Source organism: Scomber japonicus, chromosome 11 (assembly GCF_027409825.1).
Source record: "Scomber japonicus isolate fScoJap1 chromosome 11, fScoJap1.pri, whole genome shotgun sequence".
Taxonomy (NCBI): domain Eukaryota; kingdom Metazoa; phylum Chordata; class Actinopteri; order Scombriformes; family Scombridae; genus Scomber; species Scomber japonicus.
In genome coordinates, this window is record NC_070588.1 from 32,449,371 (window position 1) to 32,521,459 (window position 72,089).

The 72,089-nt window shown below is 40.4% G+C and overlaps 3 protein-coding genes across 3 annotated transcripts in view; all 3 read left to right on the forward strand.

The window, feature by feature from the left end:
• The first annotated feature begins 969 nt into the window (after window positions 1–969).
• On the forward strand, window positions 970–7,435 carry med4 (mediator complex subunit 4). The gene is made up of 7 exons (XM_053328081.1): window positions 970–1,045; window positions 1,276–1,342; window positions 3,258–3,428; window positions 4,591–4,648; window positions 4,741–4,827; window positions 4,923–5,054; window positions 6,028–7,435. The coding sequence occupies exons 1-7, from the start codon at window positions 972–974 to the stop codon at window positions 6,198–6,200; spliced, it is 762 nt and encodes a 253-aa protein (XP_053184056.1). The 5' UTR covers window positions 970–971; the 3' UTR covers window positions 6,201–7,435.
• Window positions 7,436–8,393: 958 nt separating this feature from the next.
• On the forward strand, window positions 8,394–29,461 carry sucla2 (succinate-CoA ligase ADP-forming subunit beta). Its single transcript, XM_053328067.1, has 11 exons — window positions 8,394–8,510; window positions 11,497–11,692; window positions 14,590–14,689; window positions 15,350–15,512; window positions 17,324–17,452; window positions 18,942–19,080; window positions 19,747–19,908; window positions 21,696–21,838; window positions 22,041–22,161; window positions 24,968–25,056; window positions 27,707–29,461. The coding sequence occupies exons 1-11, from the start codon at window positions 8,394–8,396 to the stop codon at window positions 27,779–27,781; spliced, it is 1,434 nt and encodes a 477-aa protein (XP_053184042.1). The 3' UTR covers window positions 27,782–29,461.
• Window positions 29,462–71,987: 42,526 nt separating this feature from the next.
• The window catches only part of LOC128367709 (general transcription factor II-I repeat domain-containing protein 2-like), a 984-nt gene continuing 882 nt past the window's right edge, over window positions 71,988–72,089 (forward strand). Inside the window, 1 exon segment of the mRNA XM_053328319.1 lies at window positions 71,988–72,089. This exon segment is cut by the window's right edge and continues 882 nt beyond it. Coding sequence (XP_053184294.1) covers window positions 71,988–72,089 — 102 coding nt within the window.

Genomic DNA, 72,089 nt, shown 5'->3' on the forward strand with positions numbered 1-72,089 from the left:
TTCTCTGATTTTAAACATATGCTAATATTTATGAGCTACAGTCAACCAGAACAGGAGGCACACATGTTAAACATATGTGCGGAGGACAGGATTAACTGACAGGATTTATTTCAATAGTTAATAATGATTAATAACATTTTTTAGTTTAAGTTTAAAATTGTGTTATTTTGCATTTCACACCAGTTTTTAAGTCCACATCAACAATGTAAAGTAAATCTTACCAGTGTATCTTGATTGGGAATCAAATGAATGCAAAGAAAGCAACTTTATGAAATTGACACACATAAATACATAAAGATGCAGAAGTAAAGGACACTATGCAGAAACATGAAGCTGCAGAGTGATGGGACATTGAAGGAAAGTCACAACAATATGGCAGCAGCAGTAAGACTCCTGTCTTATACTCATACTGTTTACACAGGTCCATTGTAACAGCAATCTGTAACAGTGGATTAGAGTGAGCAAAACCATTAATGCCTCTTTTTTTTGGGGGGGGGGCATACAAATCACACCTGCCTCAGTTTACAGTCCGCTCAACTCTACACCACATAACTCACATAGCTACACATACATACAATAATACCACCTTTCCTTAGAATTCTCTGACTTCTCCCTGGGTATTCCAATAGTACAGATAGCACTTACAAATCCGAAACAGGTGCTAGTTAGAAAATAAATATAAAAGAAAATAATGAATAACCAAAAACAATACATGTAAATAAAATAAATTAAAAAACAAACAAAAAATCTCTGATATCACGTTACACTGTCTTAATGAACACCAGTAAAAAGCGCTGACAGTCCAACTATGAAATACACAGGAGAAGTAGAAAGCCGACCTCTTGAATACATCCATGAGCTGACCGTGCAGTAGAGGGCGCTAATGCCACACATCTCAAACCTACAGAAGAAGAAGGGTTTTTTAGTATAACCTCACTTCCTGTGATGCGCAGAATCGTCGGAAGCAAACCATGGCGGCTGTGGCAGAGAAATCAACGAAAGAGCGGTTGCTGTCTGTGTTGGATGATTTAGAGGTTTTATCCCGGTAAAGTTCAACTTGGTGTAAAATATTGATGTAGAAATGATTTATATGTGTGTTAGTGAATTGTGTGCCTTTGCTGCTGCTGCTGGCTTAGCTGCGAGCAGCTCGTCCGGCGGGCAGACTGGGAACTACTTTGTTTGTGCCGAGTGGGACCAGGTTGACCTGACTGACTGTGTGCGTGTGTGCGCGCGTGTTTTTATGTGTGTGTGCGCGCGTGTGCGTGTGGGTTTCAGGGAGCTGATAGAGATGCTAGCTCTGTCCAGGAGTCAGAAACTACCCCAGCCAGGAGAGGACAGCCAGGTAGGAACACACTCACTACACATACACTACATATAAATATATGCGTTAAAGCCACCGTACATGCACTGGTGGAGCTATAAGGAAAGTAGGTTCAAATGTATGCTACTTTACACTCCTCTACATTTATTATAGAGCTGTAGTTACAGTATTAGTTACGATATTTATTAAGTTTTTATTAAACAGTCATTGTGTTCACAGATAATGTTACACTGTCATAGATAAAACTACCCAACAGTATATAAGCTACTTTGACGACAGCAAAATACTGCGTACATATGAATGCATCAGTAACTCAGTAATTACAGAGTAATGTAATAGTGTGATACTCGCAGGGCTACCTTTCAGCAGTGGGTTATTTTTTTCTTTTGATATTCAGAGTAATATTGCTGTTATTACTAATGGGCTTTTTCAGTAAGGCTGCACAATGAATCAAATTTTAATCACAATCAAATGAACGAAATCAAGCAACATTGGTCCTCTGTCCATGAGCGCTCTGTATCAAAGCATTGTTTCCGCTACAAAGCAAATCAAGCGCTCCTTAGACCACTGTCTGACCACATGACTGCATGAGCCAATCAGAGCTGTTCTCTGCACCACACAGTCAGGCAGGCTGAAAAAGTGACATGGGAAAAATCCATCAGATAGCAGTCAGTCCAAATAAAATCTCTGTCTGACATAGCAGAGGACGATGAGCTTGTCCCTCGAAGTGCGTCATTATCCGTTGTTTGGAAATATGTCGGATTTAAGGCAATGATGTCAAGCAAGAACAGATCATATGCAAAGAGTGCTGTAGAGTTTCATCAGTACCACAAAGCAACACAACTAACTTATTCAACCACCTGAAAACACATCACACACTGCAATATGATGAATGCATGAAGGCCACAGTTGCTAATGTGATTGGTCCAACATCAACTCATTGGTCCATAGAAGTGAGTCTGTACAGCGCATCACTGTATCCATCCAGCTCACACACACATCCAAATCACTAATGCAATCGCATTTCATTTGGCCAAAGGCACATGTCCAATAAACACTGAATACTGAAGGCTTCAGAAAAATGTTAAAAACACTGGACAAAAGATATGTTATCCCTCACACAATTATTTATTCTGCATATTTCTTTTTTGAATCATTTTCATTTGGTTGTGTTCTTTGACAGCATTTAGTTTTTTATTGGTTGTATATTTTGGGTTCATTTTCAATTTATATTTTTCTTTGAAGATCTGCACCAAAGTTTGATGAATAGGAGGACCAATTAATGTTGTAAGATTTGCACATTAAGGAGCATAAGGACCTATATGGATGTGAAAGCAGTTATATTTATATGACAGTAAATATATTTTTTGTCATTTAAAATCAATGAATAATTGTGATTATTAATAGTGATTTCAATATTGATCAAAATAATCATGGTCATTGCTGTGGCCATGCTCGTACAGTCCTATTGTTCAGTAACATTTTCCATGCAGGACTTGTCATTCTACAGCATGGTATTCTGTTTGTCCCTCTACTCTCTAAATGATGTTTCTCTTCTTGGGTCTTCAGTTGGATGTCTGAGCTTCACTGTGCACAATGATCTACGTGTTTGTTTTCATACCTCAACTCTATTAATATAAATATTTGTATAACTTCAGTGCTGTAAATTACAAGTAACTGGGTTTTATCACAGCAGAGCTTTATGAATATATATGCAGTTGTTATATCATGTGACATAATAAAAAGCTATAGGACCAGGGAGTAAAAAAAAAGAAAGTAAAACCGAATTTAAGTTTTTCAAGATTTTATCAATTTTCCCTAAAATGAAACAATGTGCAAATTAATACTATCTTCACATTTGTAGTCCAAAGCATCGGGTGTAAACATACATCTACCACACATTCCTGTATGTGTGGTGTTTTTTTTTTTGTCTCAGATCCTCGAGCTGCTGGTGCAGAGGGACAGGGAGTTCCAGGAGCTGATGGAGGTTGCCCAGCAGCAGGGGAAGGTGCACCAGGAGATGCAGCTTCTGGAGAAGGAGGTGGAGAAGAGAGACAGTGACATCCAGCAGCTCCAGAAGCAACTGAAGGAGGCGGAACACATCCTGGTGGGTTAGGCTTCTTCCTCCATGCTGCCATAAGAAGTTGGAGCTATTTAAAAAAAAATGTCATTACCTTGTATGGCTGGACGATATGACCAGAATCTCATATTCAGGTATAGCACAGTTTACTTCATTGAATGAACAGTTCAGTCTGTTTGTGCTGTTGAACATGACCGCTGTGAAACAATCCGAAAATAAGTAAATAAGTTAGATTGATCTGATTCACCAACTTTCCTCTCCATCCACTCCCTAGCTTGCTCGACCACAGCTGCTAACACAACAGTGTCAGCTCGCTGGGAGCAGGGGAGCACAATGAAGCAGAGATTCTCACACTGAGCTGAAATTACACAGTGTGCACATACATTTGTTAAATAACATAAATAAAGACAGTCTGTAATGCTTTGCTGTCATTTATAGTCACTGTCTCGCTGCTTCCCTCTTCTTCACCACTTTCTCAGTGGTGGTGGAGCTGAGTCCTCTGTGTGTGCAGCAGAGAGACAGACAACAGTGCACAGTTGAGACGAAAACTTGTTATGAAGAAGAGTAATGTAACAATGTAATTCACACAAAAGCTAGAAATTATCTAAATGATGAAAAAATAAATTAAGTTAAAAAATACTGCTGTAAAGAGTGTGATTTGCATCACGCTGATATAAACAATAGAGTCAAATATGAAAAGATAGATGTCACATCACACATCCCTACTGTACTATAATGTTGGATGTCTATTACAGACTTACTGGCTAATCACATTATTGAATGGACATTCTTGGTTTTGTAGTTTTGGAGACGAATCACAGAGACAGGATTCAAGCATTTTAATAGTTATTCCAGCCATGTAAAGAGAACCAAATACCACACTCAGTACCATTATATCAATATTTAATAAATAAAGGGCATCTACATAACAGGTATAAAGAGTCAATACATAAGCAAATAAAGTCAAAGATAGCTGCAGTGAGAAGCATGACAGCATACTCTTGAGGGATATATAAATATTTAAAGTCATGATAAAAGTAGCAGCAAGATGGTAGCAATAGCAGCATATTGATTGCAGTGTTTCATTAGTGATGCTCTGTGTTCATGATGACTTCACAAACATAGACCTCCGTATGTTCCACGCTGATGAGTTCTATTTTTGATCTCAACCGGCTTCTTTCCTTTTTAGGCCACTGCTGTTTACCAGGCCAAAGAGAAGCTCAAATCCATTGACAAGGCCAGGAAAGGTGAGCTAACACATCTGTGTAACACTCTGATCACTCTACTTCTGTGTCTGTCAGCTTGTTTACCATTGACAGCTGTTTATTGTTTTCTATAGGAAGCATCTCATCAGAGGAAATCATTAAATACGCTCACAGAATCAGTGCCAGTAACGCAGTGTGTGCTCCTCTCAACTGGTTACCAGGTAGGAACCACACACACACACACACACACACACACACACACACACTCTGCCACAGTTGCATTTTTACTGACTGTTGACACAAATGTGTATCTCAGGTGATCCTCGCAGACCCTACCCCACTGACCTGGAAATGCGCAGCGGTATGCTGGGTCACATGGCCAACCTGCCCACCAATGGTGTGAACGGACATCTGCCAGGTGATGCTCTGGCTGCTGGGAGGTTGCCAGGTAAGTGTAGCTGAAGGTTTAGCTTAGTGTAGTGATACAGACCTCTAGTTGTTTCCTCTGCTTCACTAACAGTTCACTAACTGATATAAAATAACTCATGTAGGTGTGTGTGCAACCTAAAGCAACTATTGTAGTTCTCACTTTAAGTGGTGAAGTGATTTTCCTTAAATTCCTCAACTGCATCAGTGTTACCTTTTATTGTAAATGTCTGTTTTGTTACCACGGTTACTCAGTATGATGCTACCCTCTTGTTACTTATTTTCAATGGCAATAGAACTGCTAGGCTAGCTCTTAGGAAGCTAACAAGCCAAATAAGCAATCTATCAGCTCATCTAATCCAGCTACTTCTTCATGTTTCTGTGGTTGGAGCAGACATTAAACCACAGATTTGTGTGTGTGTGTGTGTGTGTGTGTGTGTGTGTGTGTGTGTGTGTGTGTGTGTGTGTGTGTGTGTGTGTGTGTGTGTGTGTGACATAGAAACTCCACAGTATACTTCAATTTCTTCTTCGACATTAAAGTTCATCATTATATCAAACAATGCTTGCAACTGCTGCCTTTTCTGAAGATGAGCTGCAAGATAACTGAAGTGTGTGTGTACACTGTAGACTGTCTGGTGCTGCACTGCCGTCACAGTTGAACTCCACTTTTTTCATTATGTCAGCATCACGTTATTAACTAATATTTAGAAAATCAGTTCTTAACATTTGTGAATAGTTTTTAAATTGTCTTCGTCCCCATGTATAGAAATGTCCACACGTCTACTTAAAGTGTCAGTGTGTATTTTTAGTATCATATTCCTCCTTTTTATTACTGTCCCTCTCCACTGCAGCTCAATCATACAGGCAAACATAAAGACGGAGTTTGGTACTGGACTCAGACTACTCTTTAGTCATGATATGTGTGAAGCCAGATGTGTCTTTGTGACAGGCCAGAGCTGACCAACAGCATATTCATCTGTCCTCTGTCCCCCCAGATGTCCTGACACCTCACTACCCCTGGCAGTCCTCTGACGTCTCAGTAGGGATGCTGCCTCCTCACCACGGCAACGATTTCGGCCTGGAGCCCCCAGGTCACAACAAAGAGAACGAGGATGATGTGGAGGCCATGTCGACAGATTCTTCAAGCAGCAGCAGTGACTCTGACTGAGTGTGTGTGTGTGTGTGTGTGTGTGTGTGTGTGTGACAGGCTCATTCCTACAGTGTAAACACGTAGTTTAAATGTTCCATATAAAGACTTTGGTCGATCATTAAGCATCATATATGACAGCTGAAGGTGCTCTGTGTAACTTCTACGCCTGAAGAATTATTAGTTGTTCATTTTAAGACATTTTTATCCTTCATAAGCAGTCTGCTTATTTCCACAGCAGTTTTCTGAGATGTGTTTGGAGTTTAATCTGCTGAGTGAACCGCTCCTCCAGAGTAAACAACACCAAAGCTTTCAAGCTTTGAAATAGAACTGAAAGATTAATCCATTTCCATTAATCCATTCATTTAATAGCTTGCTATTTTGATTATTGATTAATTGTTTTTACTTTTTTTTTAGGAAAAAATGTCCATCTTCTGACATATGAACATTGTGTTGTTCTTTTAGTCCTCTATGATAGTAAACTGAACATATTTGAGTTGTGGACTGACATAATATGAAAATAACCATTAGTTGCAACCCAGAGAGTCAGGGTTCTCACTTTCCAGGTAGTCACTAAATGTCTTTTTAAAGGAACTGTTCCACATTTGTTTCATTACTGAGAGGTAAATGAGAAGGTTGAAAGCACTCTGATGTCTATGTGTTAAATATGAAGCTACAGCCAGCACCTGGTTGGTAACACAAGTCTCCAACCACCAGAAATAATCAGGCACATAACCCTCTGAAAACATGTCTTATTCACAGTTGAGGTTTTGTACAAAGGAAATATAATTTTAGTGGTCTAGGCAAGGAAATGTGTTTCCCACAATATTGAACCATTCCTTTAACATCCTGTATTTGTTTAAAAATGGTAGTGTTAACAAACCACAACAACCCAGGATGATGTTTGTTCTTGGTTTGCAAGTTCCACCAGACTGTGTGCAAATAACGACAAAATACACAAAAGTAAGAACCTACAAAGATGAATAAGTCTTTTAAAGTAAATCTAATGATCCTAATATCATTGTAAGGAACACTGACTGGACTTAAGAGAAACCAACACAAGATGAAACTTGACTTGCTCTTTGGTGACAGTGTTTGAATCTGTATGTGTGACTTCATGTGTGATTTTTGTCAGTTGCTGCCTGTATGTTTCTAGTGTAGTGTGAGTGGTTGTGTATCAATATGGACAAATGCTGTTAATTTACCTCTGTGTAAATAACCTTGTACATACTGCCTTGTAAATAAATACATTTGGAATAGAACGTGTTTGTTTCCTTATCAGGTTATATGTCTTGCTTGTTTGAAACAACAGACTTCTGAAAGCCCTGGACAGGGTTAAACAGACATGTAATGATCAATAAATGATCGTACAGATAGTGAGCTGTCATAAATGTACAGCAGCATGTCAATAACAGAGAAAAAACTGTATTCTTCCCTTTCATATCGGACCATTCATCAAGATTCAAGATTCAATTTTATTGTCATTTGGCATAGCATCCAAGACTTTTAGATGCAAAGAGAGTACTGTTTGTAAATGGTATTTTCCATGGTTTTTTATTATATCCAGACTACTCTGGCCATGATGGAACATTTATAAATGTTGGGCAGATCAGATCTGGTTGATACTTCTTGTTTGATCTCATTTTGTATTTAATATCAAACATCTGAGTGACACAAAGATACATGCAGTATTGATAAAATGCCTTAAATTATATTAAAGTGAATTCTCCATCTACAGCTATGCATACATTTGGCATTGTACTAAAATTTAGGCTAAAGGCCAAAATGACATAACATGCTGGCCTTGACAGTGCTGCCTTCAGGATCTATTTGTAATCTAACTGATGATTTTCATAAATAAGTATTTTGTATCTTGGTTAAAAATAAACAGCAACATTACCCTAACTTATGTTGTCCGTTTTTTGTCATATGTTTTAGTTTTAAAATCATGCAGTGCGTGAGGTTGAAATGTTAAGATGACAAAATGTCTCCAAGCAATAAACTGATATTCATGCAGAAAATCGTTGTGTGTGACGTTTACAACATTTTACATCCAATTTAGTGTTTTCTGTTCAAGAAAGATTGCTCCTCACATCTCATCTCAGCATCCTTAACTTCCCCAACAATGTTTACTGGACTATTTCAAATGACTGCATTATGTCCGACGGAACCTGAAGGCGTCACTGTGGAAGCCGACATTGCAGTTCACGACGCATGCGCGTTCATTACTCTGCTTTAGAGGGAGACATGGCGACGTCCCTGATCTGCGGCCGTTTGACGGCTAGCCTGAGAAATTCAGGGGCCAGAAACACTATCAGCTCCGTTTCCAAGGTGAGTGTGTATCAGCTTTGAAGTCAAAGTCTCCAGCTTTCGGATCAGGTGTGTGTGACAGCGCTGCGTCTTCCCACACGATTAGTGTCCCCCAAAAGTGACAGGGTTAAATTTGACATTAGCACCATCCTCATTGAGTTTCCGTTGTTTTTGGCTAATGTGCTAACTGGTGCAGAGCTAGCGTTGCCGTGGCCGGCTGTCACCGCTAGTGCGCTAAAGTGACCCAGCAAAAACACCAGCTAAAACACACCTAATCTCCTTTGACCTTACTTTCTTCTGTCCAGTGTGTGTGTGTGTGTGTTAGTGTGCGCGGTGTGTTTGGAGCTCAGAGATGAGCTGCAGCTCAGTGACCTCCAGCTGCTGCTGCTGCTGAGCTTTGGGCCATCGCGTCTGTCCGGCTGTATGGTTTCTGTAAGTTATGTTAAGGAATCCTCTGAACCTCACAGAGCACTAACAAGCTTTCACTGCGGAGAAGAATGACAACACACAGTAGGACCACAGCACCAAAACCAGGCCAGATATCAAACATACACTGTTGGGTAGCTCTGGTGCATAGTAAATATATGAACCAAAACCACTCATCTGTAGCTATTATTATACTCATGTACATCTCAGATACTATCACCTAGGTTTCCTGTAAATCCCCAGTTACATAGCTCAAAGGGAAGTCTATAATATTGGATTTGGGGCTTCAAGTGGATCATGATACATTAATAAATCTAGATAAATAAACCTGCTATTTGGTTATTTTAACACTGTGTCATAGCCTGTATGGTCATGTTTGTGCTACATGAGACTGCTTTACATTGATGAAGTGATATATATGTGTGAGTGTTTTTGATATAATTCAGACATTAGTCTAGCTGAATACTGAATGTCCCAGCCTGTTTGATCATCACATCCACCTTACTAATAACTCTCTTTACAAGGTATCTTATGTCAGACTCTATTGTATTGTTCTATTGATATATCACAAAATCTTTTGTATCCTAAAGTCTGTCGTTAAATCTATTGATGAAGTGTTTATAGATGCTGATTTGTTTTTGATTAAATCTGACAAATGAAACTCCTTCATTACATGATGCAAAAAAGAAGAAAAGAAAAGAAACTGCTTATTGGGGGTTTTCAGCATTGCCCACAATGGTTTAATGTTACTGAGTTGTGTTGTCATGCTCTCTATATAATATATTGTAATATATTTCTGCTGTATTTACTCATCATAGGATTAGTTTAGCATAAATGAGTGTAGGATCATTTAAATGAGAAAACACATCTGAGGATTTTGAAGCAGAAATGTTGATTTCATTGTGTTGCTATGCTGTGAACATTGGACTGATTAAACTGCATGTCTAGACAGGTGTGTTCAGTTCTTTTACACTGATAATTACATGATGCTAAGGTTTGAAGTGGGTTAAAGCCACATTGAACTGTATTAGAATCTGACCAATATATCGGTCATCCGATCACAAATATATCGGTGTCGGCGAATTATGTTGTCCAATATGTATTATGATATTTTTTATTTTTTAAAGTTATATGAGCAGCATATTATGTATAATTGAATTTTTCTTAATTCAAATTTAATATGTTTTTTTTTTAAATTCATAGCTAATAATAATAATTAAACACCCAGTGAAGTTTACTGTTTCAGTGCGCTGAAGTTTATCCTTAAACTGTAAAATATCATATATGTCAATACCACCATTACATATCTTTGTCACAAGTGTTTGATAACTACATTTGAGGGATCATTGCTAAAAAATGTGTGTTTATCTATTTATTGTACACATCTATTCAAGGCCTTAGTAGTGTGGACTGGGTATCATTGATCCACTCTGAGCTGGAGGAAACGCTGTGTTGTGTTAGAGTGATGATATTTCCCTCAGATGCTTCTAGCTGTATGTTATTAATACTGTACACCTGTAATGTCACATGTAACAGCTGGTGTAGACAGACATATGTCCATACTTTGCAGAGAACCTGCTCTGTATTATTAGACAGTGGAGCAGATCAGATCTGCAGTGTGTTGTGTAAACGTTCTCACAGCGTCACACACCAGCATCACCATCTTCTGTGCTTTTCCACAATTATGATATTTTCCTGTGCTGCAGTAATCTCTGTGATGTCCAGCTGACTCAGTTTAGAAAGACTTCTTACTGGAATTTCCTCTTCTTCTTGTCTGACCACATTGTCTTGGTCTCACATCCTTAATCAAGTGTCCACTTCTGTTATGCTGTACACACACACACACACACACACGCACCCACACACACAAAGACATTCCATTCTGTTCTAAGGTAACTCAGGATGGTTTAGTGTCTCTACCTGTTGCTCTCATTTATCAAGCTGCAGTGTTACACACCATCATCTGTGTGTGTGTGCTGCAGGTCTGAATACACACTGATATTAAACATACATGTAACAATATATTCTCTCATTTACACTGAATCTCTTATGGTCAGTTAGAGTCTGGAGCCATGCTAGCAGCTCTGTGAGGCTCTGCTTTTCAGAACAGCAATGCTTTGTGCTAAATGCTAATGTTAGCTTTCTAACAATGCTCACATGTGCTCACTGACAGCAGCCACGAACAGTACTCCAGTATATCCAGAACTTTGCTGCTCATCTGCTTAGTGCTGACTCATTACTGCTCCTGTGACCACATCACCCCAGTCCTCCAGAACCTCCAGGTCCAATTCAAAGCATCTCTCCTTTCCTTACTCACACAGCCCTCTATAATCAGGCCCCCCTCCTAACTTACCCACCTGCGTCACAATCACACTCTCTCCCTTCTGCAACCTGCGCTCTCTGGTACCTACTTCCTGTCTCCAGCACTCAGGACTAAGCACTGGACCACAGAGCTTCTCCATAGCTGCTCCCTTCCTTCTGGAACACTCCACAAACACATCAGAGACTATTGTCTTTAGAGGATTTAATGCAACCACCTCATTTACAGTTACCACTCCTCTTTCCGTTCTGTTCCTTCCAGGTTCTCGGTGGGTCTTCTGGTCTTTTTGGAGGCCATGTGTCTCAGCTGCTGCCCCCACACCAGCAGCAGCAGCAGAGGAACCTCTCCCTACATGAGTACATGAGCATTGGTCTGCTGAAAGAGGCCGGTATCGCTGTGCCAGCTGGCATGGTGGCCAGCTCCTCAGATGAGGCCTACGCTGTAGCCAAGCAGATCGGTAAGCCTCACTGAGCATGAGAACACTGCCTCGAATAAACACTTCATATCAGTATCAAACTGATCTACCTCTGCAGAGGAACAAAAGAACTGTTTCACACATGTAGAGTGAGTGTGTGTCTACTTGGCTCAGCCTGAAGACACAGACTTTCTTTAATCTGTAAACAATAAACTTGATCTAAATGTTAATTTTAATGTTTGAGGCTGGCTCACAGCAGCAGCATTAATGTTCATATTGATGCATTCATGTGGAAACAAGACAGAGTCAAGAGCTACTACATGCAGGGCTGTGTATGAAACACTACAGGGCTTTTCATTACCATCAGACATGGATATATCATATCATTTATATGATGTTAGTTTTGATGCAAGTTTAAAGTCTGTGTAAAGTAAGAATAAATATGTGTTCTGAGTTTGACATACTACAGAAAAGTGTGTTGTTAACCACCCTGCCAAATTTGAATGATTAAAAAAATCACCAAATATATGAAATTAGGCTTCAAAGTTGTGTAAAAATCAGCCTCTTTCTCTGCTACCAAACACTGTGGGAGTACCCGCTGAGTTCACTGAAACCCCGAGTTCACACAAACACATTGCAGCAGATTTTAGGGAAGAGATGAGTTAACAGTGAGGCTTTTGTATGTTGTGTGTGTGTGTGTGTGTGTATTATTTTACACACAACCTGACAAATAATTTTAATGAAACGATCAAGGTAATTATTAATGCTGAGTGTAAATGACCCCAATACAGTGTGTTTGATGTGTGATACCATTTGCTCATGTATTTGTTATATATTTTATTTATCATGAACACAAAAGTGCTTTATTTTAAAAAGACATGAACAGGAAGTCAGGTGCACAGATCCTCTCTGACATAAATGTCACATGACAGTCTTCCTCAGTAGGTGATTGTGGGACTATTTTCACCTGAAAAACATATAAAACTTAATGAAGTGACATAAAGCTGAACAATGGTGTGAGCAGCCAAAAGAGAAGAGACTAAGAAGATGTTTCACTAGAGAGTATCAAGGCTGCAAACAGCCTTATCATTATCATTTTTTTATTACTAAGCACAAATAGAGCTTGTACGGTATTTAAACTGTAATTTACAAGTAGAATTATCAATTGCATGTTTCAACACAAGTCAGCAGCACTATCATATTAAATGACCATGTCCTTTTAGATAGTCACTGCTTTTATGATCTTTGTTTGTGTCATTAAATGTTATGGACTTCATCCACTGTTTTCATTACTAGTGTGTGTACCAATACAAAAACAACACTTATTTAGACATGTGTCTTTGAAACATGTAAAAGAATATGTTTTTCTTTTTACACTTAATATAAAGAAGTTGTCAGATGTCAAATAAAATCTAAAGTCTGAACACAACCACAAGACGTTAAAATAAAACTGAAACTGAATCTGATGAGATAATAATGAAATGTGATTAGAGTCCAGAACAGGATGCCAGTATTTGACCAGCTGTTAAGACAGGTACAACTAAACTATTGAGTTTCAACAGAAGTCCTCATCAACCCTGAGTCTATTTCTTTCCTGCTGACACTAGGAGGGACCTGAATACCACACTGAGCCTTCACTCACATCTCATGACCTTTGTGTGTGTGAAGGTTTTAAATAGCTGAACCAAGGCTGCTCAGTATGGAGACAAACACTCACACACTCAGTCTAAACATAGCCTGCTGCTTCACTGGTTTCAGGTGACACTCAACTTATATCATTCCAGGATAGTAAGAAGTTGAAACAAGGTAACAATATGGTAAAATGTGCCCAAAGGTGGTTGAGCATCTCTATGGAAACGCAGCATTTATGACATATCATCAGGCCCTGCAGTGTGTGTCAGGATTTCCATCATAAATGCTGACAGGTGACGTCACTCTCTCACCTTCACCTGACTTGTTTATCTGTATAGACTGAGCTGCACCGAGCCCCTCATCCTCAGCACCAGCTAACATCTAATCAGTATCATTTCTACCTTTCTAACTATCACCATCCAGATGACAGCAGCTGAATAGATGAAGCTCCTGAAGTTAAGAGAGAAACAGAACTACCCCTAACTTCTAAATAACAACACATAGATCTGTGTTGTATTAGAGATAACATTACTGTCCAGCACTGTTTGCCAGAGTTTCAAATGACTCTGACCAACAGTCCAAAATACAGAAAGATTCACTCTATAATGATTTCAAACAGAATGAAGCAGCCACACATATTACTAAGAAGCTTTAGTATTTTTCCTTGACTAATTGCTAAAATGATGATAGTAGAGCAAAGGGCTGGACAATGAATTGAAAAATAATGGAAACCGACATTTAGAAACTCTAATCGACTTAATCTTGCTCATGTCAATTAATCGTGGTGTTTACTGTTGCCATGACAGTAAAGGTTGCATATCTTTAAGGAATCAGTGATCATTTGAACCCAGACCATGATCTTTTCATAGTTCTAATCAAGTAAACTAGACATTAACCACAGTGTCACACCTTAGAACAGCATATTTTCATCCCTAAAGATCCTCATGTGGGAGGGCAGCAGTGGAAAATACTAAACAAAATAACTGAAAATACATAATTGTTCAAAGGTGGAGATAATCTTTCATTAATCGTAATCGAGGTTAGCTGTTTATCTGTCAGTTGAATCAGTGGTTGGTATTGACAGTCACAGTTTAGGCATTTAACATCAGTCATCTTAGTCACTTTCGCTCAGTGCTTTTTGTGTGTGTGTGTGTGTGTGTGTGTGTGTGTGTGTGTGTGTGTGTGTGTGTGTGTGTGTGTGTGTGTGTGTGTGTGTGTGTGTGTGTGTGTGTGTGTGTGTGTGTGTGTGTGTGTGTGTGTGTGTGTGTGTGTGTGTGTGTGTGTGTGTGTGTGTGTGTGTGTGTCAGGTACCAAGGACCTGGTGGTAAAAGCTCAGGTGCTGGCTGGTGGCAGAGGGAAGGGGACATTTGAAGGCGGACTGAAAGGAGGAGTGAGGATCGTCTACTCGTAAGTGTTCCAGCCTCTGTCATCAAACACAACAACAGAACGCAGTGAGAGGAGCTGTTAGCTTGTCACCTGCAGCCTCCCACATTCTTTTTCAACAGAAGTACTTGCAGAAGTAAAGTTGATGCTCAACTTTTGAATGGCTGCACTAGTTTTAATTGGCACGGCTGGCTGCTAGCTGTCTGAAATGGTAAAATAGCACTTACTTGTCAGATGTCAGCAGTGTGACAGGAATGAGCTGCAAGAGAGTGCTACAATGAAAAAATGAAGAATCATTTAAATCAGGCTCTATTTTAAGTACAAAAGAACAACAGAGGCTATATCTAGTCTTCTCTTTGTGAATGCAAGCAGCAGTCCTCTAGATAACTGCTGTTTTTGTTAATCTATTAACCAGCAGCTCTCTGAGTCAGTTCAGGTGATTTTTCTCAGATTACACTTATTAGATATAAGAAGAAAGCAGTATGCATGGTGTCTCCCTCTAACAGCCTCTCTCTCTCTCTCTCTCTCTCTCTCTCTCTCTCTCTCTCTCTCTGTCTCTGTCTCTGTCTCTGTCTCTGTCTCTCTCTCTCTCTCTCTCTCTCTCTGTCTCTGTCTCTGTCTCTGTCTCTGTCTCTGTCTCTGTCTCTGTCTCTCTCTGTCTCTGTCTCTGTCTCTGTCTTCCAGGCCAGAAGAGGCCCGAGACATTTCATCCCAGATGATTGGTCGAAAGCTGTACACCAAACAGACGGGAGAGGCGGGTCGTATTTGCAACCAGGTGTTTATCTGTGAGCGCAGGTACCCACGCAGAGAGTACTACTTCGCCATCACTATGGAGAGATCCTTTCAGGTGAGGAATACACACACACACACACACACACACACACACACACACATTTGACACATATGTGTCAAATGATATGTGTGAGGAGTTTTGAAGCAGTGGATTTAAGCATGAATGTAATAAACAGTTATAATAAACAGTAATTGAGTATTTTGTTAGATAAAACAATCTGAAGACATCTCTTTAGGCTCGGCTGTTCTTTGTCATTTCATAGACTAAACCATTAATAGATGAATCATAAACATAAATGATTGAATGAAATTGTTCCATGAATTCAGTAATAATAAAAAGTATAATCACAATATCTTCATTGTACTTATACTACTAGTTAAATGCTCACAAGTCATCAGTACATTTTTCTGCTGGTTGTGCTGAATGAGAGCAGCAGATGGCAGCACAGTACTAATGATGAAATGTCAGACTATTGTATAGATGCATGTTGAACACAGACAAACTAGTTATTTTAGAGACACACTGTCCAGGTCAGAGGTTTGATCCTTTCAACATCCAGAGAGTTCTGCTGAAGTGTCTTTGAGCAAGAAATGACAACCTGACTGCCTCACTCACTCATTCACTGAAGCCCTGATCAGATCAGCTGGATACAGAACAGTCATAGTGTAAATACAGTAGATGTGATAGAACTGTGTGAAGACCTTTATATTCAACAATCTGCATGTGACATTCACATAGTTGTTAGATTTTTTATTTATTTTATTTTATTTTTTAAAGCAAAGTCTATAAAATAAGGCTTCAAATTTGTGTAAAAATCAGAAGCATTCCCTGCTCTGAAAATCTGGGGTGTGAGCAGCCTCTGAGGCCGGGGGGATGGGGGGCCAGGGGGCTTTCATACCATCAGCCATCGGACTGTACAACACCATAGCTCCCAGTAGCTCCCAGTAGTAAGACTGTCCTTACTGTTTAATCCCAGGAACATTGCACACTTGTATATAGTATCAGGGATTTATGTATATTGTAGATTTATATCATTTCACATTATTTTACATAGAGATTGTTTATTGTATTTAGTATTTGATTTGATTAATTTTTTTATCACTTTCACCATTATGAGGCTACTGTTGTGTCAATTTTGAATTTCTCCCTATGGGGATCAATAAAGATACCTTATACCTTAACAATGCTCACTCAAAAGAAATGCACAATTTCAAATAAGCCTTGTTTGTAAGTGTAATGCAGCAACATAAATAATATGGACTGGACTGTACTTATATAGCGCCTTTCTAGTCTTTGCGACCACTCAAAGCGCTTTACATCACATGTCATTCACCCATTCACACACAGTCATACAATGATGGCAGGGGCTACCACGCAGGGTGCCAACCTGCTCATCAGGAGGAATTTTTAACCATTCAGTTGGCTGTAATCTGCTTCCTCACAGCTAGATGGGACCAAATCTTACACACTGGTCCTTTAAATTGTCAAGCAGTGTCTGGGACAGAGTGGAGCAGGTTTTCATTTAGGATAGGCTTCTATTCATTCTCTCTGTTCTCCAGTTAATGCAAAGTTAAAAGTTGCTGTCTTGATTAATCCAATGTCATTTCCACAGCACAAATTATATAAAAGTAAATCACTACAGTTAAAGTCATGTCAGGCTATTTCCCAGAATGATTCATATCTTAATCTACAATGAATTTTAATGTGGAAAAAGTATCAGGAAGTGAAGCAATTCAACCTCCCTCAACATGTGTTTTTTTTTTTTTACCATGCTGTTATTAGAGATTTGAATAGCAGCTTTTGTATGAGAACTTACAGTACAGTGCAGTATGTATCTCCTTATCTCTCCCTCTTGTGTTCCACAGGGGCCTGTGCTGATTGGCAGCTCACAGGGGGGTGTGAACATTGAAGATGTTGCAGCGGAAAATCCAGACGCCATTGTGAAGGAGCCAATCGACATCGTGGAGGGCATCAAGATAGAGCAGGCTATCAAGGTACAATCAATAGACTGCAGATGTTCCAGCTGTGTGTTTTGGACTGCAGCTCAAATTGAAAAGAAGAAGAGGAGGAAGAAAAGAGAGGGTTTTCATTCTGCAATGAGGAAACTACTCTAGATCCATGTCCAGTAGACTTCATTCCTCCCTCGTGTGTTTTAGGTTCTGAGGAAGAGAAAGATATTTTAAATAATTTAGTGTTTATGATTTTCTTTGGGTGTCTGAGAATATCACGTCCTCTCACTTTGCTGTTGTTTATTTCAGACTAATCATCCTCCACACCTTGCTTTGAAAGTAATCCTACTGTCTGATGATTGTTATTAACGGCACTCACATCTCCATTACAGTCAAACATGTAGGAGGAGGAGGATGTGACGTACATCAAATAAATCAAATGTCCAGGGACAAGGAGTCTTTGTTTGTTTTGGTAGTGGTTTGTTGTCAGATGTTCTCTCCTAAAAGGGGAACTGATTTTATAAATCAGTGTGTTTCCATGTGAAAAAGCAGTACCACAATATGTAATATTAATAATATGTAATATATAAGGAGTTAACATTTTTTCTGAATTTGGTTGTATATGTACTGTTTCCAAATCCTCTCCATGTCTCTAATGTGCTTGTCCTGAGTTTCAGTGTAATGTGTCAGATGTGTGTGTGTGTGGCTCTGGGCTCTGGATATTAGAAATGTTGGTTGTCATAGTGAGAGCAAAGGCTCAATATATCTGACAGAGAGCAGAGGGGCTGATTGCAGGGCTCTCAGAGTAGATGACAGTGTATCGATGTGCTTTCACCTCTTTTATTTTTGACCATTTAAACTACAATTGTAAAGCTGCCTGGCAATCATAAAGATGTGTCCACTGCAGGAGAATCATAGTACATATAGAAATCTCTTTTTCCCTGGGTCAGCTTTTAGTGATGATAATAAATGCTTGACCCTCTAGGATAAGTGGTAAAGAATGTGAATAAATACATAAATGAATGAATAGACACATTTTGCAGTTTTAGTTTTAGTTTGAGTGATGCATCAGCAGGTTGGCTGTGACTGATTTGTGCAATATCTGATTGTGGAACACATTGCCATATCATGACCTTTCAAGTTGATACAGCTGACTTAATGGCAAACAGCAATATTGCCGTTCATTTGTGTCTACCTGATGATCATAAGTCCAATCTTCACTCTTTTATCTTTTTGTTGTTTTAGCCAACTGTTGAGAAAAAAACATCTTAATATTTAACTGTTAAGCAGACATTTAGAGCTTTTTCACTGAAAATAGCTGCTGTCTAAAAAACAAGAAGCTCAAAGACACTCAGACATTCAGTAGGACTGAGGAAGATGAAGTGACACCTGTCATAGAAATATTGATCATAGATGCTTGAAATATAATGTTTTTCTGCTTATTTTATCCACAGTAAATGTCTACAGTTGCAGTTTGAAGTCTCCACTGTGCAGGTGTGTAAATGATGTGATGTAATGTGTTGTGTTGCTGCAGGTGGCTCAGAAGATGGGCTTCCCACCTGCACTGATCAACGAGGCAGCAGAGAACATGGTCAAACTGTACAATGTGTTCATCAAATACGATGCCTCCATGGTCGAGATCAACCCCATGGTGGAGGACTCGTCAGGCATGGGTACATGAACATGAACACACACACACACACACACACACACACACATACACACACACAGTCTCACACAGTCTCTCTCTCTCTCTCTCTCTCTCTCTCTCTCTCTCTCTCTCTCTCTCTCTCGCTCTCTCTCTCTCTCTCTCTCTCGCTCTCTCACACGCTCTCTCTCTCTCACACACACGTGCTCTCTCTCACTCTCACACACACGCACACTCTCTCTCTCTCTCTCTCTCACACACACTCTCATACACACACACACTCACTCTCACACACACACACATAGATATTTAGAAAGTGTAAAACAGATATTGTGTATTGAGAGCCTCACATAGAGCTCAGTTGTTTCCTCAAAATGAAAACACATAAATGAGCCACGTTGTCAGACTGGGTGATGTGTTTCTTAATTACCATGACAACACAGACGCTGTAGTTTATCCCACACACCGTCGTGTTTCCAGCGATGCCCACTAGAGCACGAAATGTGTATTCATCCGCCACTGAAGTAGTCCCCACTTTTTATGTTTGTTTGAGGAACATTTGCCAAAAACTGCAGTACCCAGCTCTTTTAAGTCTTCAGTCAGAATAAGCTCTCTATCATGCACATTGATGAGCTCTTCAGTAACTCTTGATGAATTGGACTAATGGTTTCAACACATAACTCATCCACAGTGATGTGCATGGACGCCAAGATCAACTTTGACTCCAATGCAGAGTACCGCCAGAAGAAGGTGTTTGATATGCAGGACTGGACCCAGGAGGACCCCCGGGACCGGCAGGCTGCCAAGGCTGACCTCAACTACATTGGCCTGGATGGAACCATCGGCTGCCTGGGTCAGTACACACTGAATGCCACAAGATTCTTTATTATACAAGAGTTGTTAGAGTCTGAACTCCTTCACACTAGGTGAGTCTGTAGTAGGTTGAATAGCAAACACAGCCAGGTTAATTAAATAACATAAATGAGATCAATGTAAATGTATTGGACAAATCTGACAATAAACCATTACATTATTAAATGAATATACACCAGGTTACAGCAATCCGCCCACAACTTAGATCTTAGACTCTTGTTTTCTTGTGGAACATCTTGTTACAGGCTAACATCTTAACAACAGCTTCAAAGCCAAATGAAAAACATCACGCAAAACAGTCATATCATATACAGTTGAAGTTTATGTACACCGTAGCCATACATTTAAACTCACTTTTTCACAGTTCACTGAAATATAATCCTACCGTACCGTACCGTCCTCTTCTGCTTATCCGGGGTCGGGTCGCCGGGGGGCAGCAGCCTAAGTAGGGAAGTCCAGACTTACCCCTCCCCAGCCAATTCGTCTAGCTCTTCCCGGGGGATCCCGAGGCGTTCCCAGGCCAGCCGAGAGACATAGTCTCTGCAGCGTGTCCTGGGTCTTCCTCGGGGTCTCCTACCGGTGGGACGTGCCCTGAACACCTCACCAGGGAGGCGTATAATCCTCCTAGTAATCATTCCCTGTCATAGGTCAGGAATGTGTTAAGAATGTGAAATGTCAGAATAATAGTAGACAATGATTTATTTTAGCATTTATTTCTTTCATCACATTCCCAGTGGGTCAGAAGTTTACGAAGCATTTCATGGCAGCTTCTCATAATAAGTTGCTGCAGTTTTATCTCATTTCTCCTCACAGAACTGGCCTCAAAGGTTCTATTAGATTGAGTTCAGTGCTTTATGATGGCCACTTCAGTACCTTGGGTTAGTTGTCCTTAAGCTATTTTAACACAACTTTGGAAGTATGCTGGGAGTCATTGTCTATTAGGAGAACCCATGTGTAACCAAGCTTTAACTTCCTGGCTGATGTCTGGAGATGTTTCTTCTATAAATTCACATAATTCCTCATGATTCCATCTGATGTGTAAAGTGCTCCAGTCCCTCCTGCAGCAAAGCACCTCCACAACATGTCATGTGTTCAAACATCATGATGGTCATTAAACCAGAGGACATGTCTTTGTCCTCGTGTGCAAACTGTAGTCTGTGGTTTTGGAGTAGTGGCCTTTCAGGTTCTGCTGATACAGGACTGGTTTGACTGTGGATTGAAACTTTTATATATGTTTGCTCCAGCATCTTTACAAGCTCCTTTACTCTCGTTCTGGGATTCATTTGCACTGTTTGCACCAAAGTACATTAATCTCAAGTAAACAAGACACATCTCTTTCCTCAGCGCTTCATGGTGTTTCTACCTATGAACCATTATTTGTACAGATGAATGTCATACCTTAAGGCTCCCAAAGATGAACCAGACTTGTGGAGGTCCACAATTTATTTTTCTTGAGGCTGATTTTTTATTTTTATTGCCTCCCCATTATGATAAGCAAAGAGTTTGAATTAGACCTACATCCACAGCTACACCTCCCATTGATTCACATGATGTCAGTTAACCTATCAAAAGCTTCTAAAGCCACATTTCTGGAATTTTCCAAACTGTATAAATGTACTGTCAATGTAGTGTATGTAAACTTGTGACCCATGGTGATTGTGATATAGTGAATGCATTAGTAGGACACTTATGTTTCAGCGGTGTTCAGACACAATCCACCTTTTAAATCAGTTTTTCTAATGTAGTATGTAACTTTGTACTGTTTAGTAAATGGAGCAGGTCTAGCTATGGCCACCATGGACATCATCAAGCTGCACGGTGGCACGCCAGCCAACTTCCTGGATGTAGGAGGAGGAGCCACAGCCCATCAGGTGACTGAGGCCTTCAAACTCATCACCTCTGACAGGAAGGTAAGAACAGAGCACACTGCTTTGGGACACTATGTGTTTAGAGAGCTATATCTCCCACCAGGTCTCTCTATATGAATGTAAACCTTCTCAAATTAAAGCTTAGATTTGGCACTTTGATGTAGTATCCATGACTTCATATCCAGATGTCTGTCGATGTGTAAATGTGTGTTTTTAATTGTGTGTGTGTTGTGGTGTTGTTCAGGTTCAGGCCATCCTGGTCAACATCTTTGGAGGCATCATGAGGTGTGATGTCATTGCCCAGGGTATCATCATGGCAGTGAGAGACCTGGACCTTAAAATCCCGATTGTAGTGCGGTTACAAGGTAAAACACACACATACACTCCATGCTGATAATTAAAGTGCTACCTAAAAACCTGAAAACATTTTCATTTTGGTTTAGAGATTCCCTGGATTAAATATCTTTAATCAATGATCAGATTGCTGTGTGAGCTGAATAAGGAGCATATTTATTCTGTTAGATGTTTCTCCAGTAGATTAACTCCAGCTATGAACATGTTTTTATTATTCAAATGATAACCATCACCACAAACTCACACACAGTAAGTGACTATTTGAATGAATGAATTTGAATCACAATTCAGACTTTGAGAGATTGAGAGAACTTGATTTATTATATTAGTACCAAAAAGTTTAATTGGCATTTGAATATGAATTTATATAATAGGTGGTCAATAGTTGGAGTTTGTTTATTGATTATATTATAATATATTATGATACCATGCTGTGTTGTGTGTTTCCCCTATCCCTCACACTCACACACACACACACACACACACACACACATACACACAGTCACATGAGTTAACAGACAGCAGCTGGCAGCAGTGAGGGATAACTTATCTGTTCTGTTTGATCCTGACTCCAGAGTGTGACTCGTGGAAGCATGCTGGGAGAGATGACCTCCAGTGATCTGTTATGTTTATATATCTGCTTGTGTACATGATTAGGTTATTAGTCATTTATGTCTATGTAAGGCCTCTCGCATAACTCCACAGTGTAGACTGATCATTGCAGAACTCAATCTACAGCCGCTGGACATTTTTTTTGCCGCTTTTTATTCACATTTTTATTGATTGAGAATGTAGCTCAGTGCAAGACAATAACATTAGCAAGCACATAAAACAGGGTGACAGTTTTCTGCTCCTGGTCTCCTCAAACAGCTTCTGCTGAGGATCTGTGCTCTAATGCTACAATTTAAATAGCAAAACAGCCTCATAAGTTCCAGTCATCAGGTCGTTCCTGTCTGATGACTCAGTCTGCAGTCAAACATCACTTGGTTGGGGGACAAACTGCATAATGAGATGTATTGAGTAACACTTAATATGTCTAAACACTGTTAATTGTAGCCTCAGCTGGTGCATCTTACAGAGTGTCATTGATTTTTAATTCTGCAGCCCATATGTCAGTGGAGAGAGTAGACAGGAGTCCAAGATGTTTAGTGTTGAAAAGGTTTATTTACTTGATCAAGGAGAAGTGAATGAATGTATCAGTACATGTTATATTGTGATGCTGAAGTTTCTGTCCTCTGGGGATAGACTTTAAAAACAGTGTAAAGTGAATTCAGACATTTTCTTCTAAACACATTAAATAGGTCATAAATGTATTTCTAAAAAAGGTGTAAAAAGCATTTCAACCATTTAGATTTGAATTGTGGAGCTAGGCTTCACAAACTGTGTTTCAACATTTCTGTGTTCAGGATTTAGTGGGAGGGTCTGAAAATGATTAGCATAAACCCGCCCCTGCTGCTGTAGAGGTATAAATATATTCAGCACACACTACCACTACTACAGTCTACAGTTAGCCAGTTAGCTGAGTTAGCCGCAGAGCTAGCAGCTGAGTTAGCAGCAGAAAGCTCTCAGACGTAGCGTCCATGTTTCTGGTAGAGGTGGTGACTTTGATTGACAGATGACACTTGGTAGGGGGCGGGGTTTCAGTGAACTCGGCGGGTACTCCCACAGCGTTTGGTAGCAGAGAAAGAGGCTGATTTTTACACAACTTTGAAGCCTAATTTCATATATTTGGCGATTTTTTTTTAATCATTCAAATTTGGCAGGGTGGTTAACAACACACTTTTCTGTGGTATGTCAAACTCAGAACACATATTTATTCTTACTTTACACAGACTTTAAACCACACAGATAATGACACAGGTTGAGCCATGCCCATATATGGGCAGATCCAACACATTTACAGCATACAGAATTTGGTCAACTAAACAATGCTTAGATGCCACTCAGGGCTCCAGTTCTAAATAAAAATACAAAAAAAATGTAAAGAAATGTAAAAAAGTAGAGAAAATAAAATGATCAAATGGCAAAACAGAGAAAAAACCAAAATGTATACAAAGTGTAAAATAGAGTGAAAATGTAACCAGTTAGTGAGTTCTAGTTGTTTAAATGGGGGACACCTACCTTTAAATCCTTTGAAGTTAAATATGAGTGCAGTGGAAGGTACACAGAAGTATTTTGGTATGGAAATATAATTTTTGATCAACAAAGTTCTCTGTATTACATATACATGTCCTGTATACTGGGACAACACAAACCACTGGAAGTTTGATTTATGATGACATATTCTCTTTTTAGACTATAGTGTATTCAGAGAGTCAGGTTGGTACTGTGTGGTAGCTCCTGTCATCAGTGTATGAATGTGTGTGAATGGTTGAATGTGACTTGTAGTGTAAAAGAGCTTTGAGGGGTCATATCAACTAGAAAAGTACAGTCCATTATCATTCATCTGTTATATTAAAAAAACGTCTGAGTTTATAGGATGGTTCTGTGAGGTTGGACTTGCTATTTAGGATGTATTCTCATCATTCAAGCTTACCTACTGCTGCCTTTAATTTTAAGTACTGTTACATTTCACATTTAGATGTTTGATGAGTCCAGGTGGACAATTCAGGTTGTTACTAAACCAGACACCATGAATATCCACCGTCAGATTCATCTGTGAAACCATGACAAACATCATATTGAAGGATATTCCATTTAAAAACAAGCATGTCATGGATTAGCTACAGTCAAACAGTAGGAGGGATGAATTGTGTAGAGGATGAGGAATATAAAATACAAACAATGCTAATATGTTTTCTTTTCTTGTTTTTTTAGGGACAAGAGTGGATGATGCCAAAGCTCTGATAGCTGCCAGTCCACTGAAAATCCTGGCCTGTGATGACCTGGATGAAGCTGCCAAAATGGTACACACACACACACACACACACACACACACACACACAGCCTCTTCATTAAGTTGTATCTTTTTTTTGTTTTTAATAACATATTCTAAATGAATTTAACTGGAACATAGACCATGAGTAGAGGGAGAGGAGAAGAACAAACAAGTGTGTCTGTCTGTTAAGCCTCCAGATGTGTACTGTATGCGTGGATGTGTTGGTGTGTGTCAGTGTCTGTGTGTGTGGATGTGATGACAGACACTAAAATGTTATGAAGTAATAATGTGCCACCTCTTTGGTTCTTCTTTTCTGTCTTTTCTTTTCCTGGAGAGCAGCTGTCAATCAGTCAGTGTGGGTGGAACTGCACCTCATTTTTTAGATGAACTTCCTATACTGTTTGAATTAGTGTAGGTGGTATCACAAATACTGAGAGCGTCACCAACAAGAGCCCAGCAATATCAGCAGTCTGTAAACATTATCAAATAGCATCTTTTTCCTGACCTGCTCTATGTATAAAGTGCTTTGAGATAACTTTTATTGTGATTTGGTGCTATATAAATAAAGATTGATTGACTGACCTGTATGTAAACAAACAGCTTCACTGACTAAATATCATATTTTGGAAGGGGGGTCAAAAAATGAAGTTTTAATGGTTTTCAATGGGGACATTTTGTCCCAAAGGATTGCAGAGAGAGTTTATTTAATTTAATTTTTTTGTTAAATCTGAAACTGCAAAATCAATGTTGTTGCTAATCACTGACATATTCCATCAATCAATCTTTATTTGTATAGCGCCAAATCACAACAAAGTCATCTCAAGGCACTTTACACATAGAGCAGGTTCTAAACCGAACTCTTCAGGTTTTAACTTTAAAGAGACCCAACATTCCCACATGAGCAACAGTGGCGAGAAAAAACTCCCTTTTGACAGGAAGAAACCTCAGAACCAGACTCAGAGTGGGAGAACATCTGCCTTGACTGGTTGGGGTTGAGAGGAGAGAAAGGAAGGATAGAGGAGAGAAAGGAAGGATAGAGGAGAGAAAGGAAGGATAGAGGAGTTATCCAGACTGTGATAACCCCCAAAACAATTCACTTTGCATTTATATAGAAAATAATTTTCTCATTTAAAAAAACATTTGTTATATGTAAACAAACTGGCATCTAAAGAGTTAAAATCCTGAAAATTAATGAATATTTGATATTTAATATCAGGGCTCAAAATAATTAATTGAAAGTGGAATGAATTTGTAATATTTTATGGCAGACTTTTTTGCCCCTAGGGAACCCAAACTGTAATGTGACAGTGCAGCTTACCTCACACTGAGCTCCAGTCCTCTCCTCCTGGCTTCCACTCAATACTCGCATTTCAACAGTGGGAACTTTCCCCAGAGACAAAGAACCTTCTGAAGACCAGAGGAACCAGAATATAAATGAAGTTCCAGGAAGATTATTTTCCCTGTCCTGTGAAGTCCCTGCTCTGGGGGTAGAACTTTGTAAAAGTAGTGGAACTGTGAGGGTGGGGTTTGCAGGGTTGAATGCCACTGATTGGTAAAGTTTAGGAGGATGTGTGTGCATTTGTCTTCATGTATTAATAACAGAGGGAAAGATGACTTTCATTTGTCCTTTTCATTCAGTCGTTCCGTCCAGCTCATGCAGCAGTAAATACAGAGAACAGGACAAATCAGTATGTTTTCCTCAGATCTGATCTGAGATCAGTCCCTGTGCTTTCAGAGAACTTGGAAATGAGGATTTAAACAGGGCTTATGTTGGTTTCAGTTTATTTAGGTGAATATACTAGAGCCCACAAAAAAGCCCACAGCATGCTCAAGGAGCCATCCCACCTGTGACACTGCTGCTCTCAGCCAATAAAAACAAGGACAAACAGGTTAAAGCACAGTTTCTATGCAAAAGCCATAACTGTTCTAAATGCTCCAAAAACCTGATTTTGTGGACTTGTTTATGCAATATTAAGGTAAATTGTGTAATAATAACAGCAGCATCTGGAATGTCTAGTGTGTGTGTAATATGTGTTTCATCTTCCTTTTTAGTTTTAGTACTAAATATTTCTTTTTTATAGTTATACTGTCTTTTTAACATATGGCACCAATACAAAAAGGATTGCTTTCAATTAGGTTGTAAAATGACAATAAATACTATTGTAGTTCTACTTCTAAACAGACAGAAACTAAACATATGATACACTGTCCATCCCTGTCTCAACAAACAGCTGCTGTCTGCTATCATCTTCTCTCTCTCTGACAGGCTCATATTAGATAAGTCCCGCCCTCAAGCTGGGCAACCAATCACAAGTGACAAATGATGACCTGTGACGGAAACTGAGACTTGATTCCCTCTGTGATGGATTACACATGAGCATGTTTAAGAGTCTAATACAGTTGCCTAGCCTGTAGAAACAAAGTCAGAGATGGAGGAAAATGTTTCATATCCTTTGCAACATTTCTCAGACACATTCAGATTATGTAGTTGTCTTCATTTGTGTGTGTGTGTGTGTGTGTGTGTGTGTGTGTGTGTGTGTGTGTGTGTGTGTGTGTGTGTGTGTGTGTGTGTGTGTGTGTGTGTGTGTGTGTGTGTGTGTGTGTGTGTGTGTGTGTGTGTGTGTGTGTGTGTCTGTGTCTGTGTGTCTGTGTCTGTGTCTGTCTGTGTCTTTTCACAGGTTGTAAAGCTTTCTGAAATCGTCTCACTGGCTAAGGAGGCTCAAGTGGACATCACCTTCCAACTGCCCATCTAAGAAAGCTCCATCCTGACGTCTGTGACCTCCTCACCCCCAAAACACTTCCTCTGTCACCCATCAGGACACACTCACAGCGGCCCGCCACCCCTCCCCCTTGCCCCTTACTCCAACATCTCTGAGAGACTTAGTTGTTTTTTTTTCTCTTTCCTAGTCTGTGGCATGGTGGCATGACTGTATGCAGACGTCCAACACAAACACAACGTAAGGTTTCACAGAGAGAGCTTAGCCTCCTTTTTTAGTCACACTGCAGTCTCCATTTCCTGTCTCCATTATGTTGCACTTGAGTCAATACGCACAAACCTCCACCTTCAACCCCCCTCCCTCTACTCCTCTTTCACTCACTTCCACACTCTGAGAGGGAGACCTGTAGGGAACCAGTTTGTTTACTTTGGTACTCGTTGGGAGAACTTCCTTCACTCCATTTAAATAAATAAAAACACTTTTCGGTTTGATTTCAGAGTCAGACATGATTAGTTTTTTTCACTTGAATGAAAAGGAATCATTTTGGGTCAGGAGTCAGAGTTGCTGCAGATCAGTGCTGTTAATAAAAGCATGGCTGAATGCCTCTAGTTACATAAATACACACATAGATTTGCATAGAGTGCCTTTGGAGTGTGTAAACAGGAATGTAAGAAAATAAAGAATGGACAAGTTCCTCTATGCAGAACTTTGACACATTTCATCAAACAAGCTGATGTGCTGCAAACACACAGAACTACACACTGTAAAAGAAATGAGTGCACTGAGCTGTGGTGTCATTGGAGTTAATGGGCTCAATTCTCTTCTAAATAACAGAACAAAAAAGAACTGCACAGCACTGAGTTTGTTGTTGCGAGATCTTCAGATGATGAAGCTGCCTCAGCATCATTTCTTCACCTGCTCCAGGCAGAAGTGTTCATCAGCTGTGCAGCTCTGATCATACAGCAGATACGTTATATTGTGACAATAATAATATAATAATAATAATAATAATAATAATAAACCAGCTTCATATATTCAGTGCTCCACTGCTTTCACCATGCTGACAGTTTGGTTTTGCTTCCTAGCCAATACAATGAAGGTGAAAGGCTTTTGTTTTGTAATGTTCACAAAATTGAAAAACAGCATCTTTATTTCAGAAACGGTGATCAGGATCATCCACAGAGCTCACTGGAACTACTTTCTACTGAAGAAATAGTCCCTGTGACACCTGTGAGACATATAGAACCTCACTGCTGCGAACATCACTGTAAGAAAAACGGTTTTGTATCAGTCAGTCTTCATCTGTTAAAGGCAATGCACACACACACACACACACACACAGTATGACATTCATCAACACACCCAGGCTCATTGTTTCCTCACAAAGCCCACACACTGCTCACTGCTCTCAGTTGAGACTTAAAAGATTCAGTAAGAACTTTTGAAAACTGGAACACCTCACCTTCCTACATGAAGTCTGTGGTGGATAAAGTCATTGACTGCAGTAAGTGTGGCTCAAACAGTTTCCCCTCAGCTTTGATTGAAACATTTCCTCTGATAATGTGGCACATCTGTGCTGCTGGAGTTTCCTCTGCCTCAGCTGTAGTCTGCTCTCAGAACTAAGTTTGATGAATTATTAAGTGTTCCTGTTGTGGAGCTCAAGCCGTCAGAGAGGAACACGCAGACTGAAAGTAGAGCTGACTGAACGTTAAATGAATCAGCTGCTGTGATTTCACAATAAGAAAAAAGGAGACTCATCTCTTATTTGATGCATATATGACTGTGCATCTTTCTGCCACCTTCTCTCTATCATCACAACATTGGGAGAGGTCTGTAGCCCCTGTGCTGCTGACGTGAAGCAGACTGTTATGTTAACCAGTGTGGGGGGTGAAGTGCAGGCTTGTTGCTCATGAGATAGAACTGAACAGAGGAAGCTTTAAAACCGCCTCGTCTGCTGCTGTACTGTGTGTTTGTGTGCAGGTTTACGTTGGAGGCAGCCATTGTAGAAGTCCAACATTTAAACTAAACTACTGCAGCGTTTAAGCTTCATCCCCTCAGAGTGTTTCTTTTTCTTTCTTTTTTTCTTGGATGTTGAAAGTTACAAGCTATGGACTGTTAATGACTGGAGACACTGGAGCTTTGTGTTTCTCTTTATTTATTGGGTTCTACTGTAATTCCCCTTCAGTGAAGAAGTTGCTGCTTCAGGGTTGAACAGGGAGCTCTGCACTGATCTGCCATCATGCCACACAGTGGTAGCCATTATGTCTCAGCTCTTTGGTTTCTGTATGTAATGTAGGGGCGGGCCATGTGGTCAGCACAACAGTAAAATGACTGTAGTTTTTTTCTTCTTCCCATTTTCCCCCTCTTCCTCTCCTCCCTCCTCATCCCCCTTCAGCGCTCCGAACACAAGCAGACATTGTGAGTTGTATGTCATTTATTATACCTTGTAAATAACCAAACTGATGTTCTCAATCTGTAAAATATTTATGCTCCCCTCAAGGAGTACTACAAAGGAAGAAAATAAATAAATACAGAGTACATCATCATCATGTTTCAGTGCTTTCTTTTTTTGCTCGTGTTGTCTTGAACATCTATGGAAGCATATTACATTCATTTGAAAAAAAAATAAAAAAGCTCTGTTATGTTAGCTCTGAATAAATGAGATAATATTTCCTGTTTTTCATAATATTTTTTTCCTGTTTTTCTGAATGAAGGAGATCATTTAAGATAACGGATGATTTCATTCCCTTCTAGAGAGCTCGATTTAATAGAAGCAAACATGGCTGCTTGTTTAGTTGAATCCAGTTTGACTTTGTTTTGTCTTAGGGTTAGGGTTACTGGGAGATCCTCCTGTCTTTAAGTCATATGCTACTGTCATTAGTTTGTTGTAGGCACCTCAGGACTGTGTGGTTGTTCAGGTCAGCTGGACATTGCGATGTTTGTCAGATATGACAAGCTCCATGGATACAAGATGATGCATATGAAATGCATTCAGGAAAAATGATTCAGAAAAACAGCGTTTTTTTTGTCAAGTGAATGCAGCACGCTATTTCTTAAACAGTCGGGCCTAGTGACTCTGCAGTTTTGTCTTCAACTGTTCATCAAGAAATAATTACAGCACCTGCAACTAAAACTGAGCTTTACATTTCTGTTGGTGTACAGATTCATCAAGGTGTGTTAATGATGAGCTTTAGAGGTTTTCACTTTGGACAGAGTCAGGCTCCAGTCTTTATGCCAAGCTAATAACCCTCCTCTTCTATGGATCCTACACATTGTTTTATAAATGAGCCTGCAGATCTCTGGGAAGACTGGAGGAGGTGTTCTAATCACAATGTCTGAGCACAACACGGCAGGAGATCTGAAAGGGTTAAATGTCATGTGGTTTCATGACACTTAAACCAGGTACACTTTCTTTAGCAATGTCTGGACCCAAGAGATTTGGAGTAATTCATCAAAGTAAAATGAATGTGCTTCTAGTCATAAATGCTAAATGGACTGTACTTATATAGCGCATTTCTAGTCTTTTTGACCACTCAGGGCACTTTTACACTACATGTCACATTCAATCATTCACACACATTCATACACTGATGACAGGAGCTACCACACACACATACAACCTGCTCATCAGGAGGAAACTTACCATTCATACACATTCATACACATTCATACATGGTTGACACAGCAATCAAGAGCAATTCAGGGTTAAGTATCATACCCAAGGACAGATCAACATGCAGACTGGAGGAGTCGGGAATCAAACCAGTGACAACCTGCTCTTCCTCCTGAGCCACAGCCGCCTAAAGATCCCTTGACCTTTTTAGTCAAGTAAATTAGGCCATAGCCAGGATGTTATGTACTTTAGGTCATTGTTTTTGGCAATAAAGAGAAGAGGATTGCTGTCAGTAAACATCTCGAGTCACTCTCTCTAAAAACTAGGGACCAAGTCCGAAACCTTGGCGTGCTGATTGACTCAGATCTGACTTTCAGTAGTCACATCAAATCAATCACCAAAACAGCCTTCTATCAGCTTAAGAACATATCCAGAGTGAAGGGTTTTATGTCTCAAACAGACCAGGAGAAGTTGATTCATGCTTTCATCTCAAGTAGACTCGACTACTGTAACGGTCTTCTGACTGGACTCCCACAAAAAAGCATTAAACAGCTGCAGCTCATTCAGAACGCTGCAGCTCCAGTTTGAACCAGAACAAAGAGATCAGAGCACATTACTCCAGTTCTAAATAATAATAATAATAATAATAACTTTATTTTGTATAGCGCCTTTCATAAAACCCAAGGTCGCTTGACAATAACAAGAACACAGACAAAAACACACATTTAGCCGGCAAAAGCCTGCAGGAACAAGTGCCTTTTCAACAGAGATTTAAAATTGTCCAGAGTTGGTGCCTGGCGAATGTCCTGAGGGAGCGAATTCCAAAGTGTAGGAGCTACCACACTGAAAGCCCGGCTCCCAAAGGTTTGCCTTCTGGTGCGGGGGATGGACAGGAGGCCCAAGTCAGTGGAGCGTAGGTCTCGTGAAGGGTGGTAGATATGGAGAAGGTCTGTTAGGTACTGGGGTGCAACGGCATGAAGAGATTTGTAGGTGAGAAGAAGAAGTTTGAAAGTGATGCGGAACTTAATTGGAAGCCAGTGCAGCTGTTTGAGTGTGGGGGTGATGTGCTGCCAGGGTTTTGTTCGAGTGAGAACCCTGGCAGCTGAGTTTTGGACGTGTTGGAGCCTGTCCAGTGTTTTATTGGGGACCCCATACAGGATGGCATTGCAATAGTCCAGACGTGAGGTGATGAATGCATGTATGAGGGTCTCTGCAACTGAGTCAGTGAGTGAAGGACGGAGTCTTGAAATGTTCCTTAGGTGGAAGAAAGCGGATTTGGTGACAGATTTGATGTGTGTGTCATATGATAGTGTGGAGTCCAAAATAACACCAAGATTGCGCACCTCCGAGAACAGCGAGATGCAGGAGCCATCAACTTGGAGGATAAGACCATCTACCTTGTGGTTTTACACTGGCTCCCAGTCAGTTCTAAAGTCTTTACACTGGCTCCCAGTCAGTTCTAAAGTCTTTACACTGGCTCCCAGTCAGTTCTAAAGTCTTTACACTGGCTCCCAGTCAGTTCTAAAGTCTTTACACTGGCTCCCAGTCAGTTCTAAAGTCTTTACACTGGCTCCCAGTCAGTTCTAAAGTCTTTACACTGGCTCCCAGTCAGTTCTAAAGTCTTTACACTGGCTCCCAGTCAGCTATAGAATAGATTTTAAAGTTCTGCTACTGGTCTACAAATCACTGAATGGTTTAGGTCCAGAATACATGAATGACATGTTAGTAGAATATAAACCCAGTAGAGCTCTGAGATCTACTGACTCAGGTCAGATAGTTGAGCCCAGAGTTCAAACTAAACATGGTGAAGCAGCTTTTAGCTGTTATGCTGCACACAACTGGAACAAACTACCAGCAGAACTGAAATCAGCCCCAACAGTGAACACTTTTAAATCCAGGTTAAAAACATTTCTCTTCTCCTGAGCTTATGATTGAGCTCTTTTAAAGCACTTTACATTTTAATCTTTCATTTGCACTCTATGTCCTTTTATTTTTTTTCTCAATTTAATTTTTATTGGATGCCAGAGGTTTTACAGCACAAATAAGAATGTACTTACAGAGCATCATTTTCTGACTACCAGGCGGCAGTAGCCTACTAATTTACAAAAGGAAGGGAGGAGGGAAAAGAATGAAGAAGAACAAAAAGCAAAACATAAATTGGTTATGAAAGAAGATAATAAATATAAAAGTAAATAAGTGATAAGCACTTATATACATACAAACTCAGGTAGCCTTCAGTTTCAAATGAGTGTTCACCCAGGGTCAAAACCAATTAGGTGTATCAAGAGGAGGTTTCTACCTCTCCCGTATCACACATTATCTATACCACAAACATAGTGAAGGAATGTGAGAAGAAAAAAAAGAAAAAAAAAAGGGAGTGCCATTCAAAGTCCCTTTACCATTAGTCAGGTTACATAGGTGCTACTTCTGGTATCCATTTGCATAACATATAGAACAGAGCAAAACAAAACAGCAGGGAGGAATGGTTGTGTCTGAGTTACAAACGTATCTTATGTAAAGTCCTGTCTTAGGGGTCGAATAAATCTAATCCACCCTGACCATATATTGCTAAATCTATCTTGTTGTAATCTGAGGGAGTATGTCAGTTTCTCCATTGTATAGATTTGATGGATTATATCAATCCAGTCCTCAATTGAGGGAGGCTGGGGCTCCAACCACTTGCGGGTTATAGCTTTTTTAGATGCTGTCAGCAGGGTTAACATAAGAGCTCTATCTGTGGAGCGTACATTTTGTAGAACATTGCCTAAATATAGGACGTCAAATCTGAACGGGATAGTGAATCTAAATACCTCCTCTAGTGTTTGATGAATATTTTGCCAATAGTCAGTCAACACAGGGCATGACCAGAAAACATGATGATGTCCAGCTTCGGTGCACTGGCATCGTCTCCAACAGAGAGAGCTACCGGTTCTGTGCCGCTTCTGTAGGGGTGTAATGAAGAACCTGACCAAAGTCTTCCAAGAGAATTCCCTCCAAATGAGGGAACTTGTAGTCTTCCACTGTGCTTGGCAGGCCATGTGCCATTCCTCCTTAGACAGAACCCTATTACTTTCCCTGTCCCATTTTTCCTTTATGTAGAAAGCCTCCTCAGATTTTTTGTTTGAGAAACAATTATATATTCTGGTAATAATCTTATTGTTGGAGACACCTTTAAAGGCAGATACAAACATTTTCATAATCCCATTTTCTAAATTTGACAAATCAGTATCTTTCATAATCGTTTGTAAACGGTTCCTCATCTGAAGGAATCTGTAGAAGTCTTGCTGTTCCAATTTATATTCCTCCTTCATCTGCTGAAAACTCTTCAACACTCCTTTGTGTATCAGAGTGCAATAGGCTGTTACACCGTTTTCAGACCATTTGTTGAATCTTTTGTCACTTGAGTTGGGGGGGAAATCACTATCTAAGGAGCACCATCTTAATAATTTAGCTATTTTCTGTATACCAAACAAGTTTTGAGTTTCCTTCCAAATTTTTAGGGATAATTTGATAAACGGGTTTGTGTTGTCTGAGATGTTTAATCAGCTTCTCATCAGAAATAATAGTTTGAAGTGGAATTTTATCAGCCATTGCCAGCTCCAGTTCCTTCCACCTAGCTGAATAACCAGAATCACACCAACATATTAGAGGTCTCAGCTGGGCTGCATAATAGTATTCTGATAGGCAGGGGAGCCCCATCCCCCCGTATTCCTTTTTAAGTTGTAGAGTTTTATATTTTACTCTTGGCCTTCTACCATTCCATATGTATCTGGATATGAGTTTGTCCCATTCCATGAACTGATTGGATGATATTTCTACAGGTAATGTTTGGAAGAGATAAAGTAATCGAGGCAGGAAGTTCATTTTTACAGATTCAACCCTTGAGCTAAAATTCAGAAACGGGATAGTGTTCCATCTCATTACATCCCTTTTTAAATTAGAATTCAGAGGATCAAAGTTGATATTAAACAAATCCTCTAGGTTTTTTGGTAGCTAAACGCCCAAATATTTTATTTTGTTTGCGTCCCATTTTAGCTGGTATTTTTGGTTGATTTCTCTAGTAGGATTGTAGTTGAAAGTGAGAATTTGTGTCTTTGAAACATTGAGTTTATAACCCGACATAGATCCATACCTCTCTAGACAGTTCATTAATTTGGGTAAAGAATGGGTAGGCTGTTCCAAGTAAACCAAAATGTCGTCCGCAAATAGCGCTAGTTTATGCTCCCTCCCAAAAATTGTGATCCCCTTTATATCTTCGTTTTCACGGATCCATTGACTTAAAGGTTCGATAAAAAGAGCGAACAAGAGGGGAGAGACAGCGCAGCCCTGCCTGCACCCCCTCTGTAGTGTGAATGGTGCAGTTAGATCTCCATTTACTTTAATTCTGGCTGTAGGTTCGTCGTATAATGTTTGAATCATCTTTATAAAATCTTCATGGAAGCCAAATTTGTGAAGTACTTTGTACAGGAATTTCCACCTGACAGCGTCAAACGCCTTTTGGGCATCTAGGCTAATCAGAGCAGATTCGACCTTGTTCTCTGCGACATGTCTCATTATATGCAGAGTCCTCCGAATATTATCCTGTGTTTGTCTCTGCTTAATAAAGCCAGTTTGGTCAAGATGGATGAGATCTGGCAAACAATTTTCAAGTCTCCTTGCTATGACAGATGTAAACAGTCGATAATCCACATTTAGTACACTAATTGGTCTTAAATTGTCACACTCTTCTCTGCTTTTACCCTCCTTGGGGATAAGGGAAATTATTGCCTCTCTCCATGACTTAGGCATTTCTTGTTTCTCCAAAACCCAGTTATAAACCCTCATTAAGGTCGGCGCCAGTTTGTCCCTTAGGATCTTGTACCATTGAGAGGTGAAACCATCCGAGCCAGGGGAGCCCTCTGCCTTTAGTCTTGTAATTGCCAAGTTTATTTCCTCAAGCGTTATCTTACCTCGGAGAATATCATTTTGGCTTTCTGTAACTGATGGTAACTGAATCGAGTCTAGGAAGGTGTTTATCTGGGGGTCATTGTCTAGTTGCGGCTGCGAATACAGTTTTTTATTCTTTCTATTTTATATTCAGTCACCTTAGTCTTAGGATTTGTTAATTTATAAAGAGCACTATCTGCTTGTTTCTTCCTTAATTTATATGCCAATAGTTTAGATGATTTTCCTCCCACTTCCCAATATTTCTGTTTCAGAAAAATCAGCTTCTTTTGTATTTCCTGTGTGTATATATCATTGATTTCATTTTTGACAGTTTTAATTTCTTGTTCAATTTTTGGGTCCATACCATCTTTGTGTTCTCTTTGCAGGTTTTTTAGTTTCAATTGTAGCGTGTTTAGTCTTTCTTGCCTTAGTTTTTTCAAACGTGCAGTCCGTGCGATAATATTTCCCCTCATGACTCATGACATGAGCCTTTAATGCGTCCCATAGCAGGGGTGGCTCCACCTCCCCCGTGTCATTGAAATCCATGTAGGCTTGAATTTCGTCTTCTAGTGCTTCTCTGGTCTGCTGGCTATTCAATATACTTGAGTTCATCTTCCATAAAGTCTGTCTATATTTTTTATTTAAATTGATGACGAGATATACAGGGCTGTGATCCGAAATATCAATATTTCCTATATCACACCGAATTATTCTATGTCGTTCAGTATTACACATTAAAAAGTAGTCGATACGTGTATACACAGAGTGGGGATGGGAATAGTGGGTATAATCTCTCCCTGTCGGCAAGAAGTCCCTCCACACATCTATAATTCCCATCTCTTGCATAACAACATTTATTTTCTTGCTTGTCTTAGTTTGTCTGATATTTGGTCTTGATGAATCAAGTCTATCATTAAGTCTGATATTAAGATCGCCACCGCATATACCCCTTCTGCATCTGAGGTCATCATGTCAAATATTTTCCTGTAGAAGTCCCATTCACTATTTGGTGGCGCATAAACATTCAACAACGTAATCATTGTCCCCTCTAACTTTCCTTTAATTAGTATATACCTCCCTTCCCTATCTCTCTTTTCCAGTATGTGCTCATAGGATACAGTTTTACTAATTAGGATTACAACCCCTCTTTTTCTGCCAGATTTGTGTGATGATGAATATACATGTTTAAATCCTAGCCTTCCCAATTTTGTGTGTTCAATTCCATTCAAATGGGTCTCCTGCAGGAAAGCGATATCTGTTTTTTCTTTTCTCAATTTAGATAATATCTTGCCCCTCTTTATTGGATTATTGACCCCATTTACATTCAGGGATGTAATTTTTATACCTTGCATATTCTGCTTTGTGCCCCTTTCCATATTATTGTCTCAGTGATATATCTTAAGGTGTTTAACCATTCCTCCACCACAACAAGGAACCAAGGTTATTATAGTTTTGAAATTTTCTTTAGTTTTTATTTTTATTTAGTTTTTCAATTTGCTTTTTTATTTCAGTTTAGTTTTAGTGAGTTCAACAAGTGATTTAGTAGTTTCAGTTTAGTTTTTATTTAGTTTTAGTTTTTCAGGTATTAAGAGAAAGCCTTGACTTGTAGAAGCTGAAAAGGATGAAAGAATGTGTGACACCAAATGTGGTTTATCATCAAGTCCTTTTAATGTCATTCTTTAATCACGGCTGCTGCAGGACAGGAAGTCATCGAGGGAGAAAACGAAACGACAACGAAAACGATGCTGAATTTATCTGCAATTCAGTTTAGTTTTAGTCAGTTTTACATTCTTCATTATAGTTTTTATTTAGTTTTCGTTTTTGTTTTAATTGTAGTTTTTATTTTAGTTTCAGTTAACTAAATTATTTTTTCATTGCTAGTTTTAGTTTTAGTCTTAGTTTTAACTATAATAACCCTGCAAGGAACAATAGTGAACCAAAAACAGAACAAATGATAAGAAACATTACAACTATAATTCTTAAGGCTTCAAAACACCAGGTCCGAACCATGACCTTGATAGAGCCAGTTGAGTCTGGCTCTGAGGGGAAACCTTTGTCAGAAGCAAAGGGCCCTCGCTGAGTTTGTAGGCAGTTATGAAGAGCAGTTCTCTGCATGTTTTTACCCCCCCCCCCCCCAACCCTCACCACCTCGCTCTCGTTCAGATTTATCCATACCTGTTACTAAGCTCGTTAAAACAAATTCTAGGCGCATAACAGATGACCCAAGATGAAGAAAAAAAAAAAAAGAAAATCTCACCACTATTCAAAGCGAGTCACCACGACTATCTCAAGGCTGTCACCAGCCCCTTTCATTCACCCCTCAGTCTCCATTCACTATGTCCTTCTGTAGCGCCTCCACATCTCGGATGAGACTACGAGTCATCATACCTTCCCTGTGCGGGCCCCTCATGATCGCAGTTTGCCATCCTATACGATCCAGTTCTTTTTCCAGCTTTTGGTCCTCAGAGACCGGCGCCTTGATTCCCAGGGACAGCAAGCCCTCCGCCGCCTCCCACGCGGAGTTGTATGTCTTGGCTCCGTCCGTCAGGTGGACCCTCAGTTTGGCTGGATACAGAGTTTGGAACTGGATATTCCTCTCCCGGAGTTGCTTCTTGATTTCAGCATATTTGCGTCTTTTTTTCTGTAGCGTCGGTGAGAAGTCGTGATCCATGTAAATCCTCTTGCCCTTATACTGGAGGTTCTTCGTCTGCCACGCTTTAACCAGCACTGTTTGTTTGTGTTGGTGGTTAACAAATCTCACCACCAGCGATCTTGGGGATGCGTTGGCATCAGTAGGTCTCTGCTGGAGGGACCTGTGGGCTCTTTCCAGCTGCAGGGGAGAGTCCGCTGGAAGGTCTAGTAATTCTCTCAAAAATGTCTCAGTCCACTGCATCATTTCTCCACTTTCAGAGCCTTCACTAACACCATATATAATATATATTGTTTCTCCTTGGGTAATTCTGCAGCTCCTCACATCTCTCTTCAAGTTGCCTCTCTCGTCGCAGCAGGTAGCTGAGCAGGCGAGTAGAGCGGGCGGATCCCTCCTCCACCTGGCCAATTCTAGTTTCTGCATGGGTCAGTCGTTCCCCCATTTTCCCAACCGATTGTTCCAAAGAGTTCATAGTTGATGTTATGGTCTCCAGCTTCTCATTATTCTCCCGTCTAAACGTTTTGAGCTCTGAGAGGATAACTGCGCTTACATTGCCCCCACCGTCTGATCCGGATTCGGAGTTAGCCTTAACATTAGCCTCCACGGGTTTACACTGTTGAAAAAAGCTCGACCTTGTGTCTCTGGTTTTCCCGTCGGAGGACATGTTGTTGTTCCTTGAGATCTTGTTGTGGGTACTCATTATGTCTCTGAATATTAAATTCGCACCACTCTGGAGTCAGTAAATTCAAAAAGGATGGTGGAAAAGGGTTTGGGTTGGTCGCTGCTTCACTGCCACGCAGCCGCCATGTCAGTTGCCAGAACCGGAAGCCCCTCTATGTCCTTTTAATGATTTTAAAGCTAATTTATTATTTAATGCTGCAATCTTATATTTAATGCTCTATTCTAGCATTTTATTTCTCTCTCTTTCTATTTTTCTTTTTTTTTTCCAACTTTATTTAAAGAGCTTTTGAACATTTTAGACAGACAGTGTGTGGTGTACAGCATCAGCCACAAGAGTACAAAACAGGTATCAATTATCACAACTGAATGCCAATTCCCTCCCCGTTCCCCGTTCCCCACCCCCCACCCACTAGCAGGCCAACCCCACCAAGTCCAAATAAAAGGGAAGAGACAGAAGGGAAGAAAAGCAAAACAAACAAACAACCAGACAAACAGCAACAGCTCAAATAAACAACAGGTAAACTAAAATCTTAAATAGAGAAGCAAATAGATAATAAATTAACTCATTGATTAAAAGAGTAAAAAAAAAAAAATAGTTAATCGAATAAAATAAAAACACAAAATAATGATACAAAGGAAAAAATAAATAAATAAATAAATAAATAAAAATAAATAAATAAAAATTACAGTAATATTTTAGTCTTCCAGCTCAGAGGAGAAGTCCAAAGAGTGTATATAGTTCAGAAAGGGATCCCATGTGACATGAAATGATTTCAGCGAGCTTTTTAGTGTAAACCTGAGTTTTTCAAGTTTCAAGTTGTGGAGCACCTCAACAACCCAGCGAGAGCGTGCAGGAGGATTGGGGAGTTTCCAATTGAGGAGAATCAACCGACGGGCCAACAGGGTAGTAAAAGCCAAGGCCTGCTTCAGATTTTTAGGAGCGCCAGTAAGGGGAGCAATACCAAAAACTGTACTAACTGTTTGGAGCAATAACATAGCCATATGCCCTAGATAGTGTGTCAAAGATGTACGACCAGAACGACCCCAGTTTAGCACAGGACCAAAACATATGAACATGATTTGCAGGGGAATAGTCACATCTACCACAGGCATCACTGACAGTAGGGTATATTTTAGCAAGTCTTGCGTTTGTATAGTGGGTTCTGAAGAACACTTTGCATTGAATCAGCCTGTGTCGAGAGCAGATTGATGATAAATGAATAAGAGAGAGTGCAGATTCCCATTGTTGCTCAGTTAGTTTAACATTGAGGCTCTCCTCCCAAGCATTTTGAACCGCATTAAGGGAGGTTGAAGATGTAGACCAGATAGATCTAAATAGAAAAGAGATACAGCCCTTAGCGATCGGATCTCTGTTTAACAGAGTGTCAACTAAGGTTTCTGGTGGGCGATTCGGGAAGTGGGGGTATAATTTCTTGACATAGTCACAAACCTGAAAAAAACGAAAAAGATGATGTCGCGGGAGGTTATAGTTTGTTTGGAGTTGTGCAAAAGAGGAGAAGACCTTGTCCGTGTATAAATCATTAACCGATTTTATGCCTTTGTTATGCCAAATCCAAAATGCTGAGTCCGACCTAGATGGTTCAAAGGCGCAATTTCTGTGTATGGGAGTCAGAGTAGATGGAGCCGGAAGGCCAAAAGCCTTTCTAAACTAACACCAGATCTTTAAAGAGACAGCTACAATAGGACAGTTAGCCATATCCGACACAGGCAGCGGAAGTTGTGCACACAGAACTGAGCGTAATGAAAACGGGGAGGCTTTGTTTTCCAAACGTACCCACACAGGCAGGGGTTCTTGATCCTCACGCATCCAAAAAAGAAGCTTTTGCACATTTGCTGCCCAATAGTGGTATCTAAATACAGGGAATCATCTTCAGTCTTTTTAATCAGGGGGGTAAGATTGTTATGATAAAAATCAGAGAGAGAAGAGGTGATGTGAATACCTAAATATCGGAAGCCATTATTTGACCATTTAAACGGTACTATGGACTGAGGAAGTTGCTTGGCTAAAGTCATTTATTGGTAAAATCTCGCTTTTATGATAATTGAGTTTATATCCGGAAACGCTGCTGTATTCATTAAGAATTTTAAAAATAGTAGGGAATGAATTAATTGGGTCTGAGACATATAGAAGGAGGTCATCTGCATATAGGGAAACTTTGTGTACTGAGTCTAAACGGGTGACCCCCAGGAAGCCAGTGTCCGAGCGTAACCAGATAGCCAGCGGTTCTATGACAAGAGTAAACAAAAGTGGGGAGAGAGGGCAGCCCTGTCTCGTGCCACGGCCTAGATAGAACGGAGAAGAATCTCTTTCTATTTTTCTGTACTTTGTTTTTATTATGGGGGGGGGGGGGGGGGTTAATTGTATGTTTTAGTGTTTCTCAAATTACATGTTTTTCTGTTTTATGTAAAGCACATTGAGTTGCCATTGTGTATGAAATGCGCTATATAAATAAAACTGCCTTGCCTTGCCTTATCAAATGAAAACCCCTACTGTCTCATGTTAGTTTAACAAATAACAGTATCTTAATTATGTAAATGACATTTTCATTAAATCTCTATAATGAAACATTTAATAACATTAATGATTAAATAGTATATTATTGATCATAATCTGTTTGGTTTTTTTTGTTTCTTTGCTTGTTATTTGCATATTTTAAGCTTATTATAGAGAAAAAATAGATTTTTGGGAATATAAATATATTCAAGAAAGTGACAGTAATTTGACAGAGGCCTGAGACCAAAAAAAAAAACAAAAAACATGTAAGAGGGGAGATGGAGAAGACAGTGGTAATGACAAAAACAACAAAAGAGATGATTCAGATGTGACAAGTGAAGAGATGAAAGACTGGACAGGAAGATAAAGAACATGTCACACACACCGCAACCAGAAGAGACAAAAAAACAAGACGGCAAAGGTCCAACCAAAGAGAGGCATCCAGAAAGCAGAACAGAGCACAGCACAGTGAGGAAGATGAAGATGTATCTGATTATCCTGGTAAATACACACCTACAGACAGTACACAGGCTCATACACACAGATGTTGTCTTGACTAGTAGAGCTAGTGCTAGAGGACAGGAAACACAGGAATATAACAAAATATCACTTATGGAATTAAAAGGAAGTGTAGTGTAAAATTTAGGGGATAATTACTAATAATGAACAATGTTGTATCTGTTAAAAGGGTACTTGATTGTTGACCATCGTATGCTAAAGGTGATCATATCTGAAGGCATTATGTTAAATGAAGAAGTATATGTGATTCTGCAACTACTAAGTGAATAAGTACTTTATGATTGAATAAGTATGAAAACCACAATATATGTGTTTAAAGATAATCTGCATCATTATCATTATTATTATTATAATCATTATTATCAATATTATTGAAAACGAATGCAGTTGAAACAAGGTAACAGGTCAGATTGAACTTGACATGACCTGTGTCAGATCTGCTGAGCAAACAGCAGCTGTGTAGGAAAAAAACAAAACTCAAGGCCTAATAAGGCCGACGCACCTGCAGCTTGGGCATCTCAAGAACTGGTGCCAAAGAGTGAGATAATGTTTTGGAAGAAAACTGATTGGTTAAACGTACACCAAACATGGCGAGGGGTTGTAACTTTTGGCTAGGGTCAGCCATATTGACAGTATAAAAAAGACTCCCTAAGAGTCTTATCTCTTTGTGTCACTGGTGCATGGACATGGTCTGTGTATTGTGATTCCGGGTTTTGCTGTCGACAATAAAACTCTAACTGCATTCAGCTGGACGACTCCTGATGATCTTTGATTTGATTTAATTTTGAACTTCAACATTTTAAACAACGAGGAACTTATGGAATATTTGTCACAACAGAAGAACTATAAGCAAGAAAAAAGACAATGAGTACAGATAGTGTAATGCCATGCCAAAAGTCTTCAGTTGTCATTAAAAAACAGGGGGGAAAAAATGTCAATCATCCATAGACTCATATCTTTTATCAATAACTATTGAAAACATTTGTCTTGTTATTTTAAGTACCAACATGTAAGGATGAGTCAGCATTTTTCCATGCATCAGTGAGACGTACATTTAAAACATACAGGCCAAAATCAACAGATCAAAACATTTGTTGCACAGTTATGCACTTTAAGATTAAACACACAAGCTATAAAAGCACATGTCAGCTATTCTTATCACAGCATGTTGAGGAAGAGCTCTTTGCTGGTAACATGAGTAGAAGCCTAACCAAGACAGCAGGGATGCACAATGACACCATGATTGAGCTCATACAACATCACAGTGCTCTCTATAGCAGTTACAGACTGACTCACAGAAAGAATCCCAACACTTAACCCTCCTGTTGTCCTCGAGTCAAGGATGGAAGGGAGGGAGGAAGGAAGGAAGAAGGAAGGAGGGAGGGAGAAGGAAGGAGGGAGGGAGGAAAGGAGGAAGGAAGGAGTGAGGAAAGAAGGAAGGAAAGGAGGGAGGAAGGAAGGAAGGAGGGAGGGGGGCAGGAATGAAGGAGGAAAGAAAGGAGAGAGGGAAGGAATGAAGGAGGAAGGAAAGGAGGGAGGGAAGGAAGGAAGGAAAGGAGGGAGGAAGGAGGGAAGGAAAAAGGAAGTAAAGGGGGAGGAAGGTAGGAAGGAAGGAAGGAGGAAAGGTGGAAGGAAAGGAGGAAGGAATGAAGGAAAGGAGTAAGGAGGGAGGGAGGAAAAGAGGAAGGACGGAAGTAAGGAGAGAAGGAAGGGTGAAAGGAAGGAAGGAATTAATGAATGAAGGAAGGAAGGAGGAGGGAGCAAAGAAAGAGGAAGGAAGGAACAGTCAAAAGAGAGATGGGGTCAATTTGACCCGGGAGGACGACAGGAGGGTTAAAAAGACTATGAGGGGGTGGAGTTAGAATGACTCTAAGGGCCGTGACTGACAGGGGCCCTAAACAAATATTAGAACATTAGTTTTAAAAAATAACATTTCACTAATAGAATATTTTATTTATAAATAAACTAATTAAACTAATTTGTATGCAGAATGCTGCATTATGTCTACACAGTGTTATATTATCACGGCTCAATGACAGTCAATATTGCACAGTTAGTGTTGGACTACAAAAGAGTTACAAGCCTTCACAAGTTCAGAGGTGTGCTTATATTAAATGCACATGGTTGGTGTGATGTGTGTGTGTGTGTGTGCCCTGTGTCTTCATGTTTTCAGTTTCACATGCAAATAGGTGTGGGCCATAGTTGTGAGACGATTGGTGGAAAGGTTCCATGCCCTGTGATTGGCTGCAGCCAGGAAACCACCTGATATACAATGAGCCAAGATGGCGGCTGTCTGGTGGCAAGAGGCATTCCTCATCCTCCTCCTCTCCCAACCAGCCACACTTCTGCTTTGTCCAAACCTCATTTGGGATTAAATATAGTTTCTTTTGAGTAAGTAAGGTGGATTGCCAGTTTAGTTAACCTTGTTTTCTCCTGTTTATTTAGTTAGGGAGGTAAGTCTTTTGTCATTTGTAGGTCAATTTCTTACTTCCTAGGCAGGATCGTTTTGTTATTTTGGCCTTAGTCCATCCTGAAGCCTAATAACTCAGCCTTATACTTTATTTATATCTATGTTCATCTATATATTTGTGTAAATAAATAATTTTCTTTTTTATACGAACATATCTTTGTTTGTGGCTACTTGGGATATGGGGAAGATGGGGCATTCTCATGTTATGTCCTAGGCACCCCTAGACTGGGGCATAACACCTAGTTTTATCAGACATGGGCAAGGATTCATCTCCTTTACCTGCTACACAACTTGTTTCAAACAGCCATTCAATCTCAAACATTTCCTACTGACTCATGAGTTTGAGAGTACACTACGCAACTAATCAATCAAACTTTATTAATGTGGCATCTTTCACACAGGTGAGTGTAGTTCAAAGTGTTTCACAGCTGACTGACAAGCTGATAATAAGGCAGAGGCTCAGATCAACAGTGTGCTCTCATCCTTTAACAATGACAATGTTGTCATGAATATCTTCAGTTACATCTTTACTGTGCTACAGCTGTGCTCTTCACACACCATGAACACAGGCTCACAATCATGTTTGCCTCCTCATCTGTTCAACTGTGCAGGAAGCCTTTAATATTTGTATCATGTGTGTTTTCAGGGCAGAAGAGAATTTAGTCTCAGTGAATGTGTCCTACAGACAAAAGACATGGAAGTAGAGGACAGTTTAAGTCGGGAGCTCCACTTATAGTGGGTTCCATTTGGTGTTGAAAATCCAGTAATTGAGTTTAAGGATTTGGGTGTGAGTTTCTTATAGGCATTATTATAGCATTTCGAGCGTTTGTCATTTCTTTTGTCATTCTTTTTCCTCTCATTATACAGAGAGGATGTACCAGTCTGTCTACTTTTACAGTCAGTGGTGGTACCCATGGTTCAAATTGGTTTAAGACATTTAAGTGAAGGTAAGTGCAACATGGAGACACCTTTACATAAGCATTTCATGTCAGCTAAGCTTAGACTGTGATATTGTGTTACAGGATGTCCTTTGTGTTAAAAAGCAGTTCTTCAGTCCTGGTCACATACTTAAAAGCGACATGCAGATCTTCCCATAGTGGACTGGCTTGTTGTTTGGGAGAGGACAGATGAGGGACATCGACTGTCATGTTGAACTCTGATGCATTCTTAACAGTATGTCATTCTTCACCAAACCAAAGACGAGCAGAGTTTTAAAAAATGTGTCCTCATATGGTGATGTGTGCTAGCCTGGCTAACACCAGACCGCGTCTCAATCTCATGTGCAAGTGAGGTAGGGTCTGGCGAGGAGCGGTTCATTTCCTCGTATTTGAGGCGGGATCAACGAATGTCGATCAAATTCTTCTGTACGCTACTGGACAAACTTACAGCCAATCATATCAACGATACACAATGTCGTATTCAGAGCCTGTAGGGAGCAGCGTGAACACTTCCTGTTTATGAAGGAAAAATCATGTAGAGCCAGTTTTGTTCTGTTTTCAAAGTGAACTTGACTTCCAATTTATTTAGCACACAATCTACTGCTGCTTTGAGTGGTTGCTGCAGCTTCGTGGCTCCATGCTGGATGGAAACAGAGTCGCTCTACGAGTCATCGTCTTGAGCCTGCCTCCCCGTTCTGTGATTGGTTCCCTATCTCAGGCGAACATTTTGTCTTGGTGGCTATGCTAACTTTCTGAGCGAAGTAGAATGTGGCTGGAAAGAGAGCATGGGTATACACAGGATAGATGTGTGGAGCATATTGAGCAACATCATCTTCCAGTGGATCTCTTGACCAGGTCAGCTGATGATAATATTGTGCCTTCACTAACTTGTTATTCTCATTGTCAGTTAGCACTGTAGGAGAAAAGGACAGACTAAAGAGTGCAGCATTCTAATCTACCAGGGAACTACATTGACGTCATCCCAAGAAGTGGTTGACAAGGAAGATATGTGTCTAAACGAATAACTTTTATTTAGTATAAGTAAATTAAGATACTGTAAACATTTATGGAGTGGTGACAATGATAACAAGGATATGTATACAGGTGTGCCTTGAGATTTTGGCTTGGCCTTTGGTGTGCCTTGGGCAAAAAAAGTTTGAAAACCACTGGCCTACAGGGTGGGTATGGACTGTATATGGTTCTTTTAATAATAACCTATTGTGGAGGCATTTGCATCCTTGCAGTGAGCCTGATGGAGTTTGCTCTGATTAGAGGTTCTGTTGTGTAGCAGCGTTAACGAGACTACAGCGGATGCTTGATTACTTGAGTGGCTGTTCAGTGTATTTAGCGCAGCAGCACATTGCAGGTTGAAGTGCTGTTGACTGTTTGTGTTTATGAAAATTGACACTTGATGATCCTAATTCTGTTTATAAAAATGTAAAAAAAAAACTAAACAAAACCCTGAAGGAGCATCCATCTGTTGTTTGAGGGTTTGATGAATGCACACAAAACTTTTCAACACTACTGAACCACAAAAGTTACTGCACACATTACAAAAGATTGTTGATGACATTAGTTCTTCAAATGAAGACATTCAAAAAGTTTTTTTCCATGAACTGTTCAATTTCCACTCGTAAATTAAAGAACCTCCTCAGCACAGCACCTCGGCTTAACCATCCTACCTCGGTGTGGAATGGCAGGCCATAGTTGTGGTCTTTGTCTCTGAGAAGGTGTAGAGGCAGATATATGTGTATCATGAGTGAAATGAGGAAAACACCAGAAGAGGCAAAAGATCAGTTTGAAGATGTCGCAACAGGCCTTACCATGTTGATTTCATCAACTCCTTGTAAGGAGACGTTTTTCACCATGTTTAATTTTCCCAGGGAGATCTGGTCACCATCACTTATGAACAGAATTCCAGGAAACCGAATATTAGCCTGAACGTGCCAGGTCAAGCTGACCTGGTGCGCACACAATAACGTATGACACCCACATGCCGCCAATAGTATAAAGAGTCTGAAAGGGCATGCCTCGGGGCTGTTTTGCTGTTTGTACTGTTTTGCTGTGTTGTGCCTGATTGATGAGTGCAGTATTTGAGAGTCTTCAATAAAGATCCCAGTTGGCTGTTCGACGACTTCTGTTCTCCGTCTCATACTTTAAGGTTACTGAAGTTAAGTAATCGAGCGATTATCATACAAAGGCTGTCAAACTGACGGTGATTCAGGCCTCTGGATCGGATGAAATTAACAGTTCGGACAACTACCACCATGACGTTTTCCATCTTTAATGACTTGCAACACAATGCCTCCTGATGCAAAATACAGTGAAAAGTCCAAAAATCACGTCCTCCATTTGCCGTCTGAACTTTTTCTCTGAATCTGGTCACGACACCTGCTTTTTTCCCGATCACCAGAAACGCCGATCACCAAAAATCACCACTTCTTCATGATTGGCGTATTGATCACACTCTAATCAGGATTTGTCAATTTTTCAAACAAGTTTAATACAAACTCAAGTTATGTTTTTAATAGTTTGCACTTTATTTTGGAGTCAGTCAGTCCTCCCTCGCACGTCTCCAGTTGGTGCAAAATGCAGCCGCTCGCCTCTTAACTGGAGTACGTAAGAGGGAGCACATAACGCCCATCCTGGCATCCCTCCACTGGCTACCTGAGCACTTTAGAGTCCATTTTAAGATTCTTTTATTTGTTTTTAAATCTTCAAATGGTCTGGCCCCCGCTGGCTACCTCTCTGAGCTCCTTCACCCCCACGCTCCTGCTCGGTGCCTCAGGTCAGCTGATCTGCTGCTCCTGGAGGTACCGAGGTCAAAGCGAAAGCTCAGAGGGGATAGGGCATTTTCTGTAGCTGCTCCTAAATTATGGAACGAGCTTCCTTTAAATATTAGACAAGCCTCCTCACTGTCCATTTTTAAAACTCGTCTTAAAACCCATTTTTATTCCTTGGCTTTCAACCCAGCATGAGACTCTGCTCCTGTTTTACTGTTTTATGGTTTGTTTATTTTAATTATTGTTTTATTGTTTTGAATTTGTTTTAAAAACAATAAACAATTATCTTAGTATTTATTTCCTGTTAATTGTTTTATGTTCCTGTGTTGTTTTATCTATTTATGTACAGCACTCTGTTTCAGCTGTGGTTGTTTTAAAGTGCTTTATAAATAAAGTTGAGTTGAGTTGAGTTGAGAGTTTTTGGCAATAATGGAGATCTGCAGCACAGAGGAATTAGACATATCAGGACTTGAATATACACATGATACTTGTGTAAATCAATTCATTGGTTGGGCTCTCCACATTTGTTGACAATGAGAAAATCACCAGCTTGGAACAGCTCTTGGTTTATCCAATTATCTTCTCCAATCGCATTTGCCACTCAGCTTCTGACCAAAAGAAGCAAGTCTCACACACACACACACACACACACACACACACACACATACACACACACACACACACACACACACACACACACACACACACACACAGATACAGCTTTGAGGTCTGCTACAGTCTTTTGTTCTATGATTTCCAGTGAGGTAGGAGGCAAACTTTGATCCTCTGGTGAGAAGATGTTTCATTAAGTACCTGCTGCCATGTTATTCCCCACATTAAAAGGCCACTGTGGCAGAAGATGTTAAGATAAATTAACCTTTTTGAGGTTTAAAAAAAAAAAAAAACATATTTATGATTTCTGAACTTTAAGAGCATATGTAAAACCTGCTGCACTGTTCAACTGAACACATATACAAAGAGAGAGACTGTAGAGAGAAACAGTGAGTATGTGTGAGAGAAAATGAGAGAGGGGAATGCCAAAGATGTATCACAAAGTGACTTAAGCATGACTCTGCAAAAGAGCAGGAATGCAAGTCTGTTACTTTTTACACTACTTTCCTTTCCCTCAAATCTCTCTTGCATAGTATGATTAAGGCAACCATATATAATTATTCAATTGAGTAAAGTTAAATTATCTGTTTGAAAGTAGTTTAAATATATTTCACTGATTTTCTAACCACAGATACATCGAGACATTTAACTCAGTGTTCCTCATACAGGAGGAATACACACTTGCAAAAGTGTAAATGGTAAATGGACTGTACTTATATAACACTTTTCTAGTCTTTTTGACCACTCAAAGCACTTTTACACTACATGTCACATTCACCAGAGGTGGAAAGTAATGACGATATTGACTTGTGACAAAGTGGGTGAAACCCATCATTTGTCACCTCCTTTTTTCACCATCAACACAAGCTAACTTATTAATTTGACTATGCTTGTTTGTTTAAACCATTAGTTTACCAGTAATCATATGCAGATACATACTATCCCGGGTTTGTTTGTTTTGCATTGTATTTGGTTGTTGTACAGAACATAAACTCTCATATTTATAGACACACACTTAAAGAAATGTCCATTAGACATTCTGCTGTCATCTGTCTCGATGGATGGATGGATGGATAGGTTTTAACAGTTAAATCTAGAGCTGAGATTTCAAGCCTAGTTAGAACTGTGGGCAAGGTTATGGGAATAACTCTAGCTAGTGTATGGATGTATGCAAGTGAATGGATCAATAAATGCTTGTGATACAGCTGGATGTTGAGGGAGTTGGTCAAGTGGGCATCATAAAAGAAGGAGATACCCTTCCAGTTAGAGAGGAGGTGGAGCCACAAACGAAGCTCGGCAAGACACGATTGGTTCAGGGAGAAGAAAGACAGAAGCGACGCAATGGACAGCAGGTAGGAAATGAATGCCTGCCCTGGGGGGTGATGCGTAGGGCAAAGTTAAGGTGGCTGAGGAGGGAGAGGAGTTGACGTTTGGTGCAAGATGGGGCCAGGAGGAAATTAGAGATGAGGAGACAGATGCGGTTGAGCTTTTCAATGGGGAGAGACGCCTGGAACAAGTTTGTATCAAGGGTGATTCCTAAGAACTCTAGTGATGAAGATGGACCCTCCGTTTTTTCTGTCGACAGAGGATAGGGAATGCACTGGTGATGTCGGCTTTTGAAAGCCATGATCCTTTGCCCGCAAGTTTGATGAGTGCGATGGCATGGTTTAATGAAGGGAGTAGTCTTCGGTTGGAATGAGGCTGTTAATACTGGGGAAGCTGCTGCCGTGCGGTGCTGAAAGATCAAAGGTGTATTTCCGGGTTGCGATGCCGAGAGGGCTAATGCGAAAAGTAGGGAAAGGGGGGCGAGGAAAGGGGCCAATCATGAAGCCTTGCTCGATCTCTTTGGATAGCAGGCGATCAACGGAGCTGGGGTCGTTTATGGCTGACTGCAGATTTCTACATTCAAATGAAAAGGATGATTCCACTGAAATGCCGGGGTGGAAGCCTTCCTTGAAACCGGTAACATGATGGAGTGCAGCCTTCAATGCCGTAATTTTTATAGGCGTCGAAGGGTGCTTTCCTGACTTCTGGGAAATAGGGTTATGCGGGCATCTGGGTATCCACCTGGATAACCTCTTCAACTGGATCAATCAATCAATCAATCTTTATTTGTATAGCGCCAAATCACAACAGAGTTATCTCAAGGCACTTTACACATAGAGCAGGTTCTAAACCAAACTCTTCAGGTTTTAACTTTAAAGAGACCCAACATTCCCACATGAGCAACAGTGGCGAGAAAAAACTCCCTTTTAACAGGAAGAAACCTCAGAACCAGACTCAGAGTGGGAGAACATCTGCCTCGACCGGTTGGGGTTGAGAGGAGAGAAAGGAAGGATAGAGGAGAGAAAGGAAGGATAGAGGAGAGAAAGGAAGGATAGAGGAGAGAAACACAGTGAAAATCAACAATGAAGCTAGAAGGTCCAGGACTGGAATCTGTCATCCGGACGTCTACAGGCCCAGATTACCTGTGAGACCAGAAAGCACAGACAACTCCGGGGAAGAAGTTTAGGTTATTGATGCATTAATAGAACTTGAATGTTAATGGATATAGATGGATGGATAGAGAGAGAGAGGGAGGAGGAGAGAGGAGCTCAGTGCATCATGGGAGTCCCCCGGCAGTCTAAGCCTATAGCAGCATAAGCTAAGAGCTCAAAGAGCCCTAACTATAAGCTTTATCAAAAAGGAAAGTTTTAAGCCTGGAGTGGTCACGTAGACCATGTATGTTCCCATTTACAGCAAAGGGTGTTTGGTGTCAACTAGAACATCAGGGGAGATATTGGGGATGACCAAGGTTCCATTACAGCACATTTGACCTCAAATTAAAATACAAATTAAAAGAAGCCTGATAATAAAAAATATATTAATAATGAAAAGAATAGCTGAGTAGTTATTCACTAAACAACTATTTTTGCAATATCTAAGCAGTTTCTTCACATTACATCTCAAATCTGAATATGCCATCGGATTGCTCATGTAGTAAAACCTATAAAAGCACATTTAATTCATGTTTTTACCTCAAAAGTACAATAGATTTCAGCCTGGCAGTGGTGGCCATTTTGGTTTTCTCAATTTTAAGGCATTTTGGGGCATTTTTGAGCTTCATATACAGCAGATTTGGATTCAGCACCCCTTAATACCCCTAGAAATGTTGTATATTATAAATATTCCCAAAATGCCTTCGGGGCTCTGATTTTGTGAAAACTGACCGTGTCTTTAATGACCCACTGCAACAAATGATGTATGAGTGTCTGTTAGCTGTTAGATCTGTCAGACACATTTCTAACAGGCAGTGAGATGTTTCATCATGTCTTAATATGGGATGAAACTTCTGCTCTTGAGAAACAGCAAAATGTTATTATCATTTACATTCAAAGCTCAGTTGAATATAGTATCCATACTATCTGTGGACATTTCTACTATTTGGATTTAAAGCAATGTGGAACCTGCAGTGTGGAGTTGGTGTGCAAATGTGCAAATATTGTCAGAGTTTATTTCACTAAAATCCCACAGCTACATCTTTGTGACTCCTCTCCAATTTTCATTCTATTTCTGGCAGCATTGGAAAAGACACAACTCAGCTCTGTGGATGTTTCACATTGTTTTAAACCTTGAAGATGTGCTGCCACCTGTAAGTCATGCTAATGTGCTTTTTGTATAATTTGGGCTTTTTGATGGTGAAAGTTATTTTTGAAATGGGACCTGCTGGTAGCCTGTGGTGTCACAGATATTCAGTGAGTATTGCAGTTACCACAGCTCCAGGTTTGACACTGCTTTTATGCAACAGTTGTGCTATAATATTATTTGGGGGATTCATTGCAGCATTAAATGATGAAATAATGTTGCAGCTTGCCTCTGCCACCTTACTTCTTTAATCTATCACATGATGCTAAGCAACAGTAAACAAATCCTGCAGCCTGCTATTGATACAATGAATAATAGTCACTCATTAACACAAATGAGATCTTAAAACAAGAGTAACAAACTGTTATGGTTGATGTAGAAATCACCTTGGTTCTCGCACACCTTATTTCCCACAGGCCTGTAAGCAGCTCCATGGGGAGCAGCAGGTCCCAGTACTGGTTCTCCTTGATGGTTGTTGTAACAGCATCAGGCACTCCTCAGGCCCTATTTTAACGATCTATAGCGCATGGCGTGAAGCGTGTGGCGCAAGTGCCTTTGGGGCGTGTCCAAATCCACTTTTGCTATTTTAATGTTGGAAAAATGGTCAGTGCGCCAGGCGCGTGGTCTATAAGGGATGGACTTAAGTCCCCTCATTGATCATAGGTGTGTTTTGGGCGTAACACGCAGTAAACCAATCATCTCCCACTTTCCTTCAATTTAAGGTATTCTCTGAACTATATTATATAGTAATTAGTTATTTGGTAGTTTTATTCTCTGAACTACAGTCACCTGCAACTTCATTGGGAACACTTGCAATACAATATAATTCAATCCAATACAACAGCTCTGCTATAAATTCTGCTTCTTTGGAGTTTATACAGTTTCAGTTTTTGATGGCATTGTCAAAAAAGTGATAATTCTACTTTGTTTATTACTGAGGTTATACTAAGTGGTGGTCGTGTACCTCGTCATGTATGTTAATGGAGTGGACAAAATATTAGGAACACCTTTCAATATAATGCACCCGAATACATCACAATCACTCAATAATGAACATAAAGCAGAATTTTCACCTTCATGTCAAAAAATGTATAAACTTCATAAATGTAGAATTTATAGCAGAGCTGCTGTATTGGATTAAATTAGATTGGAAGCCATTGAGTCTATTTTATATAGTTAACTTATTCTCTGAACTATATTTTATAGTAATTACAAGTTATATAGTATTATACAGTTAAGTAGTTATATTCAGCTTCAGTAGCATCATGTTTTTGTTGAATCTGCCTCACTCTCTCTCTTCAGGTCTGTTGAATGAGAAACCTCTGAGTGACTTAAAATTGACATTTTGTAACATCAGCTGATAAAACGTGCAACATTTTACACATTGCGCCGCTAATATCACCTGTTTAGTTGGAGCCGTTCATTTACTCTGAGCCGGTTAGCCTGAAACTTGTTGCCATAGTAACGTCACAGTTACCTGTCTGATGATTAACGTTGTTAATGTTGACATCACATGGCGCTGTTTGCATTAGTTTTTCGGGCTCTGCTGTTTTCTGAGCAGGTTCTGCTTCAGATGATGTAGATTTATGTTTTAACCAGCGGTCTGTGTTTGTTTCCTTAAACTTAATATCACTGTTAGCTTGTCTGTGTTATGCTAGCGGGAGGCACAGAGAGCTACAGGTGTGTTCAGGGTCGAAGTCAGACAGTCGGACACAGCGGTTCCGGCCCGCTGCAGATGTGCAGTTAAGGCGGCAGGCGTGTGTTGCTTAGGTGGCTGCCTTAGCTGTAAAGTGCTGTGGGAAACCCTGACATCATGATACCAATTCACTTTGTGGTCCTTTTGTTTGTAATGTTTTACATGTTTGTGTGCTGCTGTACGTCCGTGTGTGCGTAACAGGCACAATGTCTGCGCGCAGAGCATTGGACTCTTGATGATGCTTAAATAACAGTAACATATGCGCCAGTGACTTTAGACCTGTTTTTTTGGTCAGTAATCGCTTTCCTCTGCCTCAAAATATCAAAGCGCCACCAATGCGCCTGACCACACCTCATTTTGAGACCAACACGCCCATAGGTGCACAGACTGGTGCAAGTGCATTTGCTATTTAGACAACATGGGCGCAGGGTGAGAAAATGACTGCACCGTGGGAAACTAACAAAGACATATGCGCCACATGCGCCGACCGCAAGATGGGGCCCCTCTGGTGACATGGTCAAAAAAAAAAAATTAAATTGTGGCCACAAAATAGCTGTAACGTGCACACGAGATACTAATTAATAATATTAATATCATCCCTGGACAGCTGGGTAAACAAATCGCAATAGCAATAGCCTACGTACGGAGCCCCGTACCTACTGTACGTGATGTCCTTAAGGTGAGTGCCTTTTCTTATTCTGTTCTGGTCTGATCTATGAAACTATCATACTGTTCCTGTCCATCGTGTAGCTTTAGCCCCTCTAACGCCTCTACCTTAGACCTTAGAGAAGGTGCGCTCAATTTGCTTACCTAGCTGTCCAGGAATGATATTAATATTATTAATTGGTATTTTGTGTGCATGTTATAGCTATATTGTGGCCACAATTTAATGTCACCAGAGGGGCTCCGTACATGGATATGTCTGGATGGATGGACAGTTGTGACTGTTCATGTCTTGCAATGTCACAGAGTTTTTGTGACTTCTGTAATCTAAAAGGCTAGCACTTTATGATTAGTTAATTTTATTTTTAACAGACTCATCTCACCACAAAGTTATATAAAGGCTTTTATATAATATTTTATTGATTACATTGTTTTAAGTGAACATGATGGTATTTATTAAAAAAAACAATTTAATGTGTATTATTATTGTCTTTACCTTGTGTGCTTTGTTTACACAACCATCTCACATGTGGATCAATTAAGAGTTAACTTCTAACCTTAAGTCTATTCCACACAGGATCAACAACATACATGTTACCTTTGACTCAGATCAATCCACCTCCTCACCCTGCTCTTACCTCTATGAGGCTGATGAAGCTGGACAAGTCCACGAGAAAGGAGAAGAGTGAGGCCATGTAGTTGATCTGTGTCTATTTCACGGCCTCCTCCTAACTGATCTGTGCAAAGTTCTCCTGGTTGATGAAGTTGCAGACGGGGCTGGAGAGGATGCAGCACCTGAATGAGGAGACAGATGAGACAAACAAGGAATGTAAGGCTATTTTAAGAAATGCTGCCTTGGCAAATTGAATCAATAAAGTATGTAAGATGTGTTCAGATGAGACATCTCTTTGGTCATCTCGTCTTCATCAGCTAATGTTGGGTCACCTCTGTGCATCAATCCAAGAAATGGAAGTACAAGTTACATTAAAGATGAAGAACATGGGATATAATGTTTGACCATGACAAACGCTCACACGTGAACAGACTTCTAACATTTTATTTTGCAGCATTAAACTGGACTGGACTGGTTTTCTTTATTGTAATGTGTGCTGTGCTCTGTAAAGCTCTCCTGGTACAACAGACATAACTGATGTAAGGAAATAATAAATACATTATGTTAAAAAATGATATTTTTAAAACAGTAGTAACATATCAGCAGACCTGCAGCAAAGGTAAGGTACGGTAAAAAACACTTACTTTGATAAAGTGGTGAGTTTGAGACTCACACTGGTGTTATCTCAACTCCGTTATGACAAATGTGTCAAACCAAATCAGACTTACTTGAGCATTTGGGTTTTAAAGTGATTTCTTTGCTGCATGTAAGGGACGAGGGGGGATGCAGACATGTAACAAAGGAGTGTTTGATTGGTTCTTGGGTTATTTTTATTTATTTATCATTTATTTGCAGGAGGACAATGTATAGTAATGTACAATTAGTACAATGACGTCCTGTAAATATACCAGGTTTAGCCCAAGGCTAATTTCCACCCGTAGTCCTCACATTAAAAGACAGACAGACATACCATAAAAACAAACAACTTAAAATATTAAAAAATAAAATAGATAAAAATATATATACATAAATAAAAGAAGGCACAATGTTAGCAGCAATTCTATCCTAGGATACAGTACAGGATATGATATAGTAACAAATAAAGGCTACAGTAATACTGTATTAAAGTGCTAGTCAGAATGTTATTCATGGGTGCATATTTGGTGGGACAGTATCCATTCTTTAAGATGTTTTTTAAAAGCAGTAAAAGTGGAACTATCTATCTATCTATCTCTGATCGGAGTTGGGAGACTATTCCAACATGCACTGCCCTTGACAGTCAATGAATTTTGGCCTATATGGCTACGTCTGAACTGCACCTCACAGTCCCCTCTGGAGGCAGATCTGGTGCTGAGTGTGTTGTCTCTCCGTTTAAAAAAATCCTCTAACGGGGGAGGAGCCAGCCCATTGAAGGTTTTATAGATAAGGCAGCTGTTTCTGCCTCCATTAGAATCATCCTGTGAACAGCTGCTGTCTCACTCTTATAATCCTATTTACTACCATCAGCCAATTAAGACAAAGACCTCCTGGATCACGACTGGGATAATGTTATCCACACAGGAGAAAGACGTAACAGGGATATTATCAACTACATCAATCACTCCACCTCCTCACATCTGACTTAAGTCTGCACTATAATCTTGCACAGAACTAACTAGTTTCTTCGCATTTTTAAGGGTCAAACTCATGACTTGAGTGAAATGATTAATTATCAGGTGACATTAACCATTACAACTGCAGGACATTCCTCATTAAACGACAATTCTGGTTTATTAATATTTATTTTTTCTTAGCCACTTTTCAGAGCATATTTTGCCTGTCTGTATCAAATGAGAGACAAAACTCACACATTTATCATTTTCAACATCATGCGACTAATGCTAATAGGCAGTTTCATTATTGATAAAAGAATACATATTTTAAATGAATGTATTAAACATAGTTTGGTAACGATAAATGAAATATGCCTTTTCCCAGAGCCTAAGGTGATGTCTTCATATTACTTTTTTGTTAAACCAGCAGTCCAAAACCCAAAGACATTTACAATGATATCAAAGAGAAAAAAGCAGCAAATCCTCACAGTTAAGAAGCTGGAAAGAGTGAATGTTATATATTTTTATTTTTTTAAATATATTTTCATGATAAATGACTTATACTGTATGATCAACTAATTATCCAATTAAAGCGAGCTAAAAGTCCTCCAGCGCTATTTATTAACCTGAATGAAAACCAGGCCTGTGTTTATGTAGATAGTGTTATATGTTACTGAGGTAACACATATGTTACTATATGTTACTGAGGTAACACATATGTTACTATATGTTACTGAGGTAACACATATGTTACTATATGTTACTGAGGTAACACATATGTTACTATATGTTACTGAGGTAATCATCACTTGATACTGATTTCAAGCCCAAAACAAAAACTTTTGAAGGTGGCCATCATCTTGATGAAAGAGTGGGCTTCACAGAATCAAGTCCACACACACACACACACACACACACACACACACACACACACACACACACACACACACACACACACACACACACACACACACACACACACACACACAGTGTATGAAAGGTCAGAGACACACAGGACTTAAAGCAGTTTATGCGCCCCTCACCCCAGGAGAGTGCACAATTTTACATTGTTTGCGGGACACAAAACCAGGTTGATATTTACAGAGCCAGGGTCAGCTGCTTGCTATAAAGAATCCTGATGCAATCAAACACTCGTCTCTTCAGTCCTCTGCTGTTGCTGTTTCCCCCTCACACACCAAAATGAACAATCTGGAAAACACAGGGGCTCAGTGACCTTCAACAGACAATATCCTTAGTTGCTGTGACTATCAATTGTTGTCACAATTGTGTGATTATCTGTACACACACACACACACACACACACACACACACACACACACACACTTGCCCTCAAGCATCCAGTGCCAAGCGTCACAAAAGGTTTCTAACACCACTGTCACAAACCCATCTGAACTAAACACAGCAACTACACATACACACACACACACACACACACACACACACACACACACACACACTGTTTCTCTCTACAATCTCTCCCTGTGTATGTGTGTTCATTTAAACAGTGCAGATTCTCTTAAAGTTCAGATGTAATTTTCATATATGAATTTCCATTCCCTCCTCACATACAAGAATGCTGTAGCATGAGCCCATGTACATTTGTCAACAGTGCTGTTTTTCTTTTTCTTTTTCATTTTACCAGCAGAACCTTGGTGGAGCTCTTAAAAGTATATAAGAGAAACACAATTCAGCTGTTTATCATTTCCCCCCCTTCTTTATTGTACAGAAACAATACTGACTGTTTATCATCTAAAATGGGCCACATATCCTGAGTAAATATCCCCCATTATGAATTTGATCAAAACCAGAACACTAATGTATTCTTGGTATTTGGTCATACATAAAGTATTAACCAACTTTTTTAAATGACTTGCTGATGTAGCCCAGTTGTCTACTGGTTATATGACACAAAGCACATAACCACAACATCTACAGTTTGATTCCACTGACAGACCTGATGCATGTCATCTTCTCTATACCTCTTCAATTGAAAGGCAAAAATACCAGAAAAAACAAATAAAAAGCCAGAAGATTTGACGTGCCAGATGAGAATGCAAGAGATCACCAAAGTCATTTGGATTTATCACCATCTATAAATGTATGCAGACTTTCATGGCAATCTGCTGTTTGGATACAGTATACCAGGCTAGGACCAAGCAGTGAACAGACTGTTTTTCCATCTGAATTTTATTTTCTGGCAGTTAAGAAAAGACTCTGAAACATGATTTAGACCTACACTCAACACTGGAAATGAGGATATTTGATACATCAGAACATTTTTAGCCATGTTATAAGTGTAGCTCTGTGGACAGTAACATACAGCCTATAATACCCCTGCTACAGTCTGATGGTATGAAAAAGCCCCCCAAGTCATTTAAGGCACGTGGCTGAATGAGTAACGTGTAGAACTGGTGTTAACTGGAGTTTATCCACCTGTGGCGACCATGCTCCCTGCCACTATCAGAGACTATCATCTTTTATTTGAGGAAATACAGAACTTTACATTATTGTGGACTGTTGCCGAATGTCTGTGATACAGTTCTAGATTATTGAATGTTTCCCCTACAGTTTCCAATTGTTTCTATATGATATGAAAGTTTAGTTTTTAAAGTTCAATTTTAATATCTGTTGGTGTGCTATCATCTTGTACTGAAAGCAGAATGCAATGTAAGAAGAAATGTTGTGTTTTTAATAAAGTGCCACAATCATGATCAGATATTTCTGCACTTACTGAGTGTGTTGGCTGAAAGATGAGATGTGGATAGTCTCCAGCAGCTGGAGAAGTAATGGTTCAATACATTTTATGGAAGAACTTCAACCTCCCTTTGTTCCAGTCAGTTTGAGTTCTGGTGCAATAGAAACTCTTGTCAAAAGTTGATTATAGAGCAGATAACTGAATAGCAATGTGAGTACTCTCATTCCAACCTGCAGCTCTCCTGGCTGCTGCTCTTTTCTTAGTTAATGATGGAGGGCAGTGGGGGGTGGCAAACATACAGTATATATAGGAAGTGCTGGAAGCGACTAGATTATTTCCATTACCTATGAATCCATTAATCAAACACAACTAATATTCGAGTCTGGAAAATGAGGAAAACAACTTTGTGGAGTAGAAGCTGAACTCTTCAAATTGCTCTCCACCTCAAAATCTATATTGATAAAAAAGGTAAATAGGTAACTGATCATCAAAATTGCTGATCCAATTTCTGTTTGATGCTTAACATATCAATCAACTAACAGTTTAAGCACTACAGAAAATGAATTTACATCATTTTTATAATAAATTAGTCTTTTCCTCACTTAACAAAAAAGCAAAAACATCAGGCATTCTCTGGTTAAACACAGGGCTCAGAAATAACAGACCGTCAACACCTTAAAGTGACAATCAGAGAGTTTATTCTGGTGAGCTGAATGGGGGTCTGGCTGGTTAAACCTGAGGCTCAAATCTCTCCATACGTTCACACACTTCACATACTTTCTTAGTTTAGGTTGGAGATTGAAAGTGTTGACCTTCCAGTTTTCTGATTCAATACCCTGAACAGTTACAAGCTGTTGTCAAAATGTATGAGCAAAAAAATCTAACAAAATAATAATTTCTGGGAAAACAAAAGCAGACTAGTTGCTATAGGACACTGTATACAGTATATACACTATCTATTTGTTGCTGATTTCCAAGGCATGACATATTTTTACATTCATCTCTCAGCTCTGAAGAGATCAGGTTAGACTCAAATTTAAATCCGTCACAGTTCAGTCATCCAGCCCTCAGTAGTTTTCCATTGATCCTATCCATAGACTGTATAGAAGAAATGGACGTAACATCCGTGATGTCACCCATTGGTTTGTGGACTGCTGCCCGGAAGCCAATAGTATCGAATCTAGGCAGCGCCATCTTGAAAATTTCAGGTGCATTCTGGGAAAAAATGAACACGGATTCTACTTATATGGGCATGAGGCGGAGTCATGAACGGACGTATGGGCGGGACCAACGGCGGAGCGTTGAGGCTGCAATTGGTTGCGAGGGCTGGATCTCAAGGACATTGGTCAATCAACCTGTCAATCACAACGTAGCCACGTAGCCTGCTTTATCGTCAAATATAAAATCAGGGAGGCCAAAATGTCCCAAATGAACATCATACTGCATTGAAGAAGGCTTTAAACTAGCGATTGAGACCATAAACACATTTTGAGAACGTTTACTGAGGTTAGAAATCAAGTGAGTAGTTGGTGAATTCTCCATTGACTTGTATAGAGACGGTCGCCCCCTGGTGGCCTTTTGATAGAATGCAGCTCTAAGTTACTTCCGCATTGGCTTCTTTTCAGAGGACAGGAACTCCCCGCCTGATCCTACCTCTGCCCCACTCAGCCTGTCAGCCACACCCACCTCGTCAGTTCACTCTACTCACCTGTGCACACAGCTGCCTCTCATCACATGCAATCAGCCCAGCATATACTCACCAGCTCCACACTCACTCCTTTGCCATGTGAGACTTTCCAGCATTCTCCTGCCTGTCTTCCTGGTACCGACCTCGCCTGTCCCTGATTCCCCTGCTTCGCCTGCCTCTTGGTAAATGGACCCAGCCTTCCGTCCCTGACCAAGAGTTTAGCCTCTCCTCTCCTGATTCCTGTTTGCCGGTTTCTGAACTGTTTGCCTGTCTGCCGGAGTCTGAGTAAACCGTTGTACTTTTACCACTGAGTCCTTTGTACTGCAATTTGATCCATACTCCACCCGTTACAGTACAATCTGGCCAGACATGGACCCAGCAGGACCACCTTCACCACATAATCGGTTTGAGAGGATTGAGAACGCGCTCATGCAGCATGAGCAGAGAATGAAGGAGGCTGCTGCACACGCCAGACGAGCTGCAGAGGCCAACGCCAACGCCGATGCAGCCCTCTCCGCCCAGTTGCAACAACTGATGTCCATTCGTCCTCCTGCAGTTCCAGTCCCCACACCGGAACCTCCTGCTCCAGCTCTGCCACAGCCCAGGATGATCTCCGAGCCCCGAGTGGGAACCCCAGAGCGATATGATGGGAATCCTGAACTCTGTGGTCCATTCCTGACCTCCTGCTCCTTACTCTTCAGCCTGCCGCCATACACGTTTGCCACCGAGGAAGCCAGGGTGGCGTACGTGATCAGCAACCTGACCGGTACTCCAGTGGACCCATGGTTCAAGGTTGACCTGCCATCCTGGGATCCAGAGAACCTGGGATGTCCTTCTACAACGTTTCTGGTGGCCCACGTTACAGGAGGACACTCGGAAGTATGTCAGAGCCTGCCAGACCTGCAACCAGAACAAACCATCGCGCCAACCCCCATCCGGCCTCCTGCAGCCTCTCCCAGTGCCACATCGCCCCTGGTCCCACATTTCAGTGGACTTTGTGTCCATACATATGTATGTAAAAGGAAAATGTGTGTATGTTGCAAGAAAATATATGTATGCAAGAGAGGAATGTATGCATGTGTGAGAGAGAGTATAGTGGAAACAGAAGGCAGCATTCATCGTCTACATACTCTGGTACAGTAGGTGGCAGTATACACCTAATAAGCAATGGTTGCAACCCGCCCCAGGTTCACGTGGAGTTCTGGTCCTCTGAAACAGACATATATACGTAGACGCCGCATTGACTGCTGCTGCCGATTGGAGCGACGTGCCCACACTGCGGCCATCTTGGTACAGGGCCACTCGCTCCTGCAGCGCATTACGTCTATAGAGGAATGACGTGTTTGCACTATTAAAAAGTGATCATATAATCGCTCAATTGTAATAAAAATTAAAGCTGAAAGCAGCCCTCGCTCCCCCACGCATGCCAGGCTGTGGCTCAGTCGGAGCATGTAGTATCACCAAGGTCTTATGTCTCAGCTGAGTGAATTTCAGGTGTAAATACTTACGATTATGGGAGTAATTAGTCAAAGAATGAAGCAAGTGACTTCCTGTTGCCAGTAGGTGGCGCTATGATTGTCACTGAATATGAGACTGTACATGTGTTCAGACCAGGACGCTGAACAAGCATATTAAATTTGGAAAAACTCAGACCATGTGGAGTTAAGTTATAAGGGTTGTATTCATGGCGAAGGATCGAATGGTGAAGGAAATTGTCGGCGCCGCCACGGCCAAACCGGATCCCTAATCAGAAAGTTTTTGATAACTTTTCATCTCCAATGTCTCAAGATGTTTCTGAGTGAATTTGAAGTCGGTCGGATTAAATCTCTAGGAGGAGTTTGCTCAAATGCGATGAGTGGAAAACGCCGAAATGACGGCAAAAGCGCATATTCGATACAAAATGGCTGACTTCCTGTAGGAGTGAGGGTATGGGTCCAAGAGACTTTTTTTGTGCGTCTTTACACGATATATATGTGTACCGAATTTCGTTTGTCTAGGAAAATCTCAGTGGTGGGGCTCGCTTTTTTAAATTTTCAAGGGGGCGCTATTGAGCCATTTATTCTCGCCCATTTTCGTGATCCTTAAAATATCAAATTTTTCGCCGGGTCGGACATGACTGCACATTTTGGTGAGTTTTCGGGCACGTTTAGGCTGTCAAAAATGCGTTTACTTTATAGGAACTATAATAATAAGGATCGCAGCAAAAACAATAGGGTCTTCGCACTGTAGTGCCAGGTGATGAAGACAGGGTGAGGTGATGCTGTAGGTCTCCAGGTGATGAAGACAGGGTGAGGTGATGCAGTAGGTCTCCAGGTGATGAAGACAGTAGGTTGAACATCATGCTTGGGTCTCTCATCAGACAGTGCAGCAGCTGATGAGACTGCTCAAGGTCCAGGTCCTGAATTATCTCCTGGAATGAGAAAAGTGTTAACATTTCATTAGTGTTCATAAGTCAGATTTTATTATGATCAGATGCAGTTTTCACATGATATGTAGAGTCAATTCAGAGGTAATGCTGTTACACTGATGTAATCTGGCCTTATTTCACAGGATAGGAGTATTTATGGAGGGAATTTATGAAATAATACAAGCAAGCAAAGCAACATACTTACTCAGCTGTAAGTCTGTGAGCCTGCAGCGTCTGCTCACCTGTAGCTCTCCTGGTTTCAGGCTCATTGAACTGGTTGACCTCTGACCTCTGCCTCTTCCTCCCCCACCAGGAACAGAGCTACACCATGATAGTAATGACACATAAATAACATCAGACATATTACCTGTAAACTTGGTATAAATTAGGGCTGTCAAACGATTATTTTTTAATCGCGATTAATCACAGAATTTTCATAGTTAATCGCGATTAATCACATTTTGAATTGCAATTAAAGCGTGCACCAGGAGATAGAGACTCTTAACACTCTCTTAACATCCTGTTGAAGCTTGTGGTAGGTCTATACTTTGATAGAATTTATAAAAATCAGTTTAGAAACTAGTATGTGTGATATTAATGACCAGATTATATCACTTTTCTATGTTAAATTAACACCTTCAAGTGTTTTTATCATTATCACCATTTTATACCTTAATAAGGGCAACGCTTCCTGGTGGAGATACAACTCATAAAATCCAAAATATTGTAAGGAACTGGGCATGTTACTGTTTTGTGTTATAAAATTTGAGAGTTTAAGCCAGTTTCTGTTATGTTCAGTTAAAGCGCTGTTTTTCCCGAGTGTCTGTGAATGCGCCTTGAGAGTGAGACTTGCAGCTAGCGTGCAGGTGTGTTGTTGTTGTTAGCCTCTGAGAAGAAGACGGCAGCACGTGTGTGGCTAAGGAGCTACTACATTAGGTGTTGTTGTTTTGGCGTTGGCTACGGCCCACAGTAGCCTGTGTAATAAAAAGGAATAAAGAGCCAGCTAAACCGGCTAATGTCTCGGTGTTTATTGAGGGACGTTACAATATATTAAAAATATGAGTGGAAATATTTTACTTACATCTCATTTTCCATCCCTGCCTGTTGAAGGGTTTAAATCCTGTTATTTTCCATTTCAAGGCAGTTTTAAGCCCATAATGTAAAGCATTTCTTACCAGAGTGTCTTAACTGGGAATCAATCACAGCTCTGCTGCGACTCCCACACTCCAAAACGCTTGGCTGCACCTGGGTGTTTAGCGTGGAGGTGCTAACTCAAACTCGACATACTCCGGTGGTAGTTAAACTCCGTTTGACACAGGTTGCATTTTACTTTTGACTTGTCAACTGAAGCGTCTGGAAGTGTTTTAAAGTTAAACAAGCCGTTCAAAAATCCAGTAGCTCTCTTACTTTCCATCAGCGCGGTAGGTTTACTGCAGGAGGCCACTTCAAAGCATAGCGCTACAGCTAGAGGAGCCGTCTACGGGGGAGTAGAAGGGACAAACTGGCTTGCAAAATTAAAATGCGATTAAAAAATATTAACTGGATGGATTGCATTAATGTAATTGCGATTAACGCGCTAACGCTGACAGCCCTACTATTTATACATAGACTGAGCTACTCCTCCGCTTTGACTTTGGCTTTAATCACATTTGGTGTCAACACCTTGTTAAATACTGCCAGGCTTATTATCACACTAACTGCTAAAACACATGCTACTGTACTATCAGAGAAATAAATGCTGCTATCAAAATGAAGCTAACTTACCGTCCTGTAGCAGACGCTTTAGACTCCGCCATGTTGGTTACGTCCGTTGCCATGACAATGTGCATCCATGAACTTCGGGGGTTCATGGACGCGGTTAAGTGTAAAGTTTAGGTTTTCCGGCAAGATGGCGGAGGGAACAGTCGCGCCGTAAAGAGCTCCGGGTAGCAAAAACCTTTAACGTGGAAAACACGGACTCAGACTCAAAACTCACAAAATATTCTGCTCAAGATAAAAAAAAAAGTGATCAAATACAGACTGAAGGCACTCGCCCAGCAGTAAATAACTCTGTAATCTAACTTGCAAGACCATGGTTAAAGCTAACACTAAAGCCCGGGCTCTCCTACAACATGACTACCTCGGACCAGAGAACATGGAGACAAATGCCAAAGGCACAAAAAACTCCTTAAAATCACCCCTTTAAACCACCAGCTCCACAGGAAAAACAAAGAGGAGAAGAAAACAAGACTACAGAAACCCACACTGGAGAGATTTCAAATGCTGCTATCCTGGCTGCGATTGGGACACTTCAAAACATGATGGAGGACTTCAAAAAAGAGCTTAAAGATCGTGTAAAGTGAAAATATATTTGTGTTCTGAGTTAGTCACATCACAGACAGATGTGTTATTAACCATCCTTCCAAATTTGAATGCTACAAAAATTGTCTAAGTATGTAAAATTATCTTTTAAAATCATGAAAAATCAAGCACTTCTCTGTGCTGTCAAACACTGGGGGCGTGTCTGCTGAAGGCGCTGGAAACACACCCACGCGCGGAAGGGGGCCGCCTCCGTGTAACATAGCAACAGTAGCAATGGACGCTAGCGCTAACAACAGCATTGCAGTGATCCAGCCCTACATGTTTGAGCCATCAGAGCCAGACACTGACTCGGAGTCAGACAATGAACATGCACAATCTCGTGCCTCACAGTCTGCAACAGAATGGTAATGTATTTCTCCTATTTATGCAAGTTAGCAATATGTATTACTGACTATGGGATCATCCCTATGTTCCCCGCTTTGTATGTGACCGGGGAACATTACGCTCCCACTGACTATTATAGCCTAGCTAAAAACATTAGGGTTTCATGTAATGAAGAATTGTGATTGTTTTGTCTGTTCACAGATTAAACAACACTTGATTTTTATTACTGTTTCGTTAATTTAATTACTCCTTTTGTTTATACCTAATAGCCTAAAGGTAGTATTTGTTTCTAAGAGTGTAGTGGGTGGTAAACCCAAGTAAATTCAGTTTGTCCAGCTTTGAAAGGAGGCAGTTTACTCGTTTTTTCAGATCACACTATTCAACAAATGTGGGGAAACGCATTAGGTAACTAATTAGACTACAAAAAAGTAAAATATAACGCTAGCCAGTTTTACTTAGTCAGTTACTTACCTGTCTTCTGATTAATTTGTGGATTGCTGAATGTCATTATTACAACACACAGGCTGAATAAGACAATATGCTTCAACTGATTAGGTCATTTTGCTTTACCAGGCTTCATACTGAACTGACAACTGAAATGGTTAACATTTGTCACACTGTGATTAAAAATGTACTTGTGCAGGTGCACATGTGGAGAATGCAGAACAATGCCCACAGAGGTTGAACATGTCCGCTGCAAGGAGCTGAATGCTGTATGTAAATGAAAACTGTTTTTCACAATAATAATTCAAATAATGAATACATAAGCAGCAGCATACTAGATGTCTAGCACTAAAACACCTATTACACATATTCCTATAGGTTCAGAGTAGATGTGGAGAGCTGCCTGAAGAGCCACGCTGCATGACTCTTCATCCAGGCTTGGAGCCGGTCTGCCTGAACCCCTACTCCCTGCAGAATGCCCTAAACATTTATCAGGCAGATCATGGACCACTGGCGGAAAAGGAAAGATCTGGGTAACGTAGACAATATAATAATTGTTTTACTGATTTTGGATATTTATAAATTACACTTGTGTTGATCAAATGACATGCCTTTCAAAGAGAGGTAAGGTTTAGTACCCGGGAATAAACATACATCATTTATACAATCATATTATAGTTGACTAATGTATACAGTGTATTTCATTTACACTCAAAGCACATGAGTGATGCTTGACTGTATCCATTTTAATCCTTCATCTTCCTGAGCTATATATAAACTCTCATGTTGGACAGATAAATACTGGTTCATTCTTTAGCTGTTTTTCACTACATAGTAAATCAACCAACATGTACATCACCTTGATATATAGATGTATAAACTGAATGCACATGATTGGACATTTATACAAGCAATCACTAGATTATTATTATTATTTTTATTATTATTATTTCTGAAAATGTAGCTGTGTGGTCGTGGAAATTCCTTGGAATAAAAAACTGCTGTCCGTTTTCTTGTCCATCCATTTAGCCAATATGATGAGGTAGACTGCAGGTTGATGAATCAAACTCATCTTCCGAGGTCCCAATCTGTAAGACATGACAAAAAATGTGGAGGGAAAGGCTTTTTGTTTATTACATCAATCAAACAAATAAGTTCAGTTTGGTTTCAGATAGGTTCTTCTAAAAGACAACACGTCAATAATGTTTTGTGAAAGACAGCTCCAGTGTCAAATTTGATTACACAGAGGACAACATACCAAAAAGAAACATACATAAAAATATAAATCAAAGTATTTTTCTACATTTTTTATTACAGGCGTGCTCGCTACCTGGCCTACAGGAGTTTTGTGTCCTGGTGCTGGGGATACCTGGGAAAGGACAACCGGGTTGTCATCCCCTCCTGTGTTGTCCTCCGCATTCATCAGGAGTACCCTGATGAAGATGGGGAATACACAGGTTTTAAACCTCCCCTTTAGATTGATTTATTATTTACAGTTTATTGCTTACATATATTGTTATTTGTTTATAAAATGTGTCCAATATAAAATAAATGTATTATTGAGTAATGATATATTTTTGTGTGTCACAACTTACTTCTTTTACAATGGAAGCTGGTGGAGCTCTGGTCCTGAGATTGGCTGAGGCAGGAGTAGGCTTGGGCGGTATAAAGGTGTTGTAGTATACCAAGGTGCTTTCTGAGTGCTTCATACTGTTATAGTGGTTTAATTTCAAATGTTTTAGTCACCACGGAAATTAGTCTCCAGAAATGTGTAATAAATACCATACACCAAGGTAAATGTCTGGAAGCTATGAAGGCTTGAAAGAAATATATACCGCCCAAGTCTAGGCACAAGGTAAGTCACAGGAACAGTGGCTGCCAGGAGGAGGAAGACACTGAGACCTGTACATGGGAAAAGAAAACAGGAATAAGGAAAAGAGACATTAGGCTGTCATCATGACCACTGCATACATACATACATACATACAACATACCTCGTGGGTACCTCGGAAGCCACTTTGACGCTCATTTTAGGTGTCCCTCGGTCCATGTTTTACATTACACACAAACGTAAAACCTCAGTCTACATATAATTCCTTGTCATAGCTATATTGGTGCAGATAAAATATTACCTGTCGGTTATCATTGTGTTGTCAGATGGATGACGCTCAGGGAATAAGGCCAAATTATGTCACGTTTGCATGCATGCTAACATTACACGGGCATGACAGGGTGCATGATGTAAAATCACTTTCAGGATTTGCACATTCAGCAAAATGCATTTAATTGCCTAAATGTACAGTATTATAACTTATAAGCACATAACGTTACTTACACTCTCTGACGGGCACATAATGCCGGTGGCGGTGATGATGGCACCTGCTGTCGGCGGGATGGGAGGATGTAAGCCGGTGAGGGAGACGGTCGGTGGCGGGCTGGTGGCGGTGATGATGGCACCTGCTGTTGGCGGGATGGGAGGATGTAAGCCGGGGAGGGAGACGGTCGGTGGCGGGCACGTAATGCCAGTAGCACCTGCTGCCGGCGGGACGAGAGGACGTAAACCGGGGAGGGAGGCGGTCGGTACGGCACCTCTAACCAGACACAACGGACTGCTCAAAAATCCAGACTTCCAGTGAAGATGCACCCACGAGGAGTCATGACTAGTTAGCTAGCTGAAAATTACTGTAATTGATGCTATCCAAAACGCGAGAGCGAGCAGAAAACGACTGAGGCTAATGTGCTGAATGTATTTATACTGCAACAGCAGCAGGGGCGGGTTTATGCTAATCTTCGCCGCGTTACGTAATCCAGCGATGATTTTCAGACCCGCCCACTAAATCCTGACAGAAATGTTGAAACACAGTGTGTGAAGCCTAGCTCCACAATTCAAATCTAAATGGTTGAAATGCTTTTTACACCTTTTTTAGAAATACATTTATGACCTATTTAATGCGTTTAGAAGAAAGGAGGAAGGAGAACATGGGCTTAATCATAGACTCTGTGCATCGGCTAGGACCAAACAACGACCTCGCCAGATCATAGATGCAGTTTGTCGGGAGACACTTCAGGGATGAAATCTGGTGTACCACCAAACATCACGCCGTCTGCAGGGAGCTTAACATCCGCTTTGCAGAAGACCTCACCAAAGAAGACAGGGAGGCACGACAGGCTGTATGGCCTAAAATTGAGCAAGCAAGGAGGGCAGGATTTAAGACTATGTTCCGAGGCCCCCATGCCTTTATCAATGGACAGAGAATTACACCTTAGTCCAATCATATAAACAAGTGAGTTTTGATAAACAAATGACATGCTTAAGGTTTTTGCTACCATTCAGGGTCAAGTTAGATAACACCCTACTCATACTCTAAACCAGGGGTGTCCAAACTACGGCCCGCGGGCCAACTGCGGCCCGTGGTCCATTTTTTATTGGCCCGCAGCAAGTTTTAAAAATATAATTGAATATGGCCCTCACATAAAACTTGCACTGGACTGTGTTGTAATTCTTAGTTTCAACACTAGGCGGAGCGCCAGTCTTCAACACAGCAGGTTTTCCACTAAATAAAATGAATAAAAGAAAACATTTGCCAAGAGTGACCAAAATGGGAGAACCAAAGAAACGCAAGATAGCAAGTGAGTGCAGAAAATTTCAGACACGGTAGGAAAATGAATACTTCTTCATGGAAGTCAAGAGGAAATGTGTCTGTTTGATTTGCCATGAAAGTGTTGCAGTGATGAAAGACTATAATGTACGAAGACACTATGAAACCAAACATCAGACCTACACGTCCTACACTGGTGCTGAGCGAGAAGAGAAAGTTTTAGCAGATGGCAGCTAGCCTGCTCGCTCAACAGCAGTGCTTTCTCCGTGCTAACAAAATACATGAAACTGCCACATTAGCAAGCTACAAGGTAGCTGAACTCATAGTGCGGCACGGGAAACCTTTCTCAGATGGTGACTTCATAAAACAGTGCCTCGCCACAGTCACAGAAACGATGTGCCCAGAAAAGATGCAGGAATTTAACAATGTGAGCATGTCCAGAAACACAGTTGTGCTGCGAATCGAAGATTTGTCAGCTAACTTGGAACACCAAGTGTCACATAAAGCTTGTACTTTTGACTTTTACTCGATTGCATGTGATGAGAGCACCGATGCTACAGACACCGCGCAGCTGCTGATTTTTCTGCGAGGAGTGGATGATAACTTTCGCTTTATGGAGGAGCTGCTTGATCTGAGGAGTCTAAAGGGCACAACAACGGGAAAGGACATGTTTGAAGCTGTGTCAGATGCAATTGACAAAGCTGTGTGGAGTTACAACGGATGGGCCTCCGGCTATGACAGGCGAGCACAAAGGAGTGGCCTCAATGGTGTGCGCCAAGGTGCGGGACAGTGGAGGTGAGGCTGTTAAAATGCACTGCATCATCCACCAAGAAGCCCTCTGTGCCAAGACAGTCCAGCTTGATGATGTGATGAATACAGTTGTGAAAACTGTGAACATAATTCGAGCACGG

Excerpts from the sequence above, each read along its gene's own strand:
- med4 (XM_053328081.1), top strand. The coding sequence starts at position 972 with ATGGCGGCTGTGGCAGAGAAATCAACGAAAGAGCGGTTGCTGTCTGTG. Across the intron at positions 3,429-4,590 it reads AGGAGGCGGAACACATCCTG|GCCACTGCTGTTTACCAGGC; the intron begins GTGGGTTAGGCT and ends TTTCCTTTTTAG. Across the intron at positions 4,828-4,922 it reads TCCTCTCAACTGGTTACCAG|GTGATCCTCGCAGACCCTAC; the intron begins GTAGGAACCACA and ends TGTGTATCTCAG.
- sucla2 (XM_053328067.1), top strand. The coding sequence starts at position 8,394 with ATGCGCGTTCATTACTCTGCTTTAGAGGGAGACATGGCGACGTCCCTG. Across the intron at positions 17,453-18,941 it reads AGATAGAGCAGGCTATCAAG|GTGGCTCAGAAGATGGGCTT; the intron begins GTACAATCAATA and ends GTGTTGCTGCAG. Across the intron at positions 21,839-22,040 it reads TCATCACCTCTGACAGGAAG|GTTCAGGCCATCCTGGTCAA; the intron begins GTAAGAACAGAG and ends GGTGTTGTTCAG.